This window comes from Chroicocephalus ridibundus, chromosome 4 (assembly GCF_963924245.1).
Source record: "Chroicocephalus ridibundus chromosome 4, bChrRid1.1, whole genome shotgun sequence".
Lineage (NCBI taxonomy): Eukaryota > Metazoa > Chordata > Aves > Charadriiformes > Laridae > Chroicocephalus > Chroicocephalus ridibundus.
Window position 1 is genome coordinate 34,893,942 of NC_086287.1, and position 72,089 is coordinate 34,966,030.

Below are 72,089 nucleotides of genomic sequence, written 5' to 3' on the forward strand. Positions count from 1 at the left end.
CTTTTTTCTTGTAACAAATTTTGTTCTTATGAGGTGCTTTACTTGGAATGCCAGTGGAATGAAGTCAGATGGCAAGAAAAAAGTGAGCCAGCCTTGTGGCCTTTGTTACATCTTATGAGAGGATGTGGACTTGCCTTAAGGTCTCTCTTATTCGTGTGTCAGCAGTCATCAGAAACACACTGCACAAAAACAACTTGAGTGTTCCTTCACTAGAGAGTGAAATGGAATCTCTTTCTTGATTGCCTCTTTCATCTCTTTAGCTCTCTGAAAGCAACCCCTGGGTAGCAAGGACACTGGACTCAGTATGACTATGCTCCATCTTGCCCACAATTACGCTCTAACACAACATCATGATAAAGGATGGTGTTCTTGTGAAGTCACTCAAAGGGCACATCTTTCATTACAAGGTACATATCTTTTGACTGGCTTGGTAAAAAAGGAATGACATAGATTTAAAAAGACTCAAAGGCAAAGTTTGCAGAAAGTAGCCATTAAAATGTAATGGAACTCTTTCTCTTCAGGGCAGCATACAAAATGCACAAGAACTGAGTTTTGTCCCAGACATGAAAGGAAAGACAAGATGCAATGACTGTGATTTAATTAGACTGCATCTTTATTAAGTCATCTAGGAACTATGCAGGTCACCTTAATTATTTCCGCTTTCTGGAGGGCAAAACCTACCATACTCAAACTCTACACCCTCTAGACCTTTAACAGGGTGTTTGGAGACTTACTGCTCTCTGCTTATGTGAAGGTGAAATGGCTGCTGAAAACAGAAATATCCCCCGGTCTATCTATGTGTCATATATATTGGCAGTGTTTAGTTCTGTTCCTGAAAATTTCTTGATGATGGTTCTGCCCAGGATCATTCTCACTATAAACTGAAAATGAGATTCTGCATGAGTTTTCCTTGATAATATTCAAGTATCTTGGTTATCTTTGTTCGCTCAGAGCAGATTCCTAAACAGTTCACCCTCTTTTCCAAATATACATATATGTACACATTGTCTGGGAAGAGGAAACATTAATATTCTCCATTTGTTCGTCCTTCCATTTTATTTAACAATAGAGAGCTCTTGTATATATAAAAAGATATCTGTATAGAATTGAATCAACCCATAAGTAATCAGGTTTCTCAGAGAGCACAGGCAACACCTTTCCCAAACAAGTCATCGGAGTGCCCGTGAAAAAATATTCCTGACATTTTGTCATCTACCAGAAGCTCTGTTATTTCCTTTGGCAGTAGTCACTACGCCTATCTTGTCTTTGTTTCCTTATCATACTTTGTCTGTGGTTCCTCGTCCTAGTGAATCTTTCAACTACAGGTTATCCCAAGCCTTAACTTAATAAATAAACCCCTTGCCTTCTTTATTTGACTGCAAAGCCTGGTCAAGGCTTTGTTTCACCTCCTGCAGTTGGTGCACACTGTTTCCGCTCTTAGCTGTCTGTTCAGCCTCTGATGTCGTTCCCGGGTACAGTGTCTGAAACCCGAGTTCCCAGCATTCACACAACCTGTTACACCAGGTTCTTAACTTTTGACCAAATTGAATAATCCAGGCTGCTGTGTTTTTTGAAGACACCTTATACCTTTTGAGTGTGTGACCACATTGCAAATTTTGCAGCTTTTATCTCCAAAAATACAATGACTGAATCAAGATTTTCCAAACTTCAGAAAAGGCTAGGTCATCAGGATGCTTTTTATTTTGTTGATACTGTTACTATTGCTGTAGGTTTATTTTGGGTTTATGTCTACATCTTATACTTCCAAAATATATACACAGTTTGGGAACAATACAGATGTCCTACCCTGAAAATAAAATAAGTTCCTTTTAATTTTCATACTATCTTTCTTTCCATAAACAATGTTTGTGCTTGATTTCAAAAGTCTTCTTTAAAAATAAAAAACCGTGAGCACTACCTTATGTATTAGGTAGGGGGGAAAAGCAATTGTTATGTGATGCTCTATAATAAAATTGTGAATATCTATTTGTGAATTGTGAATATGTATTTTAGCTCTGTTGCACGTAGTCACTGTGTAGTTTTATATCTGGTGACTGATGTGAATATTTTGAATTGTGAATTAAGTTTGTGATCGTAAACAGTCTATACTAGACTTTTTTTCAAGAAATCTAGATTTATCCACTAAAGATCAGAGTAGAATCTAATCACATAGTTAAGGAACCACTTGAATGGCTTTTAGGACTACAATACATTTTAAAGGGCATATCTGAGGCCAAATCCAGTTGATTGCTAAACAGATCATTTGCACATAAATATGCAATAACTTCTGTTTCACAATGAACATGTAAGAAAAAATAATTTTATATAGCAATTCAAACAAAACAATTTGTGTTAGGAGCAAGAGAGTAAGGTATTAGTTCTTATTTGCTCCTTTTTCACATCCGTATGTGTTTCTGTTAAGTTACATATGACCCATTGCAGCAACAAAATGCAGTCCCCTAATAATTTGGGTCAAATTTGCCTGAAAGTCACCATTGTCACCACACTGAAACTCATGAGCATAAACTAGCAGAATTTACAGGCACACTGCCTAAAATAAAAGGACAAACACTTTCCTCTATACAGCAGGGTCACGAGCAATGAATGGAGACTCTCAATACTATTGAAATGCCTGATAATTAAAAGTAAGAAGTCCAAGAATTAAGTCTAATGGGAAATGTTCTGTAATTTGTTTCAGTTTCTAAGGTCAATTTTTAACAAATTCAAACAAACTTTCATTTGAATCATTTCAGCTCACTGGGGAACATACATCATTGAAGTATCACTGAAGCATGTCATCTGGTTTTTCCTCTGCTTATAATCTCCCCCACCCTTGAAATGTCCCCTATACTGAGGTTATGAAAAGAGAGGTAGAGGAACTAATTTGGATATCCATATGCCTTCAAGCAATTGTGGGAGATTTTTGTTCCCTTGACACCAGCTGAGCTGGACAAACTGAGCCAGGAAATATGTCCCTGAACCTTTACTCCTCTCTGCTTAGTGAAGATAGTTCCTCACTGGACCAGTTAAGTCCCCATGCCCTTTATAAAGTTGGCTGCAGAACGCTCAAATGAAATGGAAAGTTAATTAATAATTAATACTTTCATAGATTTTCCATGCTTAACATAAAACAGAAATCAATTATTTGATCAAATCAGATTTGATTCTTTTTCTCCAAATTTAATTTCATTCTATGTGGCTTTTATTTTCTACAAATGATACAAACTAATTGAGGGCTTTTGAATTAGGGCTTCTGATACCAATACTGAAATATTCAAATTTATTACTGACACTAACATACTTCTTCTCTTGTTTTACTTCGTGAAATGGCTACCCTGAATCTACAGTATCATTTTGATAGTATTTTATTCACACGTATTTATGATGCTGAGTTTATTTCAGCAAATTCAAAGTTCGAGGCATTTTGTCTCAGCTCAAAAAGGTGAAACTGTAACCTCACAAGAAACAGACTTACATAGGCCTTTTCCAGATGACAGCAGTATCATAATCAGCTAAAGACTGCACTCCACAAATTATCAAAGATTATGAAATACTTCCTTTTCTCTTTGAGCTCTTACAGTCAGAGATGTAAATTGGTCACGTCAGCTTCCAGGCCCGATTGAGACACCCGTCTCCTAACATTTAGCATCAGTTCTCACAATATGTGCAACTCTGCAATGACACTGAGGTTTGAAAATCTGAAATGCAGACGAGGGAAGGCTCACAGAAGTACTTTACAACTGTATCCCTAAGGCCATAGCTCAAAAGTAATTTAACAAAAAGATTAGGCCTAGTAATGAGGGAAAACAGAGCATCTCTTTCAACATCTTTCTATATAATGTCTTTCTTACAAAATAGAAAGAACCAGGGGTTCACACATTTACTGCATATTCACACACAGATAGCAAAAGTACTGGTGCCTTTTGCCATACGTATGCTTCCCTTTTGCTTCAGCAGAGGGCAGAAAGCCTAACAATAACTTCAGGGTAAAGTCTGTATTAAAAAATTGTACCTGCACTAATGGCATGAATTTTGAATTAAAATATATATACTGATTTGGATTTATTAATTTATTTAGCCTCACTTTACATAAGTAATTTGGGAATACAAGCATGAAAATATTATATCATAGATGAGATTCAATTTGAAAATTGCCTGCAAAAAATGAGTGTCAGATTCACCACTAAACACTATCATAAAATTCTGGAAGAGCGCAGGTAACAGTGGCTGGGAAAAAAAAAAATAGCAGTGGTGATTTACAACACACCTCAGAACTTGTGTCGTTGGGTTTCTGTTTGGAATTCATGTAATCACCTTACGAGTTGAATAGACACTAACTATAAAATCCCTCTAGTGTATTTTTCCCAAGAAGCTATTTCTATATATATGTGAGTAAATATACAACAATCCAAGCAACACTAACTTCCTTGTTGCTTTCCTGAGCCATCCCCCTTGGTGTCCATGGTTAAGAGCTCATCAAATATGTTAATGTTAATATTTTCTTGTATAATATGAAAAAAAGCCTCAGCAACTCAAACATGGGAGAGGGAGTGCAATAAGCATGGGATTATAATGTACTTTTATTATATTATAGTATACTTTTATAGTATACTATAGTATACTGGTATATACTATATACTATAGTATACTAGTATATACTATATATAGTATACTATATAGTATACTAGTATATAGTATATTATAATATACTTTTTCTTATATGAGCAAAATATTGTGAAGATCATCCCTATGTTGTGTTGCTTCTTTCAAAAGAAGGAGCACAGAATGTAGTGAACAGTAAGTAAAAACCCTAAAATACATGAATTACTATCAGTTTCCTTCTTTGGACCCTTGAGTAACCTTGAAAGAAATACTTGGAAGAAATAGTTGTGAAAGAAATAACCTTGAAAAGTGACATTAAAAGAAAGATTCCGCCTTTTTTTTTATGTCTAACCTGTGTTATTGAGCTAATTCACCTGTGAGCACGTTAACTTGATTCAACTTTAGCAGAGCAGTAACAATGCAAATAATAGAATTTGGAGCTGACTTCCTGGCTAATCCAAGAGTAAATTTTTCAGTGGACTGATTACCCTCCTTGGAGAAAGTGGGAAATAGTCTCTCTTCCACTAAGTTTGTCTTTTTCTCTGAATGCTATGTTATCTACAAAGATAAAGGGTAAAAAGTAATATCCAAGATGTGCTTAGTCATTGTTTGAAGAGATAGATTGAAGGTTTAACTGCTGTGCCATGATTCTTCTTACTTAAGTACTCAGGTTTTTTTCTTCATTGTTGCAGCCCTCCTTTTGCAGAGATACAGAAGTGCTACTTCTAGAACTTTAATTTTATGTCTATTTTTGTAGTTGGAATTTTCACATAGATTTATAAAAAAGGTATTGCTAACAGAAAGGATTACATATGATTCATAGTTGTACTTTATTATTTGCTAGGTTGTGATGATGGGGGTAATAATTACGCTTTGAATTTTTGGAGATGGTATTGCTGTGGAGTTGGAAGCTCAGGAAAAGAAATGACAGATATGGTTTAGGCATCAGCATTTTAACGATTTTTTTTTTCTGTTTTTAAAACCTCATCAGTAACTTGTGATCCAAATATCATCAACCTGAAATGTTTGCTCAGAAAAAAGCTACCAAAAGGCCCCACCTGTTACTCAATTCTGGCACAATTTGGAGTAAGAGGATCTAGCACAGGTTATTTCCAAATCCTGGCTCAAAGAGCAGGTGGGGAGAAGACATTTCCTGCTTCACAGGTGTGGACCCTACCTTTGGTTTTATCTAACACATGGGAAGGAAATTGTTTAAATCCTCTAAAGATCCCTTCTCTTTTTCTGGTTTGCTCAAGAATTTAGGGAGAGATGCTCAGGCCCCCAGGTGAGACAAAAAGAAGGCATCTTCCCTAACGCTTTTTCATTTAAACAGTTTGAAAAAGCAAATCAAAACCATCACTTATATTTGAAAGCCAAGGTTTTCCTGGGTGCTGCCTCACTACCATTGAAAACGTCTGGGATCTTTTATGGTATAGAAAGTTTCAATATGAAAACAAAAGTAGAGATATACCCCTCATCTCTAACCCTTCATGCCCCCTACCAGTAAGGATTCCCTTTAGTACTATAGCCTCCCATTCATAGTCTATCCTTTTCACATAAGCCATCATCTCTGCATCAGAGCCTCCAGGCTCTTCCACCAATTCCTGTTGCAGTCCTTTCACTCCCAAACGCTGTATTCTACTGAAGCAATCCAAGAAGCAAAATATCCAAATATCACAGATAATGTACTGAAATCTCTTGACCTTAATTTCAGCCAACAAGCTATTTAGCAACTGACTGCCTTTGAAGCTTTTTTTTTTTTACCCTTTCTCTACATGAGCCTTCCCATCACTTTGTTGAATGCAAGTGTAGTGTTCTAGAGACAAAAACCTTATCTGAATGGCATTTTCAAGTTTGTATTCTGAAGTTAATAGGCATTGTGCACTAGCTGTGGAAAATCGAGTAATTAAATTTAGTGATGGGACCATTAGAACACAATCTGGACTCCTATAAGCCTACAATTTTTAAAAGCACTTGTTTGGTTTATGGAAATTTTAGTGCAATTTTGGGAACCTCTGGCTCCAAAGATTAATTTTGGTTCACCTAAAATCCCAGAACAAAAACAGTTTCAGGGAAATCCATATGGAAATAGGGAACACAGAGGAGATGCCTTTTATGTCGAAGGATTCTTTTCAACCTTTATCATATAAAGTTATGCTGTGATTTTCTGTGCCTGTGAGTGTTTGCTCTTAAAATCTTTATTCACTGCTGGATAGCTACCAAAAATTAGAGGTGGGAAGGCGGCAATGTCTTGCTGAATATCAATGTGTGGGAGAATCAAATAGTTGATGTTTTCAGTCAGGAAACAAAATCTGATTATTTATAACTTTTTATGGAATTTTGCAGCATCTATTTTTTATTATCATTTATGGATTTTTTCTAATGTATTCTAAAGAAGCAGACGTGAAATACTGAAAAGCAAGCTACAAATAGGTATCAGGCACCAGGGATATTTGGGGTTATTAAACAAAATGCATGTGTGCTTTTGTATGAGTGTTTCTGTATGCATGTGTAAAAAAGAAACAGATATCTACCATTGTTTTGTTGCATTCATCTGTCCAGCTGATTAAGCAATTCTCTGAGGAGGCTGCTGCATGAAAAGTCTGCTTCAGATTTTGTTATGTTACTGTAATAGCAGAGGTAAAGATCTAGCAGAAATCTACTAATGTTCAAAATTATCAAGCAATATTTTTTTTTTTTACATTTTAACACTCCCATGTGCTCAATTAATATCTTATTTTAGAATCTGTGTGTCCCGGTTAACGACTGAGTCTTTGAACATTAGCATTAACACTGCTGTCCTAAACTACTACCATTAGCCTGCAATGCAGCAAATTGTTGACAGCTATAACAAAGCATCACATCTTGCTGCCTTGTAAGCCTGGGATTCTGAAATGCTCTCTGTTGCTGCGTAGTTGAGCAAATACTATTTCTTTTTAATACTGACATTCAAAACAACCAGAACAATGAGTTGGTCACCTGGAATTGATTTCCTCAATTTGCTTTCTTAAGCAATACCTATGAATACCTGCCAAATATTTGAAGGTATTTGTATTTAATTGGAGCCTATAATCCATGAGTGTGTGAAAAAGTAGGTGATTTCTTTGCCATGTAAGTGATCTTTTGTCACAGGGTAGCAAATACTACTAGATGACATGTTGCTGCACCCTTACCTCATTTCAACAATGTTTCATAGCATTGTTCAGATGAAATGCATTAGTTGCTGCATATCTACTGATTTTCAGCTCAAAATTAATGCAATCTGCAGTGCAGCGCTCATTCTATGAATCCACGGCTGTACATTCAACTGACTAGTTTTCCAACAGAAGGCTGGTTATTTGAGTCTTCCCTGCTTATAGCTACATAAATTGAATCTTAGTCTTCTGTAGAAGCATCGCTGCTTTACATTATAACCAGTGCAGATCAAAATAGTGATTCACTCCTGTGCAGCTAATTTTCATGCTTAACAGCTACACATGTGCGGTGGCCTGCAAAACTATTCAAATATCACTTTAATGCCTTTAAAAATAGGGCACTTAATGAGAGGTAATTTTCCACAACATTCAATGACAGGAGGTGCTAAAAGCTAGAAACTGGGCTATAAAGGTTGTTGGTCTGAACTGATAGAGCACTATCATTTTATTTAGCTCTTTTTTTGTATCGGTCTAGGCTTTTTTTATTGTCCCCCTGTGGTAAATACTGACCCCACCTTTGTTTTCATTAATAAACATTGTTGTCGATTTCAAGAAAGCAGAATATCTGGATAATACTTTTTATGTATTCATAAGTAAAGATACATACTGTAGTCTTTCTCAGGGAACATCAGATTTAATCAAGAGCAGAACATGAAGATTTGGTTTTGATGAAAAAATGCAAATACGAAACACCTCAAGCTGCAGTTTCAAGTACACTGCCAGCTAGCACTGCTGCCTTAAGCAGCAGTCCTGACCTCCTTCTCTACCTGACAGCTTATTCTCACCCCACTTTGCTTCCTCCCTTGGGCTAGCAGAAATGTTTGCGCTGCTGCTCATTGAACTAGATCAGGGAACCAATCAGAGGTAAAACCTCCTTTTTTTTCCAGATTAATTTTAACTCAGATCAGATTCTCAGTTTGGTTCGCCACAGGATTGCATGAGCAGGAAAAAGCTGTTGGCCTGTGGGAAAGGAAGGGTGAAATGCCAATTCACCTAGCATAAGTATCATCTTAAACTGTGGTTCCAGAGTCATCAGGAATTTGCCTCATTCTTGCTGTTTGCATACACAGGAATCTGAAACCTTCTGTTTAAGCCCAACTGCCTCATTTAACTTTTGATTAGCTAAGGGCTTTTTTCAGAATAACCAGTGAAGCTCCCCAGCTACCCACACCATCTTCACTCAACAAGTATAAGCGTAAACTGTTATGATTCACCATAAAGATGTAGTATAGCACACAGAGAAAAGGTGTTCAGTATCTCAGCAAGTACTTTATAAACTTCCTCTCAGAAACTTAATGAGCTCCATTTTAAAATAACTTTTTTTCCCTCAGCTTTTATTGCAGCTTTTGTAGAGAACCACTCCGCTCTGAAAGAGGTCACCTTCTAGCTCTATGCATTAAATTATTCTGTGCATTAAAAAAAGAGTGTTATAGCTTGGATTTGAAACCAGGCCTTTGCAGAAATCACTAACATTGCCTTACAGAAAACACTACGAAGCTGTTGTGGTTTTGGCCATGTTGGCCAATGACAAGATGATAATGCTCTCCCCCACCTCTCACTCTAAGGAGAGGAAGAAGAGAGATAAAGATAGTTAAGAGTTTAGAAAAAAACTAAACTACTTTAATGAAAAATTTGTAATAAAATAAAGAGAAGGATATAATGAAACAGATACAATATACACAAATATAAACAGAACTGTATCAAGCTCCCAGGGAGATGTCACCAGCAGGCACTGGGGAAGCTCCAGACCAGACTCAGTGACAAATAGGAACTGGAACACACCGACCAGGATCAAAGGGCAGATGAGCTGACGGGGTCCTCTTCAGGCATCAGTCACCAAAGAAACAATCCATTGAAGAAGGGCCCACTGGGAAAGATCCAAAGAAGACAAACCCTTCAAAAAAAGCCCCCAGAGAGGAGCCAACCTGCTCCCTTTGATCCCTCAGCTTTTATAGCGAGCATGGCAGATGGGCTGGAACACCCGATTGGTCAGTTTGGGTCACCTGACCTGTCCACAGATGTGACCCCTCTACAGGGTAAACAACTGAGTCAGCTGACCCTGGTTGCCATGGCAACAAGGATAAGCAAGGGCCTCTCTCACTGAACAGAAAGTTGTCTTGGCTTCACCCTAAAGCAGGACATAAGCACGTAAAGCTGAGATATCAGTATCTGAGAGTATTAAGCAACTTAGAATTGTTTCAAATTGTGGTTGTGTATTTGGTTTATGTGGCAAGGTTTTGGTAGCAGGGGGGCTGTAGGGGTGGCCTCTGTGAGATGAGGCCAGGGGCTGGCCCTGTGTTGGGCACAGCCAGTTCCACCTGGCTCCAAAATGGGCCCACTGCTGGCCAAAGCTGAGCCAAATCAGTGACGTGGTGCCTCTGGGATAACATACTTAGGACTGGCTGAAATGTTCTGTGCAGCAGCTGTGAGAGAGAGGGCAAGAAAAATGTAACATAAACAACCCTGCAGACACCAAGGTCAGTGAGGTAGTAGGGGGAAGAGCTGCTCCGTGTACTGGAGCCGAGATTCCTCTGCAGCTCATGGAAGACACCACACTGAAGCAGCTTGTCCACCTGCAGCCCGTGAAGAACCCCGTGCTGGAGCAGGTGGATATGCCTGAAGGAAGCTGCAACACATGGAAAGGAATCCACACAGGAGAAGATTTTCTGGCAGGAACTGCAGTCCATGGGGTACTCATGCTAGAGCAGTCTGTTCCTGAAGGACTGTACCCCATGGAAAGAACCCACGCAGGGGAGAAGGGGAAAAGTGTGAGGTGGAAGGCATGGCAGGGTTGAAGTATTTTGAAGTGACCACAACCCCCAGTCCCCATCCTTCCTATTCTGCTCGGAGTGGGGAGGAGGTAGAACATTCAGGAAAGAAGTAGCGAAGTTGAAATTGGGAAGACTTGGGTGGCTGTGGGAAGAAGATGTTTTTAGTTTTGTTTTTGTTTCTTACTGTCTTATTCTACTTTTAATTGGCAATAAATTAAATTATTCTTCCCCAAGTTAAGTTGGTTTTGCCCATGATGGGAACTGGTGAGTGATCTCCCTGTCCTTATCTTGATCCATGGGTTTTTTCATCTTATTTTCTCCCTCAACCCTTCTGAGGAGGAGGAATGAGAGCAGCTTGGTAGGCACCTGGCAGACAACTAAGGTTAACCTGCCACAGGTAGTAATAGTTGGAAATATGTTTGCAGCACTTTGGTGAAAATGAACAAAAATTCAATCTTGAATTGGTCTTCTAGTATGTAATACACTATTCTTCATTCTACAAAAACGCATCATGATGAGTTGAAAACGCAGAAGTCTTCTGTTTCTGTTAGAGGTACTATTTGGTTCTAATTATGATTAAACTATCAGTTGAATTTTTGATTTAAGAACAGACTGGACCTTATTTTCAAATTCTGATTTTTTCCAAGGCACGAGTAAATGATCTTGGGTAAAAAAATAGGTTAAGTCTCATATGTCATCTGTTCTTGAAGAATATATGTTCTCTGTGAAACAAACTCCATAAAAAGAGCTTCCTTTGTAAGGGTTCAGCTAAACTCTCCAATTCTTGAAACCAATTCAGGAAAAAAAAAAAAACCAAAGAAACAAACAAACACAAAACTAAAAACCCACAACAAAAACAACAACATGAGAATTTGTTTTGAATTTCAGTTGAATGTATTGAATTTGAGCATATCTCATACCTTTGATTTGAAAATCAGAGGTTCAAATAGTTCATATTTAAAATGTTCTCTGTGGTCCATCCCTACTTTCAGTATAATTTAAGTAGTAGAAATGGGGGTGAAGGTCCTAACAACAGCAGATGTTAGGGAGATTACATCTGTCATCCAGCACTTCTAACTGGGGAAAGAGTACATTTATATCCTTTCCTTAGAATAAGCACTTCTACAAGAGCAATCCACCTACGTCATAGTGAAAATTCACCTTGAATTTGATAAAGTCAATATAATTTTTAATTTGGTTTGAAATTTGTAGTTCATTTAGAAGTTGTTTACTGAAAATCTGGAAACAAATTCAGTAATGAAAAGATTTTAATGAACAAAATATGTAAGACTTTTGGAATGTTTCTATTTAATACTCTGGGATTTTATGTCCTCAAAGGCTGGTGACAGACTACCCTGGAGATTTTAGTTTATTTTCAAGAAGTGGAATACAATTTTGTTTTTGTTTTTGTTTTTTTTGTTGTTGTGGTTGTTCGTTTGCTTTAGAAAGAATTCATGCCTCTCAGTTGATGTCTGGGTTACAACCTTTTCATGTTACCTCGAGACAAACTGTTGATGATAAAGCTATGATCCAAGGCCATTGCCCTTGGCTTGCCTGGATGGAACCTTCATCTAGGAATATGTAGGGGATGAGGTGATTAGCTTTTTTCCTGGGCATTTTTAACAATATGCAAGTAAATACTTGATAACAGCTTTATGAAAATGTTAATATGTCTTGCAGCTTGAGCAGTGAGTGCATGTCTACAAACAAGGATTAAAATTAACACCCCTTCTGAAAAGAATGTCAGGAGTTTTTGCAGTGAGCTCATGAGTTGTATTAAATTAACATCAGAATTAAAGATCAGACATCAGAGAGGGGTCCTTTTTAATTTTTGAAAATTTAATTTTACTACTAAATCCACTTTCATTAATACATTAATGCAAATTGTAAAAATAAAAAACCAAACCACCATGCTTTCAATTTCAAAACTGCTTACATCAGCTAGGGTGTATTCTTAACTACTAAAAAAGATTAACTTTTAAAAGTACATGATTATTGCTACTTCTAATCAGCTAAGCAAGTAAGAAAAAGGTCTTAGTGACAGGAACTAATAAACCTACTTATATGTTCTGATAAACAGAGCCCTCATAGTCTGATTTGGACTGGAGAGTAATCCAAACACAGCAAAACACACTCACCTCAATTTAGAGGATGAGAACAGAGCTGAAACACACACTAGTATATTCACATAATCATAGAATCATAGAATGGTTAAGATTGGAAAGGACCTTAAAGATCATCTACTTCCAACCCCCCTGGCATGGGCAGGGACGCCTCCCACTAGCCCAGGTTGCTCAAAGCCCCATCCAACCTGGCCTTGAACACCTCCAGGGATGGGGCATCCACAACTTCTCACACCCTCAAAGTAAAGAATTTCTTCCTAATATCTAATCTAAATGTACGTTATTTCAGTTTAAAACTGTTATCCCTTGTCCTATCGCTACACTCCCTCATAAAGAGTCCCTCCCCATCCCTCTTGTAGGCCCCTTTTAGATACAGAAAGGACTCTATAAGATCTCGCCAGAGCTTTCTCTTCTCCAGGCTGAATGACCCCAACTCTCTCAGCTTGTCTTCATTGGAGAGATGTTGATGGTCCCAGAGCTGAATGCAGTACTCCAGGTGCGGTCTCATGAGAGCAGAGTAGAGGGGCAGAATCTCCTCCCTCTACCTGCTGGCCATGCTTCTTCTGATGCAGTCCAGGATGTGGTTGCCTTTCTGGGCTGCAAGCACACATTGCTGGCTCATGTTGAGCTTCTTATTAACCAACGCCCCCAAGTCCTTCTCAGGGCTACTGTCAATCCATTCTCCACCCAGCCTTTATTTGTGCTTGGGATTGCCATGATCCAGGTGCAGGACCTTGCACTTGGCCTCGTTGAACTTCATGAGATCTGCACCAGCCCACCTCTCAAGCCTGTCAAGGTCCCTCTGGATGGCATCCCTTCCCTCCAGCATGTCAACCTCACCACATAGCTTGGTGGCATTGGCAAACTTGCTGAGGGTGCACTCAATCCCACTTTCCGTGTTACTGACAAAGATGTTAAAAAGCACCGGTCCCAATATTGAATCCTGAGGAATGCCACCCACACCACTGTTCTGCACTTGGACACAGAGCTGTTGACCGCAACTCTTTCAGTGTGACCACCCAGCCAATTCCTTATCCACCGAGTGGTCCATCCATCAAATCCATGTCTCTCCAATTTAGAGACAAGGACATCATGCAGGACAGTGTCATACCTGCAGGACACCGCACAAATGCAGGTAGATGATGTCAGTTGCTCTTCCCTTACTCACCAACACTGTAACCCTGTTGTAGAAGGCCACCAAATTTGTCAGGCACGATTTGCCTTTTGTGAAGCCATGTAGGCTGTTACCACTCACCTCCTTATTTTCTGTGTGCCTTAGCATAGTTTCCAGGATCTGCTCCATGCGCTTGTTGCGCACAGAGGTGAGACTGACTGACCTGTAGTTCCCCATGTTTTCCTTTTTTTTTCCTTTCTAAACATGTGGGTTACGTTTCCGCTTTTCCAGTCAGTGGAAACTTCACCAGACTACCATGACTTCTCAAATATGATGGACAGTGGCTTAGCAAATTTATCTGCCAGTTCTCTCAGGACCTGCGGATGTATCTCATGAGTTTCCATGGACTTGTGCACTTTCAGGTTCCTTAGATGGTGCTGAACCTGATCTTCTTCTACAGTGGGCAGTTCTTCTTCTCCCAGTCCCTGCCTTTGCCTTCTGTGACTTAGGCGGTATGGCTAGAGCACTTGCTGGTAGAAAACTGAGGCAAAAAAGTCATTGAGTACCTCGGCCTTCTCCATATCACAGGTAACCAGGTCTCCTGTTTCCTAGTCTTGCCTTTATCACTGACATATCTGTAGGACCTAGTTGCCCTTGACATCACTAGCTTTCCTAACCTGATCCCTGGCTTCTTGGACAATTTCTTTGTATTCCTCCCAGGCTACCTGTCCTTGCTTCCACCCTCTGTGGACTTCGTTTTTCTGTTTGAGTTTCTTCAGGAGCTCCTTGTTCATCCATGCAGGCCTCCTGGCGTTTTTGCCTGACTTCCTCTTTCTTGGGATGCCTTGCTCCTGAGCTTGGTAGAGGTGATTCTTGAATATTAACCAGCTTCCTCGGGCCCCTCTGCCCTCCAAGGCTTTATCGCACAGTACTCTACCAAGGAGATCCCTGAAAAGGCCAAAGTCTGCTTTCCTGATGTCCGGGTTAGTGAGCTTGTTGTTCTCCCTCCTCACTTCCCTAAGGATCTTGAACTCCACCATTTCATGGTCACTGCAATCAAGGCTGCCCTTGAGCTTCACATTCCCCACCAACCCACTCACTTCCTTGTTCCTGGAAACAAGTTCCAGCATAGCACCTCTCCTCGTTGGCTCCTCTATCGCTGGGAGAAAGAAGTTATCACTGACATATTCCAGGAACCTCCAGGATTGCTTATGCCCTGCTGTGTTGTCCCTCCAACACATACCAGGGTGGTTGAAGTCCCCCATGAGAACCAGGGCTTGTGAATGCTCCTATCTGTCTATAGAGCACCTCATCTGCTCAGTCTTCCTGGTCAGGTGGCCTGTAGCAAATCCCCATTTTAATGGGCCCCTGCCTTCCCTTTAGTCCTGGCCCATAAACTCTCAGGCAGCTCCTCATCCATCCTTAGGTGGAGCTCCAGGCACTCCAGCTGGTCATTGACATAGAGGGCGATACGCCCATATTAACTCTTATCATCACAGATAAAACAGAGCTTAGCTCTGAACCAAAAGCTAATTGTCAATGCCCCTCATATTAGGTAGAAAATTGAATGGTAATATTGTTCACACACCTTTAAGATAGCTTTCAGCTATCTCTGTTGGAACATGTCTATAAGGTTTCAGTTCTGCAAAGAAAGTGCTTGTAGACAGAACAAAAGGAAGTAGCCTTTTCAGTCTAGTGTAGGCTGGCAGAGTCTGAAAGGACTTTGAGTTCATTCTTTGAAGTAGGCAGGTAACTAGCAAAATGATGATAAACCTCAGAGAAATTAGAATTGAGGAGAGTGGTTGCTAAATGCATCATATAGAATACATATTTGAAAATATAAAAACAATTGTTCTTTAACCCCAAAGTCATTTTATTAGTTCTGCCTTATTTTTTCATAATAGCTGATTGTCATGTTTTTTCTGAGAAAGATTAATTTGTATTATTATATTTCGTATCTAGAATATATCTTACACATTTGTTATAGTGCAAAACACTTAATAAATCTTATTGATCCAAACTTCGTATTTGTAAATATTGGTAAAAGTTCACAGTAAAATTGAAAATTGCACACACAGGGGATGTAATGTATTTTGATTGTAAAAGGTCACTTAAGAAGCTAACATTGATTTCTTTTGGATCCATGAAGCCTGAACTACAGTGAAATAGTGGCATTGAAGTTTTATCCAAGTGAAAGTTATTAAGTCAGTTCTGCCTTAGTGAGTTTTAATGTTTTTTCATGATGAACTTTAATGGGATCTTTCAACTCAAATATCCTTTTGTTTTCAGTAGTTCTTAATTGTCCCAGTTTTAACAAACCACTTACACATTGTAATAACTGACAGATGTTCAGAAGAGGCTGCTGTGCACTGGAATATCACGGAAAATTTGACTTCATTTGTATAAACAGTGATTTTACTAGATCTACGGTGTTCATTTTATAGGCATTCTTTTTTTGGGAACTTTCTGCTCTTTTGGATAAAACTTATAAAAATATGAGTTTTTGGTCCAGGTCTGGAAACCTGTAGACTGAAACAGGAACAGCTGAAGTGTTAATGAAACCTTGCTTTCCAAATAGCTATCAGACAGGTTCTCATAATGTAGAGAGAACTTTAAATAATACCTATTTTTGGTGTATCTGTCAGTTGGATTAGGAAAAGACTTTATTTTTAAATAAAAAATAATTCCGTAATTAGTAAAGATAATACAAAACAAGAGTTACTGCAAAGACCCCTTTGCACATGAACCTTCTTCTCGTCTTGCCTTGACTGTCTGACTTTTCCATGGATAGTATTTGTTCATTGTGAGGTCTTAGCTGTAATTTACAGTCCTTTTAGGAGAGTAATTGTGCTAGATGAAACTCTTTGGAAGGAGCTGGAGCTTCTTCTTTCCCTGGAGGCCAGCTGAGCACCCTGAAGGGTTCCAGAGACTGCAGGATCTGAAATGCAAATCTGCCCTGCAAAGACTCCATGGCTAGCGAGGGTATTGCTTTACACATACTTTATTCTTTTGTTTTCTTTGGTCTAGCCACTTAAACTTTCCTCTAGTTGGTAAGTTCGGTGCTAGTAAACCACTCTTTTTCATTTGCTTTTTTTACTTTTAAAAGATTGTCTTTTCACTGGAAGAAAAAGTTCTTCCACTTCAAAGATCTATCAAACTTAAGTTTTTTTCAAAAGTCTGTAGCACGTAACAAAATGAAAAGATCTCATTTTTAAACAGGTATCCTTCATACTAGTTTGTCTACATATGAATACAATTGCAAGATATGAAAGGCAATCCTACCACGTGGCGTAGCACTGATATATTTGTTTCAGTTAAATTCTGCATCCATCTTTTATCCCTGTGCATCAAGCAAGATTTGAGTCACTGGGTTGTTTAAGAAGAGAAACAACAGTGATTAAAAGCCTAGAAGTTTTTTAAAGAAGTCTCTAGAAAAGATTTTGTCCAGAATGACATAGAGATAGCATAGATATTGGAGAAAAGGAAGGCACTAGGTGAAGTCTGTCATCATAAAGTCACCATAAAATAACTTGTACCATAACATGCTACAGCCGATGTTTTAAAAAAATAGGTGTATGCATACCACGTGAAAAGTTATCTTTAACTAGTCAAAAAATATTCAGCTCTTCTTGCTGCATAAAAAGCCTTTCTTCCCCTTCCTGTTTAGTGTAATGCCATTAACATAAATGAAGATGCTCCCGACTGAGAGGTTAATAAAGTCTTCACAACCTTGTCTGGACCCTCTACCATTTCAAAGATGTGGCTTAAGATGTTGATACATACAAATTGACTACTGAGTTCTGATATATAATAATGGAAAATAATAATTTTAAAAAATTATAAAATATTATGTCTGTCTCCCTAAAATCATAAAGTTTCCAAAATCAGTTTGCATCCTGGTTACTTAACTGGCAACAGCTGATAATGAGTTTTGCCTATTTGAATATAGAGCTCAGATGAAAATAGCTACGGTTTAATCTTCTTTATAGGCCAAAGACATTAATCAATCTCTCAAACACACCTTTTAATGTCTACACAAGTATCCTGAAGTTGACAAGAGCAAAACTAGGTCTACATTACCAAAAGCATATTAGATATAGCTGTTGAGCGTCTCAGTGTCCAAATATATACATACATACATATATATATGATAACAGTAATATATGTTACAGTAATGTATATTACGTATATTACAAACCTTACAAACCTTACAAACCTTACAAACATAAGGTTACAAACCTTATGAAGAACGACTGAGGGAGCCGGGGTTGTTTAGCCTGGAGAAGAGGAGGCTGAGGGGAGACCTTATCACCCTCTACAACTACCTGAAAGGAGGTTGTAGAGAGATGGGGGCTGACCTCTTCTCCCTGGTGACAAGTGATAGGACAAGGGGAAACGGGTTCAAGTTACGTCAGGGGAGGTTTAGATTAGATATTAGGAGACATTTTTTCACTGAAAGGGTTATTAAACATTGGAATAGGCTGCCCAGGGAGGTGGTGGATTCACCATCCCTGGAGGTGTTTAAAAAAAGGGTAGATGGGGCACTTAGGGACATGGTTTAGAAGTGGCTCTTGTCAGGGTAGGCTAAAGGTTGGACTCGATGATCTTAAAGGTCCCTTCCAACCTCAACAATTCTATGATTCTATGATTCTATATGTGTGTGTGTAAATAAATGGTACTCTTTCCAAAGGCTAGCATATGAAAGAAGATTATATAGAACTGATGAGTTTAGAGGAAGATAAGAATGTGGTGGCTCTATAAAAATACGCAAGAGTCATGAGGCAGTAGACATTTAAAAATATTGGGAAGCTATGAATGATGACATAAGTAGAAGTTAGGGAATGAATAAATTATTGTGGGAATGCGAAACAGGCAGCAGGTAAAATGGAGGTCACATGGAGGTGAAAACTGGACACAGAAAATTTGTTCTCACAAAATGAAAAATATGTAGTGGAAACATCATAACTGGTTTCAGCACCATGCACAGTATCTACAAGTCCAGACTCCTACTGGTACAAATGAAGCGTGATATTCTTCAGTTCTTTGTCTGATTTTGGTAAACCCACTTATATGAAGAAAACCTTAATTTTTCAGTAAAAATGTTTTAGGTGAGGACAATATATTTTTGACACTTTCACCGGTTTTTGTTTTGTTTGTTTTTAAATAGCCCATGAAATCAATCAGTGGTTAACACTGCAGCTCCTTCCAACTAGGGACATGGATTTGATCACAGCCTGTCACCAACTTAGAGCACAATTAAACTGGTTTAGTGCTCTTACTTTTTGCCTTAGTGTGTACTGGTTATGCTCACAAAACCTCTCCAACTATTTGTACAGAAAAGCCTGACTCTCCTTTTCCTTGGAGAAGTTTAAAGATCAACCAAATTGTCAAATTACAGCAATTGTGCTTTGCATAATACTTCCATGGTGTTTCTTTGTTTTTCATCTTATTCAATCTAATTTAATGATTAAATGCAATCAATATATTATAGTAAGATTTTGTAGGCCTACAGGTAAACAAATAAACTGTTTCTCTGCTAAATCACCTAATTCCTAACATTGAATTGAATATTATTTGTTAGAAACATAATAAAATTGCTGTTTATCTATTCTACAGTGTGAGCTACATCTTGAAAAATGACTTTAACTCCCACTTGTAGACTTATTTTTGACTATGTATGAATTGAATCCCCAGGTTGATTTAAATAAAACAATAATTTGGAAAATTAGTGTGAAAATAATTTAATTTGTTACTTATTGTGATTTCTCGATTTTGGGTGTGGAAAGGTTTAATTTTTGTTTTGCTTTTCTGAAAATTTATCTCTGGTCCATGGTTAATAGCAGAAAGTGCTACACTGATATCAATGAGTATTTCTTCTTTCTGAAAGAATATAATTTTGCTTTCATCTTTTTTTTTTTTCTTTTCCAGCCCCACTCTCTTAGCAGTAGCTGTTTTTTTGCTTCCTGATATTTTTGCTCACCTGCTATATTCCACCTGCTGTTTGTCTATTTCTGCTACAGCAGTGTGTTCCTTTGCAATGCCCCAGTAGTCATCTTCCATTCAGCCGGCAGCCATGCAAATTTTCTGATGGTGATTTTTGCAGACATTTGTGCGAAACTGGTGTGGATCACGTCAACAACTCTTCTATTTATAATTTCTGTAAGCTTTATGTTCCCACAATTATTCAGAGAATTTTTTTTGATACATATAACCCTATTTGCATCATATGGAAGAGGAACTATTATTTGTTTTACTTACAATACAACCCAAAGCAATTTAAGTAACTTTAAGGCTGAAAACTTTCCTTTGCAAAATTGAAGAGAGTTAAAATTAGTGTGAGTCATGTTCACACCAAATAAATAGAGAGGAACAACTTAAGGTGCTGAAATTCATATAATAGCTCAAAATTGAAGCTGAGGGAACAGTAAAGATGACCCAATTGCTTATTATTTCTGAAATCTCAAACAGTTCATACTTGTAATGAGAGATATTTTGAATGCTGACGTGTGAATATTAATTTTAGAACTGCTTTGGCATCTGATGCATATGAATTATATATTTGAGAGTCCCGGAGTCCACGCCTCACAGTCACAAGAAAGCATGAAGTGACATCCTGCACACCTCTGTACACAGTACTATTTTTTACCCTGCTTTAAGCTACCATGTAAGTCCATGTTACTGATCAATTCCCAACAAGCTGTATTAAAGTTACTACCAACACAGAGAAATACAATGTACCTCGGGACAATACTAAGAAAAGAACAATGCTATCACCAAAGCCTTAGATCCTTGTAATACTAGACTGAAGATAGGGGCATAGGGTTGTTTTGTCTTTTTAAGGCAGGCTATTTCTCAGATCATTCCAAATGTTGTACAATGCCTTATTCCAGAGATCTCAGTAGTCTCTGGCAATTTGATCTAAGCAAAATTCTTTCCAAATTTCAAATTTTGTAGTCAGTTTATACTCAAACATATGAGGAAGACATAAAAAATGTTTTAATTTCTAACTCCTGTGGCTCTGCCATTTTGTTGTCTAATCCTTTCTGAAGTTTATCGAATTCTATCAACAAATAATTTAGAACATTTTAGTAATAATAAAAGGCAAAAAATAATTGCTAGTCTTCATGACAACATTATTCCATTCATCACTTGAGAGCAGACCATATAAAATTATTCAAATGGGATAAAATAGTCCAAAGTAGAAACTCAGCCTGAGGTCTTACTGTTTGTCCTGTAGTTCTACTGAGAAGGACCTGGAGGTCTTGCTGGCAAGCAAGATGAACATGAGTTAGCAGTGCACCCTTGTAGCAAAAATTATTTAACATGTGAATAACTCAGTATTGGAATAGGTTCTGCATAGAAGTGGTGGGATCTCCCTCACTGGAAATATTCAAGACTTGGCTTGACAGGGACCGGAAAACCTTATCAGAGGCTCTGGTTTGAAAACCAGAGTGGACCAGATGGTCTTATGGAGGTCCCTTTCAGTCTGGATTTTTCAGTGACTCTGTCATTTAAAAAATAGTTAGGGAACACAACCCTTCCTTCTGAATATGTCAAAATAAAAATCTAAAAGGGTAGACTCTTCCTGGTAAATATACTTTTTCTGTTTGCACTTAACTTCTGCAGTAGTCAGTCTCCCACTTAATGCTGTAAAGGATCAAGAATATCCTTTAGGATGTTTACATGCCATCAAATACATCACGTCATGTACAAACAGGTTTATCATTTCTTAGGATATTGCATCCTCTTATTAGTGAGAAATTTTCAGTTAATTTTCCATCAGCAATTTCACTGAAAGAAGAGAAAAGCTAGATGAGATATTAAGAAGAAAGTGTTTTTTTTTTTTTTTTACTACAGGTGTGCAAGTAAAGAGTGTATGATTCCCTACATTTTTTTTTGGACGGGAAGAAGGGAGAGGGTATCTCCTTCCTACTTTTAGATCCAACTATCTTACAGGATATGTGTGCAGGATAAAAAGTAACACACAAGCATCCAGACAGCTGCTTGTTACACACTTGCTTAGGATGCGGAAAAGGCTCAAGGTCAATCTGTGACTGTCAGTAGTAAAAAATTCAACTAATTTATTAGAGAGAAGAACCTTATATCAAAGAGGAAGATCTTTAATAATGCTCTTTAGCAGCAAAAATTAAACATGCAAATATGGAAACAATCTCATATTATTTTACCTACTGTACATTTTGAATTTGTCTTCATGGATCACTAAGTTATTTAATGGCCTCTCACCCCTGAGGCCACACTTCAAATTAAAAGTGTGTAAGCTTTGAGAAGTAACCAATATCAAACTATGTTTTGAATTTGTATTAAAATTGTGTAACCTTGGAGGTCTCCCTTTATGAGATCAACAAGCTTGCAAAATATTTAGACAAGACAACAAAGCTTTCACATGTGAGGCCTTTTCTCCTTATTAGTACAGGTTATTCCCCATAGCAAATAAAGGATTCTCCCAACAGAAATGTGAGAAATACCCCCTACTATTATACTGCTGTCGTGGTGTTGGCCAAATTGGGCAATGGCCGGTGACAGGTGCTCCCCCCCAGCCTCTCATGCATGGAGCGGAGGAGGAGAGATAAAGAGATTTATGAGTTTAGAAGAAACTAAACTACTTTACTGAAATATTAATAATAAGATAAAAAGGAAAATAATTAAATAGATACAGTATATACAAAACCATATTAAGCTCCCAGGATGACATCACCGGCAGGCACTGGGGAAGTCCTAGACTGGACTCAGCAATGGGTTGGAACTGGTTTCCACAGATGGAGTCAGCAACACATGGATTGGGATCAAAGGCAGATGAACAGACAGGGTCCTCCTTGGATGTTAGCCATTGAAGGAAGAGAGTTGACCCTTTGATCCCTCAGCTTTTATACTGAGCATGGGGCAGATGGGATGGAATACCCTGTTGGTCAGTTTTGGGTCACCTGTCCCGTCCACTCCTCCCTGCAGGTGGGACTCCTCTATGCTTTTCCGCTTCCAACCCTCCAATGGGGCAAATAACTAAATTAGCTGAACTTGGTTGTTATAGCAATAAGTATACGCAAGAGCCTCTCTACATACCATTCTTTGGCACAAACTGTCTTTTCACTCTGAACGAACCGCTTTAGACACAACATGCTGGTAATTTCAGAGAGTTAGAAGAGGCCTGGCTAAGAAATAAAATTACTGAACAGAAAGTTGGTTCTGTTTTACCTCAAACCAGGACAACTGCAAAGAATACCAGAAAGGGAGGTGGAGGGTGAGAACAGGAGCTCTGTTTTGTTAGTTAAGTGTGCCTGAGAAGTCTTATTCTACTGCCCCATTGGAAAGAGAGACGAAGTGAGTTTCTGCTGCCATTTAGTAGTATTCTTTCATGTGCCCAAGAAGAGATGGGAAGAAAAACTCAGTTCACAGTTTTTGTCAAAGTAGTTTTCAAATGCATAATATTTCTTTGAGATAGTTTACTCCTCTGGCAGAGTGGTTCATTGTCCTTTAACAACACAATTTTTCTTGACAGTGATCTTTCTGAAAATCATATTTCTTTATCTAAACTGGGAGCTTTAGAATAAAAAAAATAAACATGGACACAAACATACACGTCACTCTATTCAGCAGAGGGAGTGTGTTCCATTTTCTCGTTCAATTGTGCTTGTTCACGGCATACTGTGTTGCTTTCTGTCGTCTACAACCTTGCCTATGGGTGACTGAGAGCAGCCCTATGCTAGAATAGCTTCCGCTTCCAGGAAGAAAGTGGCTAGGGCTCACTCATGATGTTTTTATAACATGAGGATTTACCATGAGATGCAATTGATCATCTCTGTGTCACATCAAATTACTGAACAGAACTGCAGTGGAGCTCATAAATATGCTCTTTCAGATAAATATTGCTCTGGGCAGCAGTCCAACTCCTTATTGGAGAGTTTCACTAAACATAGGTCCTTCTTTTGGCTTTCCATAGCATTTAGATATTGCTCCTTTAAGTCTTCTGTTCAAGGACAGGATGAGATGACAACAGGCTGTGAGCACTGCCTGAAGAGAACACCCGATGGTGCAAATAAGGCAGTAATCCCAGCTGGCTCCAGCACAAGGATTGCTCTATAGTGGGTCTGTGGGATGTCATGAACACATCCTACTCCATCATTATCACTATGGTCACTATAAATAAGGTAAAACCTGCTAGTGCTGGTCATTATTAATGCCTAGTGGTTGATATGTCCTAGATAGTTAAGTGATAGCTTTGTTGTTGTTTGTTTTTTTTTGGTTTTTTTTATGATGTTTTTCCCTAGGTTTCATAACTTCCTTATTAAAAAAATTAAAAAAAGTGAACGCAGAATAAAACTCACTCACTGATGATTTTTTCCTATAGTCCAAATCACACATCCAAAAGAGAACAGTAAAACATAACAGATGATAGAAACATGCAGAAAACAAGAGATGGGAAGGCTGGAGAAGAAAAAGTCACAGAAACAGGAAAAAACATACAAGGCTAGAACATTAACAGTTGGGGTTTTTTTTTTTGCATTAGTATAAGCATAGGCTTTCTTAATCAGCTTTTAAAACTATTTACCATTCATTTTGAGAAGTCTTCTTTTCACTGGGTATCTCCATTATCTATTTTTGTGCACTATGTCCACATGCCTTTCTGTTGTTTTATAGTTTTTGGTTTAAATGACAGCTACTCAGGCATTCTACAGTTGTGAAAAAAACACACAACCCAACAATGACTACAGATGATAAGTGTATCATTTTCAGTTCTTTCCAAATTAGACACCAGTGCTTTCCCAAGTGCTTTCAAACCTAGGTTTTCTCACAGATAACTTGTGTGTGCATGGGTATTTTTCAAAGCCAAAACCTAACTCCGATTTAAAAGTTGACCATTTGCATTTCTATTTCTCCCATAGCACAGACAAAAAAAACCCCAACAACTAACAATAATACAAGCAACACAAAGGCATCAAAACAGATAAACGAATAAGGTAAAGGTATAGAAGTTATCTATACCTATAACAGATGTATAGGTGTTATCTGAAACCAAGGATCTCTCCTACCTCTCCAAAAAGGGCAAAAATTGTGGGTGGACATCAGAGAGACTAAAGACGATAATATTTTTGCTGTAGGCTGTGGGTGATCCGATCTCTTAATCCAGCTGCTGTTAATATGGGCATGTTTTGCTAATTTCCCATGTAAATTTTTTCATGGTTATATTAACTTTGTGACTTCTTTTACTCTGAGTTTTGGCTTCCAGTATAATAAAAAAATAACAAACATAAAGGACATTTCTAATTTAAAGGGCTTTGATCTCAAACACAACAGAAATTTTCTGGTCAAATATGTGGAAGTTCTGTGACAACTCCAATCTGTTCTTTGGGTATAATGCAGAGATGACATTCATCTTCTACACTCGTATTGCCTTTTACTGCAAAAGTGCAATTTAAATAGTTTAGAAGCATAATTCAAGCAGTACTTTCAGCAAATGTGATTTTCATTGCCCCATTTTCTTTGGAGAAACTCAAGACTTGAATATTAACACCACCAAAGCAGTGGCAAAGATGGTTGTGATGGGAAATCTTATTAGTAAACAAGAGCTGCATCTGAAAAATATTGTCATTAAAAGCTATGCAGTAGTTAATTGAGTCTGATATGAAATTTAGTGCTGGAAAGTTAATGACTAATGCAGCTATTTCACAGAGCTTGGTTACTGCAGGCTCTATAATGATCTCCTTTGCTTCATAGCAACAATGAAATTAACCTCTCTTTTGTCCTGCAGGTGTTGTGTTCTGATAATGCATATCCTTTACAAGTATGAGCAAATTATTTGCTTTGCATACAAATTGAGCATAAGCTGAATCCATATGGAAAAGAAAATGAACGCTTATATTTTTGAACTAAAGAATACAGACTTAAATGTAAGTCAAAATTCAGTAAGTTGGCATCTTGGGTGACTTAAAATAACATTAGTACAGGTAGGAATTTAAATTATCATTATTTCCCTGGGTTTCTATCTCTGTTGTTCTATTGCCTTAAAACCTTACTGGATATAAACCCACCAGTTAGAAAAACTCCTCTCTCACTTTAGCCTATGAATCAAATCCCAAAGGAAAACAAAAATTAAATAGGGTGGTCTATAATGCAGGTTTGGGGGGAGCGTAGGGAGTAAAAGGAACATTGTTAGCTTTTGATGATCTGAGTGTCTACTGGGTTAAAGGAGGCACAGTGCATTTATAATTTTGAGTGGAAGACATAAAAAGGAGCGGCAGAGGCTCTTAGCCTGGTGTCAGATTTTAAAATCCTCACCATCCTTAAGGTAATAAAAATGTAAGCTAATAATCAAAAGAAAAATCAGGAAAACATAGTGAGAGTATTAGGAATGAAACAATAAGAAATAAAACAGGTATGGGTGGAATAAGTAAAGTGAGCATCCACTGTACTCAAATAAAAGATATTTTTGCTTTTTGTTTATTCTAGTGACCAAATTGCTCATGCATGTCTTAATGGCTGCATTAACAAAAGACATATTTGCAATAGAAATCATGAGATTTGATTATGGCTTCACTGTGAGTATGAAAGGTCAAGAAAGGTTTGAGGATGCTCTCTCTTTTCTCTTTTCCAGATTTCCAGGTTTCTAACAGAATGTGAGAGGGGAGATAAAGATTAATTCATAGATTTTAATAGATTGTTGTAGTACTGTTCTTAATGAGTATTTTAACTGGCGGCTTCCTCCTAGTATGAAGAGCAGTCATGAGAACAAGGTGGGAAGCTGCAGAACAATGACTCTGCAGCTGACTTAACTGCAACCACTGCTATCAGTGAGAATGTGTAGACTGATTCAGTTTGCACATTCAGAAACTACATCAGCATGTCAAAAGCAACGGAATAACAACAAATTTCAGAAAGCGAGATGCTCGACTTAGTATTGCAAGCTCAGTCTAAGCATCCAGTTTCTGCACATGCCATAAAAGTGATGCATAAACTTGGGCATAAACAATTATTGATTTATTTTTTTTTTTGATGGGAGGTAATTATCCAGGAATGACATTTTCAAAGACTAGCTTAGAGTCAAAAAATGAGTAGGAAACCATTCCTTTGTATAAGCCACCAATTTAATAGGACAGTATTGTATATTTCTGCATGTCAGAGTCAGTTGATATATGACTGAAGAGGAAATTAGGTGCTGGGTTAAGAAGCATGCAATATTGGCACTATTAGTCAACTTTTCTTTATTCTGAACACTGCTTTTCTGATTTTATTCCAGACATTTAGTGGGAAAAACTCTTACAGGAAACAATTGAACAATTGTGGTAAAAGCATTTGCTTCTGGTTTAATTTCCCAATATAAAAATGATATGAAAGAAGTATTTGATAATAGACCCGGTAAGAATTGTATGTTTCTTAGAAAAGTGTGAAAATTGATGGTGGAATAAACAGGATATAGGTAGAAAGTCAGAAAATTCCTCAAAAGGAAAGTACAAAAAGCTTTCATTTTACAAGACGAGATTTTTTGTTGTTGTTGGAAAAGTTCAAATACTTATTTGGAGGAATGTCTCCCAGCTCTCATATGTTGGTGTGCATGTAGAAAACTGAAATCTTGGGGCCTAGGTTTAATGCATACTATTGAGGCATCTCACAGTTGTGCCTATTTGTCAAAAAAAGGGGTTCATGAAAACTGAAAAAAAAAAAAAGATTACTAAAAATCATAGTAACTTTTAGAGTGACTCAGAATTTTCAGTGATTTTATGACAGGCGTGGTTGTATAGAGAGACAGTAAAATGTATCTGTGTGCATCTGGATACCAAGGAATAAGAGAAAGAAAGTTCATAAAGCAAGCGTCCATATCTTATTTTAACAATTTATAGATAAATTTTAATATATGAACTATTTCAGTACCTACTAACAGAGCTTTGTGGGAATCGCCATTTCAAACATCTGCTCACAGTTTTGTTAGTATACATTGTCGTGGTTTGGCCTCAGGCGGCAACGAAGAACCACGTGCCGCTCGCTCAGGCCTTCCGGATACCGGAAGAATTGGAAGAAAAAAGGCAAAACTCTTGGGTTGAGCCAAAGGCAGTTTAACAGAACAGCAAAGGGAACAAGAAAACACCAACACTGACACGGGCAGAGGACTGTACGGACACGGTTACGGAGCCGCCGCCCCCCGCCCGGACCCGGGACGCCCCAGCCCGCTCCGGGAGGCGACTTCCGGCTCGCGGCGACTTCCGGCCCCCGGCCCCAGCAGCTCGGGGCGGGCACGGCTCACACGGCCTGGGGTACCGGGGAGAATTAACCCTGCCCCTGCCGGAACCAGGACATACATCAGTAATGCAACAGTCATAGTATCACAGAATCGTTAAGGTTGGAAGGGACCTCCAGAGGTTATCTTGTCCAATCCCACTACTCAAAGCAAGATCAACTAGAGCAGATTGCTGACTTGGGCTTTGCTGTCTCCAAGGATGGAGACTCCACAGCCTCTCCATGCAAGCTGTTCCAGGGTTCAATCACCTTACAGATTTGAGCAACCTGATCTAGTATAAGATGCCCTGTTGAGGCCACATCTGGAGTACTGTGTCCAGTTCTGGGCCTACCACTTCAAGAAGGACAGGGAAGTACTGGAGAGAGTCCAGCGGAGGGCTACAAAGATTATTAAGGGAATGGAGCACCTCTCTTATGAGGAAAGGCTGAGAGACCTGGGTCTGTTTAGCCTGGAGAAGAGAAGACTGAGGGAGGATCTTATAGATGCTTATAAATATCTAAAGGGCAGGTGTCAAGAGGATGGGGTCAAACTCTTCTTAGTGGGGCCCGGTGACAGGACAAGGAGCAACAGACACAAGCTGGAACACAGGAAATTCCATCTCAACACGAGGAAAAACTCCCTTACTTTGAGGGTAACAGAGCACTGGAACAGGCTGCCCAGAGAGGTTGTGGAGTCTGCTTCTCTGGAGATATTCAAAACCCACCTGGATGTGTTCCTGTCCAGCCTGCTCTAGGTGAACCTACTTTGGCAGGGTGGTTGGACTAGATTATTTCCAAAGGTCCCTTCCAATTCCTGTGATTCTTTGTGATTCTGTGTGTTTGCCCGTGGCAGGGGAGTTTGACTATATGATCTTTAAAACATCCCTTACAACCCAAACCATGATATGATTCTACAGTAATTACATGCTTTCTTGTGTTTAAAAGGAATATTCTGTGCCTGCTGCCTCTTGTCTTTTCATTAGGTACCACTGAGAAGAGTCTGGCTCCCACATCTTTATTCTCTCCCGTCAAATATTGATACACATTGATGAGATCCCCCCTGACCCTTCTCTTCTCCAGGCAAAAAGTCCCAGCTCTCTCAGTCTCTCCTAGTTCAACAGGTGCTCCAAGCCTTGAATTGTGTTACTGGTGCTTCACTGGACTCTTAATATGCTTATGCCTCTTGTACTGTGGAGCCTAGCACTGGGAAAAGTCCATCAGACGTGTCTCACTAGTACTGAGCGGAGGGGAAGGATCAACTACCTAGACCTGCTTGCTTGTGGTGTTCTTCCTAACACAGTCCAGGATGCTGTTGGCCACCTTATCTGTAAGGGTGCTTTGCTAGCTCTCGTTGCAGATTAATTTGTGAGAATCAAAGGGGCAGACTTAGTTTTTTAGTCTGTAAATCCAAGTCTTGATCAAGTATTCTGATCTAATTCTTAACTTTAAAGTCAGCAAAATACATCAAAGTACTGATATTTAAAATGCATGCTTTATTTCTGATTCAAATTTCTAAATGCCATAACCAGCCTTTGGACACTTTATTACTAAATTTTTCCACCTAATTGAGCCATCTCCTTTTCACCGAGATGGAACCTTACCAACTGAATTCTATCTGTTGTGGGGTGTTTGTTTTAGCTTTCAAATTTGTCAGTGCGTGGCTTGAATTGTGAAATACAGAAGATGATACAGTTGTCCAGTGCCATATACCGATACCATATAACCTCCCTGACCCCATTCATTGTGTCCTTGTTCATATGTCCAGGCATCCAAAGATAGCTCTATTTGCTCAAGTTGTTAATTGTCATTAAATTAATTTAGCTTTCTTTAAATCTCTCTATTGAATCTGCTATTTAATCTGTGAAAATGTTCAGACTGAAAAATCTATAGTTATTTGGGCCATTGTTTTTATCCTATTAAACCAGATGCACAGTAGCTGTTTCTTATCAGTACTTTCAAACCTCCAGAGTTGTTGAAATCTAGTATTAATGGTCCAGAGACTTCATCAGCTGAGCCTTTTCCAATTATTGTTTGTAAATTATCTATACATTCTGATTTGAAATGTGCAACTCGTATTAGTTGCAGTTTAAATCCTGCTTAATATCTGCTGGGATGAAAAATTTTTTCCTTCAGTCACCACCTGCTTATTTCCCAAACTTAGAACAGTATTAACGGAAACACTTAAGTCTTCTATTTTAGAAGTTTTATTATTTACATCAAATAGGGATACCTAAAAAGGGAACAAAGATTCATTGACCCCTGAATTGTCCATATGAATTTCAGGCATTCCAAAAAGATGACAAGGGAAGAAAAGCATTTGTCAGAGGGAAGAGCATACCTTTTATCCAAAAGGTGCAGGGAAGGGCATAACATACCTATAAGTTTTGCTGTTGTTAGGGAGGCAAGAGAAATTTGGGAAATTAGCCTAAAAAGTCAGTTTAGAGAGGTGGTAGGTTTGGCCTTACATGAGGATGCATTAATAACTACTGCCTTCTCTTTGTTTTCTGTCTAGTGTAGCAAATCATTCTGGTCTTCAAGGCACAGCTTCTTGACCATGAATAGTGACAATGACAATTCCCTCTCCTCCCTCCTTTGTGGGAGGGAGGCTACAGAGGCGTAGTGGCTATTGTGGTAAGGGTAGCTGGAAGGAAAGTGGCAGGAGGCAGGCAACAGTACAGGGACAAACCAACACTTTCTAATTCCCTTTCTGTTCTAGAGGAAGCGGAGTCCCACAGGTCATCCAAGGATTTCTGAACATGTACTAAGTATAAGGCAGATGGAATATGCAATAAAATTTTCCTATAATGGGAACTGCAGTGTTAATACTTCCAGTTAAGTCTATGAAGTTAAATCTACTTTCTCCATGTAATTTAAAATTTAGAGTTGAAAGAGAAATTTAGAGAAAGAAAAACCAAGAGAAGTGTAGAGCTTAAATACAGTAGAATCATCTGTGGAAAGTCCCAAGGGATGGCAAGGAAGCAGTGACATAGCCAGTGATCTCTAGGCTTTGGGATGTCAGATGTTAGCTGAGACGACCGAGTGATGCTTTACTATTTGTAGAACTATAACTGTTTAACAGAAGGAGAAATTGAAATTTGGATTGAATTCACAGGTTAGAATTAAGGAGGCTCTGGTATACTAAGCATATCTCTGTGCTTCAGGTGGTATTTTGTGCAGTGTTCCCTGTGGATCATGTACTAGTTCTATGAAGAGCAATGTAAGTTGCCTTGCTGACCTTTTCCTGACTGCAAGGTGATGCAGTCATAAATATATGGATGTTCAACTAGATGTCTTATTTAGAATGTGCAATTGTGTGAGCTGAAGTTGTCTCCAACAAGCTGCACTTGTTACTTTTGCTGGTGACTCAGTTTAGGGACATTTTACAAAGGCGTCAAAGGGACGATCCTAGGCATACTCTTTAATGAAAAACTGTACTATGTAAGCTAAAAGTAGGGTGGGTTTTTTTCAGATTCATAATGAATGATGAAATTAGAAAAAAAGATTTACTGAGTTGCAAGTTATATAGCTGGAGCCCGGCAATGCCACACGATTCATTAATGCAGCTAGGGTATGAAAGAATGGGTAGATAAAAATGTGCTAAATTAACAAGGGGCAGTTAGATCTATTTTATTTACTCAAATTCAGGACTCTCCACCCAGTTAAGGGAATTTGAAATCCTGGTATGTGAATTTGAATTCCTGGTATGTGAACAGATAATCCTGGGACAAGAGACTTTGTGGGGCAGTGTAATAGTATGCTTTTTTTTTACTATAAAACCATTAGCTGCTCTATAATAACTGAATAATGTATTTTAAAAAAGTCCAGAAACTCTGAAAGCTTGACTTTGTTTTTAAATTCTCTGAAAATTGGATAAATATGGCAAACTTGTGTCTTTCATAAACTTACATACTGTAAAATCTACATAAACAAAGTCATCATTACGAGGCCTCCTAAATTTAAAAACTATATATCTATGGCAATATAGATTTACTGAATTCATGTGAAGTTATCTGGGAGACACTTCTCCATGGAAGCAATTTAACTGAATTTTCTCAATAAAAATGATGAGACTTTGTTTCAAGGAATGCCTTCCTAATGCTTTAAATGCAAAGACTGCAGTAGAATGTAATTCTAGACCAAATCTGTTTTTTTAGCTTGGCAGCTGAAAGGTAAAGTTTGAAAATGTCTCATTTGAAAAGTCTGATAGGAGGACAATAGATTAAAGAGAGCCTCTTATTTATCCCAACAAAATGCCCTTAACTTTTATATTGCGGACATTAACACTGGAAGAAAATGAAATTATAAAACATTGACTACAAAGGAAAAAAAATAAATAAAAAGAACACCTACACTGGAGAATACTGTGAAAAGCTGATAATGTTGTGTTGTTGAATACTTCTCTGAGCTAAAAAAAAAAAAAAAAAAAAAAAGGAATATTTGTTTTTACTAGAGTTTCAGGTTTACGTGTGATCAAAATGCAATAGTTTTAGCAATTAGGGATCTCAGGAAAGGATAATATTCTGGCCAGTTGTACTCTTTTTCTTTTTTTTTTTTTTTTCCTTTTAATAGCTGTACCTATTAACTAGAGATCCCTGAAGGTAATTAAACACTTGGAAATGTGCTCAAGCTATGTAAATAGGAAATTACTGCGGTACTTGCGACAATAATTACATTTAAAATATAACCACAGTATATTAACTTGCTGGGAATAACTAATCTCTACAACTACTAAATTCATCACAGGATCATTTGATGACTGATCATCAGAATCAATACCATTTTACTGATAAGAATCCATACATCATAATACTGAAGAAAGATACTTGTTATTTTCAGCAAGATGATGTTGTGCAGATTTTTCTTTCATCCTTCCTCCTGCAACATTTATATCTGACTGTTTCCAAGACCAGTGTCCTGCAGCAAATGTTGCCAGCAATACGGAATACTTTCAATTAGTAGTTCTCTACTTCTCTGGTAGCTAAGCAACTGACCTGTGGTGAAGAATACATAATGATCTTCTGCATATCCACCTTAGAGTACCAGACAGAGCATAGGCTTCAAAACATGGATTTGTTCACCCGTATTGATGACTTTGGCTTAGCCTTCTGTGAATTATGAAGAAGTGTGTTTACTGTGTGTTTGACGTAAATAAATCAAGCACAGAAATAAGAGGCTGTATATGTATGCTGCTTTATCTTTCCCCATTCATTGATAATTATCATGCTGTTAGCAAGCAAACATTCAGAATTCTGTAAAATCAGGCCAAATACAGATTTGCTGTCATCGATACACAAACAATCATGATTAACTACACAACAGAATATTTTTTGGCTTTTTTTTAAAAAAAAAAAACTATAGTGAGTAATATGGTCTTGTTAATAAAGCAGAATTTATGTAATGGGGATCTGAGAAAAAACAGCAGCTGGCACACACTTAATCCACATGAAATAGAGGCTGTTAGTTGTCAGGGGGATGGTAGCATGAAAAAATAGCTGAAAGAATAACCTTATCCATTATGACGCCTTCCAACACGTTAAGTGAGTCTGTACCTCAGAGTTGGTCTGGGTTTACTGTTGCTATAAGAATCCCAGATTCTCACAAATGCTCGAGAAATTATGTCCCTTCAGTTTTGTTTGGTCAGAGGACTATGCTTATTCCGGTCCAGTGAAGCTTTCACAGCTGTAATCCCTTTATGTATCACCTGTGGGAGACTGCACAATGCGAGGAGGATCGGGAGGGTCTCACAGATAAAGCAAACTAAAAGAAGCTCCTTAAACACGCTGGCCAAAAAACTCACAAAGAATCCACAAGGAGCAGCATAAAAAAAAATAAATTAGATTATTTGGATTACATTACAATTATCTAAATAGTTCAGACAGGAAACATAAGGGCACTGGCCAACAGAGATAATCCATTTGCAAACACACAAAAGTTAAAGGTGAAGCTAATAGTCAGAGTTTGGTTTAGCAGTAGATTTTGCACAGAGCCAGTTAAAAGGGTGTTTGGGCTAAAGTGTACTTCAGACCATTTTCCAAGATAAAGAGCGCACGGCAATAAACAAAATGATTGGGAAGTGTCTCTGAGATGCTTGTATCTGAGTAGTCAAAAGTCTTCGTCTTGTATGTAGTGCTTCACCAGCTCTCCTTTTTCAGTTAGCTCAAGTCCTCAGGGAGCTTTTAGGCATTGTAGTCTGCTGTAAAATTAATTTGAAGGGAAGAGAAAATGTGTGCAGTGAGAAAGACTGGGGAAACTAACATTTACCTACCAGAAGTCTGTGGGTATCCGTGTAATAGTTCCTGTTTTAGACAAACAGTATCTATATTTCTCTTACAATCAATTTTTTTTTAAATTCACAATTATCCGTACAGTCTTTAAAATGTGCTAGCAATGATAGCTATAACATATATATTTAATTTCCTTTAGTGAAACAAATATTGTATCTATAAAATCTTTTTACTATATGCCATAATTGCAATTTCCTACTGACAGTGTGACATGGGGTTTTTTTGATTCTTCAAAGTGGATTTGTGCAGAGCTATCTATTATGTAGTTTACTAGCTTTATCTAAGTTTGTAAAAGCATACAGTCTGTACTGAAATAAAAAAAACACAAAACAACAAAACATGATTATTAATGACTTTGTCTTTTTGCAAATAAAAGATATTCAGCCCTGTAGGTGGTCCAAATTTCCTCATTAACTATATGTTAATAGCTTGGTAATTTTTTTAAAGCCATAATATAAGCCAGAAAACATCAGTGGTTTCCATGGCTTGGCTCTGAGCCAGTCTTCATAATCATTTTTGTGCCACGACATCCTCACAGACAGTTAAGCAGTGTACAGCTGAAATGAAATATCTGGTATCAAGTCCTGTCTCTTACTAATTTTCCTAGATCTCAGAACCTACATACATGAAAGAAACCCTCAAAGAACATCGATGTAACTAAGTACTCAAATTCAATCATTAAAAAAAATCATATAAATTCAGAACTGAGGACTCTAAGACATCTTTCTCTGGACAGTTAAAGAAAAATACCTCAAGTCCCTCCACTCAAAACCAGTCTGGAGTTATACGGGGTTTTAAAAATAATGAATTAAAATAAATCATCTGAAAAATTACTTTGTCAAGCAAGGGATTTTCTTTACATTAAAGTAGAGGACTTTGCTTAGGAACATTGATATAAAAGCCTGTAATAGATAAATAGATCTGGGTTCTATTGCATTCTGGGACTGAAAGTCCCCCTGTGTTGTGAGGAGAATGAATCATGTGGTCTCCCTTAACAGCTGTAGTTCACTACATTTGTCTCAGGCTTTTCCAGCAGTAATGGGTATAGGATATATTAAAGCAAAAAAAAAAAAAAAAGGTTTGTGAGGATACCTAGACTGCTCCTGCCTCATAAAGAGAATTTTGCCCTTCTGTGAAGGAAGTGCTGCCTTGTTGAAAGAACTTTGTCTGACTCCTGGAAGTCTTTGAAATGTGATGGTGAAAGAGGAACAAAGTGGAACAAGTGCAGTGAGAGAGTGAAGGACTCTCAAAAAAAAAAAAAAGAGGGAGAAAATCAGCAGCTTGGTAGGGAGTGAAGAGGAGAGAAGAAAAACTGCTAAAAAGAAGACTCCGTATATAATTGCAAGTAGAATGCAGTTATTTTCAAGGGAAACCACTCAGCATATAAAAATCTAATTTAAAACTATATCTCAGTTTTACAAATTTTGGCCTCATTTTTTGCTTTGAGTACTGCTAGTTTTCAGGCTCATTCTTTGTGAATTTATTTAGTGTGAAGAAAATTTCATTGGTGCCGTTCTGTCAGCTGCCACAGCCACTCTGAACATTATCAGCCTGTTGCCACCAGCGTGGCTGTTTCAGCCACAAGTATGCGGCTGTCTGCCTTACCGTGTGCGGATCACTTTGTTTCTCCAGCTGCTCTGTCCATGACAGGCTGATAGCCCTCAGGGGGACTGCAGTTGCTGCCGGATAGTAAGCAATGGTAGTACTCCATGCTTCATCAAATTATGGAGCCCTAAAAGAATGCGCTATTCAATAAAATCATTCGGGGGATGGGAATAAAGAACTTAAAACCTTAAATTTCTTCCCAATTTGATTTGCATTTTCCTAAATTTAAACCAAATCGAGGGGAAAGTTGTGCCTGTTAAACATTACTCCATCATGAGGACACTGCAGTTGGACTTTTCTATTGTAAGCTGAGGATGGCAGTACTTTCCGATAGAACTCATATGCCAGGAGGAATCACAGAATAGTAGCGCTAGATGGGCAGCAGCAGGAAGTGGCTGCTTTAGAGTCTACTTTACGGTTAGAGTAAAGGGAAACTTGGGTTTAGATTATCATTAGCTAATGCATAAGCATAAGCTAAAACAATGTGCTTACACACATACATCGCTTGAAATACAGGAATAGGTTATAATGGACCATCTCCATACATCCATCTCCACACATACATACAGCTGGATGTGATGCCAGCTCCCTTAGAATAAGAAACTACTTGCTATAAAAGTCAATATTGTGAGTTTTAAAGTATTTTCTTAAAAGGTTATGATATTTGACAATTTATGTAGAATTTTAGAATCTTCTACTTGGTTACTGCAACAGTCTCCTTCAAAGCTTTCAACTGCACCTCCCAGTCATTACCACCTCCAAATTGTTTTGTTCTTGTGATGTCTCATTTTGACTGAGAGCTAGGCATGAACAAGATTCATTATTTTCAATTGCTCCTGTAAGATAACGTTATTGTTGCATATGTTTATAAGGAATGTTGATTTCAGGGTACGAAGAAATCAAACAGGGAAGGATGAAATATTTGTTCACAGGTAACCACTGGAGCAATGGTTTGCTTATTCTGTATACAGACCAGGCTCAACATAGCTCTGTAATATCCAAATGACAATAGTACTTTGTAAATCAGGCATTCGACATTTCTGTGGAAGGAAGATTAAAAGCTGCTTCCAGAAGGAGGATAGAGTGAAGTCTGAATATGGTCTCAGGAATGTTCTTGTTTCAGAAAGCTGCATGTATCCCCAGAAAGGGGATGCTGTTCAGAGACCAGTCCTCTGAATGAGGGCTTTGATTTCATGCGCTTCTGCAGTATCCCAACTACTTGGGATTAGAAGGCAAAATCTCTTGGAGTTCTAAAGCACAGGCAGAAAGACGATATCTTTAAATTGAATAAATGTATTGCTACATGTTATTTATTTTCTTGTACTAAGCGTTTGTCTGTGTTAATTTCCCACATCACCATAGTAGCAGTGCCGTATCCACCACTCCAATACAAAATTGGGCAGCTGCAGAAATTTGCTGTGCTGTTTGTCCACAGAGATGATATGGTTAGGTTTTGGTAACACAAAATTTTACTATTGGGGTAGCATCTTCTGTTGAGGGCTTCTAGCCAGAAGCCTTTAGGAAAGCATCAGGGTATCATAGACGTTGATTGAACTATGAGGATTCACAAAAGCTTGTAACATCCTCTATCTGCTTGCTAACAGTTTAAATTACATTATACTCTTCGGGATCTTTCAGGAAAGGTGCATTACTTGAGATATTCTCTTGTAACTGAGTTTGAAATGGTGATAGGATAAACATTTTCAAAATATAGTCTCTGCTTTCTATGCAGTAGGGTGATGGAAACTTTTCATTTAATATATCACGTAAACTTGCTGCTGCAATATCAAGGAAAAAGCAGCATAAGTATATTCTCTCATTCTGCTGCAGTGTGTATTTCATGGAAATATGTACGCCATGAGCACTGATGTCAGTCATTAGACCATGCCCTATGTCCATAAAGCTTTTTCCCTTCGTTTGCCTCAGCACTGAATACTTCAGCAGCTTGAACAAGGAAAGAGGAAATATGCAAGGGGAAAAGCAACAGAGGTGATTTATGCTATCGTTGTTGCTACAGAGAGCTGAAGACATCAAGGAGTGGTAGTTTGATGATGCTATGATAATTAGGAAAACAAAAAAAATCTGTTTTCTTGTTAGAATATTGTCCTATAAAAGTTAACGGGTTTAAGTGAATGGGATTTTCTGTGGTTTTTTTCCTTTTCTTGTTTCTGCACATATTATAGGTAAACTACAAACCATTAACTCCTGCCTAACTATAAAAGGAGAAAGTGTTTCTTTTATTGTGACTTTACACTTTTTCTTGACAGAAGGGAATATTTAGTGAACCCATGACAGAAAGAAAAGATGAGAATTTAGAGATAAATGCAAATTCATCAGCAACATTCACTTTCATGAGAGAGAAACTACAAATAAAGAGATGAAAACCTGAATAGAAAAGTTGATGCTAGTTGTGAACTAGCATTGCTGAGTGACAGAAGTGGATATTTAGCTGTGGATTTGTTTCGTCTTAGGTACAAAATTCAGTGGGGTTTTTTTGATTTTTTTTTTTCCTGACAAAGAATCAGGAGAACATGCTTTGTGCCACCAAGAAAGCTTTGAATACCGTACCATAAATCACACATTTGGATTCTTCTTTTTGGTTTGGGATTTTGGGGGTTGGTTCCACCCCCCATTGCATGTTAGGAAAAAATACATCGATAAGCAAGAACAAAGCTAAGTTTTTAATTACCCTTTTGAAATCAATCTTTGCAGAATCTATTTTCCTGGTTTTATTCATTCTGAGTTTAGCTTGTGATAACTTACAGGATGTAGTAATATTCTGAAAGAGTTACAATGAGATGTTGTCATTATCATTAATGAGAAAATTGCTAGAGTAGCAAGCCGTCCCTTGCTCAGAGAATAAATAACCGTGAATGGGAAGACTAGGTTGGGGTCAGAGCAGAATGCCATTAGTTTGCAGTTAATAAACCTCCCATAAATGCATTTTTCCAAAGGACTTTGCAGACTTCATAAGGAAAATTTGATGTTAAAAAGGCAGAGTCTCTTTCTAAACTCCCTAGAGTTTATTAGAGTACATTGAGACTCTGCACATCACGCTACTCAGTGCTATGGCCAAATAAGACAGTTTGACTCTTGCACTAGGTCCTTCTTATCTGCAGGCTGAGACTGTGAACCCCCCCAAAATATAGAGATGGTGCATTTAAAAGGTGAGTGAGAGTTCCTACCATGTGGGACATGGTTGTGTCCTACATGGGACACAATAGAGGTTGTGGAAAAACTTTGCCATTGCTGGTCATCTTTTTGACAGTTTGCTAGGGTTTTTATGGTAACCAGGAACTTGGAGTCCTTTGATATATCCCAAGCTGAGATATGTTTGGAAACAAGCATTTGTGAACATTTTTAAGAGATTCTTGTTCCTTCCCAATTATTCCTTGAATTTATAGAAGTTATTCCCACAAACACATTTCCAGCCAAGATTGTTCCTCTCTGCAGAGTGTTTTGAGATCTTCAGATAAAGGTTAACATAGACTACAACTTTTCTGTGGGGCAGTTTTGGCACATTTCACAGTTCTGGTACCACGATATTCAAACTGAAAACTTGCTGCAGAACACTTTGCATCCAACATACCTTCTTTTTCTTTCTATAGAACCCAAAATCTCTCCAGAAATTGAGGGTATACACCTGTGTCTCATGCCATTGTGAAATTATGTCATGGCTGCAGAAAATACTCTGGTTGAGAAGTGTTCCCCTGATCATCAGGCAAAAACCAGTCATAGACTACCACGTGCATACATTCTTCCAAAGGAAGAAAAAGGAGAAGGGAAGAAAGAAAAAAGCCCAATAATACAAAAGCCCTCTATGTGGTTTTGGGTTTGGAAATAAGGAATGATTTCTATAGTCTTCCAGAACCTGTCACTATCAATTTCAGCTAGAACTTGCAGTTTTTAGTGACATTCTCTTCTTACCCGAATCAGAGAGCAATTTTACGTTAAGATCTGTTTCCAATGTTAAAAAGCCTCCTGAGAACCTTTTTCTTCACATTGTCAGCATGAAAGACAAAGTCTTCTGAAAACTGGGTCAGGAAATGACATCTCCAATGATATCCATCTATTTTGGCTCTGATAAGCCCTTTGAGAGGACTCGACTCAGAAGATCAATACAATGACAAACCACTAAAATGTACAAATCTTGCTTGCTGTTACTCATAGAAGAGTTATGTACTGAACAGTCATAGTACCCTGCTCCTTCATAATAAACATTCCACATCTGATCAGGAAAGAATATCTCATTATCAGTGCCCACCTGAGCAATCACCTCAGCTAAAATTGTCTCCAGGAGGGAGTAAGTGGCAGTGACATATTTTATTTACATTTACACAATTATTAATTGATATTATATGTAAAAAAATGTGGTTTTTTCTCTTCAGTGGATTTGGAAAATTCCTAGCAAGATAATAATATCAACCTGATTTTAAAGTTTAACAGAAGAGACCACACAGATATCTCTCGTTAGCTAGAAGAGTCAGGTATTTCATTACCATTGTGTGTTTAGATTTTAGCTATTATTAATTTCTAATGCTAGAAGACATAAATATCTCTGCAGAGGTGAAACACACTGGACTTATTGTTATTCTTGTTATTTGTTACATTTTCATGTGTATCATGATATATTCAGTTACATATTACCTAGTCTGAAAGCAAACCATTTTATATGCAGATTTAAGGTAATGAGCATTCAACTTTAAAAAATGGTTCTGGTATCCTGTAGCTTCTCAATAATAATATGCTCTTACATTCCAACAGAGAAGGATGGATTATGGGGTTTTCAATTTGCATCAGGCATATTAATTGCAGAGTAGGATTTCCACATAAAATATCAATGTACTGGAACAAACTGTTAATGTACCAGAATATGAACACTTACATTCATTTCTTGAGATTTAAAAGCAATCTTCTTTTTCATACATCTGAATAGCATTTTTTTTAAACTCTGTTAATGAGAACAACGTAACCAATGTTTTCTGAAAACCTTAATTAGCTTAAGTGTTAATAGTGCTTTCCCAGTCATTGTACTGGCAAACAATACAACAATCCATTAGGGAAAGAAAATAATTTACAGGGTATAGAAAAACTTTAGAGCAGCTTTTAAGAAACATGCCATGGAAGATCAACTTTATGTTGTAGTAGCAAGCAAAGAGCCATTGAATTAAAGTTTTACTTACCCCCGCCACCCCCCACCCCCCAGGAGAAGAGATTCCCAGACTAATAAAAGTGTACTTGGAAGTGAAGTTCATCTTGGGATTTGCAAAGTGATTTTAATGGTATAGACTAGGAAGTTTATGGTTTATGTTTTATCTGATTCTTTCAAATTACACACAGAATCCAAGAAATATGCTTTAATAGGTATTAATAACAGCAAACAATTTTGCTGTATAAAGAAAAAAATTAATTCTTTAAGAGCGGGTAAGTAAATACCGGATAAAAACTCTTTTTTATCACTCTTAACAGTGCAAAAGTGGTTGTTTACAACAATTATCTTATTATTTATCTTATTATCTATACACCTGAGCACCTTTCTTATTGTTCATTTTCCAATACCAGACTATAAATGCACTAAATATATGCTGTTGTCAAGACAAATTAATTCACTGTTTGTTTATACTGTTTTGTTTTATGAGTGCTCTGTTTCAAGCTACTAGTCTGTAATGGTCCTTCAACGTTATTTTTTTTCTTTTTTTATTTTTTTTTTTCTTAAAAACAGCAAATGAATGCAGGTCTTTCCTTTTAAAGCCAAACAGAAAGAGAAAAATATTTGAGTTTGCATGCCACAGCTGCAGGCTGTGAATTATCACACTAGGGAAGAGTGGAAATACCACCCACATAATCCAACAAGAGGCCTGATTCATTTTGTGTCTGAAGCAATCATTGTGGTCTTACAAAGCTGAAATGAGTTTCCTTTGCAATCTTCACAGGAGAAAAAAATGAGAATATCAACCTTACTAGTTCAAAGCAAGATTCCACTTTTTAATTTATTTTTACTCCTATTTCTCTTTTTTATTTTTCTTCCTTAGTTTCTTACTATTTTGCAACTAGCTTGACTTTACATATAACAGTGGAATTGAATTTGAGATAGGATATAGAGGAGAGCCAGGCAATATCTTCCCAGCCCTATCAATCCCAGCTGAACCTGTGACAAGTGATTTAGTTAGTGTATGAGAACCAGATCCAAGGAACTTTGCAGAGACTGTTTTTTAGGCTTCTAATCATTCCAGGGCAATCAGAAAACCTCGCTTCCTATCTCACACACAGGGGGAGTTAGTATGCCGTCTGTTTAAGATCCCAGTGGAAGCACCTGCCTAGGGTCCTTTCTAAATATGCAGGACTCTACTCAGTATGCATAGACGCTCTTTATGTAGCTTCCTACAGTTCATCAATAGTGAATAATGAAGAGAGAGATATTAAATTCTGCCTTTTAGATTCTTTACTCAAGGCTGTAGGGAGGTTTTGTCCTCTTGGGATCCTAATGCTTGAATTTTCACTTGAAGAGCTTTAAAGTGCTCAGGATCTTTCTTTCAAAAAATGAGCTGGATTAATGATTTAAAAGTTCAGCTACTGACAGATGAAATGATGACTGCAGTAAAAGTCTACTTGGTGTAGTACTTGTCCAGAAGCAATCCTTGTTATTGCCCCAAAATATTCATACACTTGCTGTCCATCCCTTCATACAATGCTATAGTAACAGGGTTGTGGTTATTAGGGCAGGAGGACAGAAGGGAGGGAAGAGGGAGGAAAGGAGGAAGAAAGGTAGTTGATTTAAATTCTCTTGAAGAAGAAGGTGGAATTAAATATATGGGGTTTTTTTTCTGTTGGACTAGGTGATCTTTGTAGGTCCCTTCCAACCAGAACTATTCTATTCTACACCCCACTGGATATCTTGGACATGAGATCAACGCTTCTGTTCTCCAGGAAGCGGAAACTGCAGCTGTATGCTTAACGCGTGTGGGCAGGTGCACTTTGAGAACACTTTCCAGATCAAATCTCTCCGCTGAGTTGGATAGCTGCATGAACAATTTCAGGACCAAGTTTAGGGCTGGGTGATGTATTAACCTGCTCAGTTCTCTCAAGAAATTATAAGGACGTGGAAGAGCTCATCTCTTAATCTGACTTTACAAATCTTTATCATAGAAAGTTAATAGATTTCAGATTGTTCCTAGCAAGCAAAGATTTAAATTAATCAAAGCACTTAATGTTATTGTAATTACTTTTTACTTTCAAAAAGTAAATATTATCTAATATTTCAATACTTTATTACTGTAATCTTTCTCCACATTTAAACTGAGATTTAAACTCAAGTTATATATGCTTCTAAATCTTTAGTCACATCTATATGTGCTGAAATTCATGTTTATTTCAAAACTAAAACCTAGTTTAGTACTTATTATAGTGACAGCAGAAATATGGCTCAGAATTCAGTGACCTCCCACAAATTTTGCTGAGACCAGCTAAGTTCTAAAGAGATATAGGTAGTATATTTAATAGCCTTAGATATATGTAGTGATCTTGTAGTAACCATTGTTTTAAGCTTCCATAAAAAAAGTAAAACCAAAAAAATATACGGCAGCTCACCACTTTTCAATTTACTCATAAAACATAGCCTTAGCTGTATTTTATTATGTATATTAAGGAGCTGTAATCTCTGAAAAGCTTGCCAGGCATTGCCTGTGAACTCACACTAACAGGCATCCTAAACAGAAAAGGAACCTGAATACAGGGGAAATAACTGTTCTGAGAGCTTTGGCATGGTCCACGTTGCCAGGGAAACCTCTTCTTTGTCTCTACGTGTTCAGAATGGCTGCCTCATTAGACACTGAACCTGATCATCACTTTACACTACGGGGCGGGGGGGGGGGGGGGGGGCGGCGGAGGAGAGGGGGGAGGGAAGGGAAAAGCCAACAGGTCCACAAATCTTTAAGAAAATGCCAAGAAAGAATAGGTGTAATCTTAAATAAATCTATGTATAATTATAATCATAATTATGTTCTGTTGAGAGTAAATTTGCCCAGGCTGCTTTATTCCACATTTATCTGCAGGTGGAGGAATGAGCAATTCTTGATTGTCTTTTACTGCATTAAGTAAAAAAAAAAAAAAAAAGAAAAAAAGAGTGCAAACCACAAAACTCGTCAATTGCCTGTTTTGTCTAAAATATATCTCTTAACTTTAAATATTGCAAAACATCTATTTAATAAGGTCATTCAGCTTATTTTACTGCCTGAGACATTGCTTTAGCATTGCTGCAGCAGATTTTATTGATGGAGTCGGAAGCATAAAATGGCAGGGAAAAACCTATAGAGGTGCATTTATTACTCTGATTATAAAGAGAAGTGGTGAAAAAGTAGTAAAAAAGTGAAAATATACAGTGACAAGAGAGTCACTTTATGTTAACTACTAAGTTTTAATCAAGATACTAAAACCAGCACCACATAAACATCCAAAATGCCGCAGAACTAGATGCAGTTTCAGGGCATTACTCATTGGTAATACAACTATGAACCCAAGGTCCCTCAGGAGCTCAGCTCCTGCCCTTGGCTGATGAGAAAAGCCTTTGAAAACAGGGTCAGAGATTAACCTCCACCCTCTGTGGCTTATAAATATCAACAAAGGGAAGGGATTTTAAAGTCATCATCTCCACAACTCTGTTCTCTCAGATGAAAAATGAAATCCAAATCACAGGTGAAACAGTTAACAAATGCCTAACTTCTCTACTCATATTTATGAAGAGGGAAAGCAACCCAGCTGGAATTTTTTTTTCTTTTTTTCAACTGTACCAGATGTGAAAGTGAGTAGTTAAGTGCAGCACACCTGACCAGGGGGTCTGCAATTAACTGGTTACTTTCCAAGAGTATAAAGAAATGACACAAACTAGATTTCTATGCAGCTGGAGCCATTTTCCTTCTTACTCAATAATAACCTATGCTGAATCTCTGTTGCCGGAGGAATGATATTTAAATTAATTTTTTTTTTTTTAGAGAAAGCTTTTCATATAACAAACATTTCTGATTATTTTTTCCCCCTCTGTGATAGCATCATTAAAATAGGGCTTGCAGATTGCAGCTGGAAGAAAAGAGCAAGGAAATGGCAGAGTGTAATCACCTATCCGCCACATGGCAAGAACACACACATGCTTGCCCTTCTTGGAAAGTAGTTCTTTTCAGTTCCATGGTGAAATACTCTCAAAATTTAATGAAAGATGAGTCAATACCAAGATAAATAATTTTTCCAAATGGGGACCTGAGGCAGAGAGAGCTATTCTGGAGAGCTCCTGTAAATGTCACGTGTTTTGCTTTCTATATGGCACCCTTTTAAATAGTTACAAATAGAGAAGAACTAGATGAAGATATTTAAAATCAATATACAAGGCAAGAAGTAGCAGCAAGAAAGGTACTAGGATATTATTTGAAGTGGGCCTCACATGCAAGATTTGAAGCAACTGTTCTTTATACCACTGACTTAATAACAAGTTTTGTTAAATATAGAGAAAAATGGTTCCTCTTGGCTTCCCTTTTCAGTAAATACACACAAGGACACCAAGGTTTGAAGAAGAAGATTAAAAAACAGTGCTCGAATCTTAATGCATAAATGTGTGAACCTGGATGTCTGTGAGAAAAGGTAATTAATTAGAAGATACAGTTATAACAGGGTAGTAGTTATTATAATCACTCTATTTTGTTATGATAGTTTAACTGAAGCAGGCTGGAAACTTCAGCCTGAGCTACCTTTCAAAGTTCCATTCATGTTTTGAGCTGTCAAGTGCCAGACTTTTTCTTGAGTTAGTCTCTACTGACATCATTTCTTGATTGCATTTCTCTACTGACATCATTTCTTGATTGCATTAACAGACCTAAAGTGTAAAATCTTGTGTCTCTTCATTTTTGAAGAGGAGTTTAGAAAGAAAGTTGAAGAGATTTCAGTAACTTACTGATCTCTCAATGCACAAAGAGAAGAATGTTTAAGAAAAAATATGTATACTTTTTAGTCTCAAATATTTTACAGAAAGGTAAGGCAAGCTTGCACAAAAGCACAAAAAATAAAGAAGGGAAATTCAAATGCAACTTTTGATCCAGCATAGGTTTAAACTTGTACATCAGTTTTAGCCTTCATATGAATTAGTTGCTAATATCTAATTGCTAAAAAATACACAAGTTTTACTGCTTTTATGGTTCAGGGCCTCGCTTTGAAGGAGAAAAAGCTTCTTCCTATGCTCTTGGTAATATTTCTACAAAAGCTGTACTTTCCAGTGCGTTGAAAATAATTTATTTTTCAATATACCAAACTGTATAAGGTACCAAATAACTCACATTCCTTTATTTCACATAGTGTTGTGAGACCCAACGAAACAGTCTTATCAAAGTTTAAGCCCATTAAATATTACACGTTTAGTATGCAGGCCCTAGAATGGAAATGGATGCATAATCACTATCATCATTGAATCAGAAACTTCCAGAAATAAAAATATAAGCAGTTTTAGTTGGAGGTTCAGGACCATGAAGAAAAAAGGGCACTTGTACAGACTGCAAAAACCTTAGCAGTCTCCAGGCAAAAGTCCTTAAGTCATCACTGAGCCCACAAGCTGATGTTTGCGCGTACAAGTCAGCTTTTTATATGAAAATCAGAAAATAAATAAGCAAAAGGTTTGGACCTTTCAGAGTGGTTTAAATCAGAAGCACATTGTATATTATAGATGCCTAATATCCTCACAAGATCATTGGTCCTGTGGTGCAGCATGCATCTTGCTGTCTGATCTCAGCACACCTCCGAAGCCACTGCAAGAAAGCAAGCAGCAGGCCAGCTTCATATTTATCCTATTATTTTTCACATGTGACATGGTGCACCCCTTGGATAACCAACTAGAAGCACTAAATGCAGGCAATGATGCAATACCTAGCTCTTGCACAAGGCACATACAGGAAAAGAAATGGCATCATTTCTTTAAGGTATATACAGAAGGGTCACAGCAGAAAGGCACAGGTCTCTCACCTCAATTGGTGTTATCAGAAAATGGTGACTGCCCATGTTTTTTTCTTGTGTTTCTTTCTTCTCTTGAAAAGCTACCTTTCTTTACTGTGAGGGTGGTGAGGCACTGGAACAGGCTGCCCAGAGAAGCTGTGGATGCCCCATCCCTGGAGGTGTTCAAGGCCAGGCTGGATGGGGCTTTGAGTGACCTGGTCTAGTGGGAGGTGTCCCTGCCCATGGCAGGGGGGGTGGAACTAGACGATCTTTTAGGTCCCTTCTAACCCAAGCCATTCTATAATTCTATGATTCTGTGATTCTATGATTCTATATTCCTGCTAAGGTACCTGAATTAACAGGCACAGTCAGTGAAGGGGATCTTAAAGTTTGTATTTGAGTCCAGTGAGAAAATTGCAGTCCGTTGTGTCTCTGCTCTGCTTCTTTGTTTGGTGAATATAATCAACAAAAACACTTTCTCAAAGCTGGAAAGAGAAATCAGAAGTGTAAACTAGAAACTGGGCTGTCAAATGGTGATTATCCTACCAGAGTCCCAAAATTACACCCTTTTTTTGGATACTTTGAATATAACTTTGCCTTTAAAAGGAAGTATTCTTATCCGTCAATTGATATTTTAAAACATCATATTGTCACTGAAAAATGAAAATCACTGACTGCTCTTACACAAATTCGGTGCTATAAAAGTATCCTTTCTAAGTGTTAAGCCTTGGGACATAGTGTTTTTGCAGTCTAACAGCAATTCTTGTCTCAGCATAACATACATTAGAAAACTAGAACACACTTTAAGGATTATTTTTAGGTTTTCTTTTCCTGTCTCTCCATGCTTTTGCCTCTGAAATTATCTCTGAAACAATAGCATTGCATGCATTTTTGTGACTGGTATTTCAGGTGTATTCAAGAATATTTGAAAGGACACAAAATGACACTTTCTCTTCTGGGTTCAAAATTTTAGCTATACTTGCATTGACGTTGCAGGTGAAAGACAAAAAAAAAAACCAAAAAAACCAACTTGTTGGTAGCAACCTACCATTGTCAGTCTTATTCCGAATCACATTGAGGCATGAAGCAGCCCTGACACTTCTGTGACTGCTCCAGCCCATTGTAAACAGGAGGTGGCAGTTCTAGTCTTTGATCCCATATGCTGCAGTGTTATAAAACGGCAGCAACTAGCTGGGGAAGACATTTCCACAATACGCGAGCTAAATAGCTTTTCCAAGGCTAGCCGGAGCTGCTTTCCCTTTAATCCCTTTTTGCAGGAGGCTAAAAAGTGCTACAGAAAGAAAAAAAGGAAAAAATTAGAGCAGCTTTCTGACAGCTCAGTATTGGTAGTGTGATAGAGACTCGAGCTATCTGCTCTGCGTCTGAGGCTTTTTTTCCAGTGTGCAACCACACAAAAGCTGTGGTTTTAGGGCTTTTGTGGAAGGAAAATCCTCTTTATTCATCTCATGCTCTCTCTCATGCATTAGTTTCACAAACCTTTCTTATCACAGAAAATGCTTTTTATTCTATAATACTAAAATTCCTCTTAAAACTAAATTAATACACCCCTCCCCCATTATATGACAGGGGGAAAGCTAACAGGAGTGGACCTAAAATCCAATGCAGCCCATGTAACAGGCCATTATTTTTTAATATCTGTTACCTTTCTGAGATGCCCTTCATTTGCTAAGAAGACATTGCTTTATCATTAAAGTACCTTCAGGATGGAACCTCCTCTGTCGGCTCTAGGTATGGAAATGAGAGCCTCAACCCACATGTTAAAAAAACCTTTGACAGTAAAGACCAACAGCAAAGTACAGCTACTCTGAAAGTCTTTCACTACAGAAAGAAAAGGAGCAGAACAGGGGAGGTAAGACGGTGTGAAGGAGACAGTATGACATGTAAGAGAAATAATACAAATAAGCATCGTATTTGCTGCTTTTTTTTAAATCCAGCTCTATGTCTGTTCATGAAAAATGTCAGGAATAACCGAAGAAATATATTGCATAACCATGTTGAGAATTTAATCGAAGGTCTGGAAACTAGGTGGAGGTGAGAACTACTAAAAACACCTGACATTCAGAATCATGCAGGGTAACACATATTTGCAAGGTGCTAGTCTCTATAAAGCTGTATAATGTAATTGCCAAATTACAGCCTTGCTTAGGAAGGGGCTTGTGATACTTCATTCTGATCAAATAATTTTTACCTTTCTGATATTCCATCTACATCATCCCTGTAATTCTCTCAGAGTGAAATGACCGCTTTGTATCACGGTGTGTGAAACTAGGACATAATGTCATGGCCGTAGATAACAAAATATCCTACTCTTCCCATCCTGTCGTCCAGTGGGAACTCCTGTAGTCAGAGATTCAGCAGTGTACATTAATCTTCACAGGGTTATACAGGACATCTCTAACTCAATTCCCTTACATTCTCAAAACTGAGTATGTCCAATTGCAGAAAGATAAGACATAAGTCTGATATTGTTAATCAGACAGGCACATACTCTGACGTTTCACAGTAGGAGGAAAATCTGGATCGCGTCTTGTAGCTGTGGAGGAGAATAGGAGTAGTGAGGTCAGTACTGAACTGAGGAAGAAATCCGGTTATAATTGTGGAAGTATTGAGGAGACAGAAAAGCAGTACAGAGTTACTACAGAGTACACACATTCTTCCAGGATCTTTCTGAGAGATTTAGGAAGCATTTTAAGGATTTGCAGACAATGAAGTTCTCACTGTTTAATTACCGCGTGTCACCTGAGCCACGTTAGCAGTCCCCAACAGTGCCTTTTGGCCAAAATCAGGTGCAGAACACTGCTTACCCTTCTTTACTTTCCAACCTAGCTATGTTTAACTACATTGCATTTACTCAGCACTAGAGGAGCATAGATGAGCAGATTCGTTGTTATTTTGACATATAGTACCTCAGGCTGTGTTAATCTGACATGATACATATTTCCTTGGATTATTTCCTAAAAAAATTACTAAGGCAGGGTAAAATCAGCACTGCATATCCTAATTTAAGGGGACATCTGGCAAACCAAACTTCTCAGAAGATCTCATGGTAAGAGCTAAGAGGCTGTGTAAAGATTCACAGGTGTTCTGGGTATAAAACTGAAAAGAAGAGCAACTCGGGTTCCTACACTTCTGTTCTAAGCAGAGGTAGGTGCCTTTCTGCCTACCACAAAGATCCCTCATTTAAGGTTTGAATTTTCTTACATTAAGACATTTCCATAGTCTCCCTCTGTCCATAAAAAATAAGAGCAACCCCCAACTGTACCACTCACAAGGAACAATATTTACTTGTCACATGAAGAAGATTTGGAGCCAAAACTTGAATTTCATTTCCCTGTGAACATGCAAAACCCAGATACCCTGGGGCATCCTGATAGATGTTTTTTCCAGTGACTCCACTGAAAATTGTACATCTTCTGCATAACTATCCCAAGTTTCCTGGGACTAGAATCGTCATGAATCCCTATGTTGCATATCCCTGACAAGTGCCTTGAATAGTTAGTCTTTTTTTTCCTCCTCTCTCCCACACTGATGTTCTTTTATGCAGTAGGAACTGCTCTGTCTCTGAGAATCCTTCACCTTAGAAGATCAGTTAGCATTTGGGATACTGGGTCAAATGCCTCCTGCTGTGTAAGCATTGGACGCTAATCTCACACAGAGAAGTTCCATGTGGCTCATGGTGGCATGCAAACACTTGCACAATTCGTCTGTGTTCTGAGCAGACAAACGCAACTCAGAACTCCTGCCAAGAGGGGAAAGAGTTGCCTATTCTGGAAATCACATTTTAAGTTTTTCGAGGCCTAGCAGAGGTTATGATGGTGCCTCAACCACTTCCCTGGGCAGCCTCTTCCAATGCTTGATAACTCTTTCAGTGTAAAAATTTTTCCTAATATCCAGTCTAAACCTCCCCTGACGCAACTTGAGGCCATTTCCTGTTGTCCTATCGCCTGTTACTTGGGAGAAGAGACCAGTCCCCATCTCCCTACAGCCTCCTTTCAGGTAGTTGTAGAGCGTGATAAGGTCTCCTCAGCCTCCTTTTCTCCAGGCTAAACAACCCCAGTTCCCTCAGCTGCTCCTCATAAGACTCATTCTCCAGACCCCTCAGCAGCTTCATTGCCCTTCTCTGGACATGCTCCAGCACCTCAATCTCTTTTTTGAAGTGAGGGGCCCAAAACTGGACACAGTACTCAAGATGAGGCTTCACCAGTGCTGATTACAGGGGGAAATGTCCCTAGGAAAGGGAGACAAATGAGACATTCAGCATGGGAACTGAGGCAGAGAGAGAGCAATGTGGTCGCTGAAAGGCAGTTCTGAGACTACAAAGTAGATGATGTGGTACCTGTGCCCCTCTGAGAAATCAGATTTATATAGATCTTGTTGAAGCTCAGGTATGTAAACTGTCCTGATAGTTTCAGTGGCACTGCTGATGAATAAGCCTAGGTGTATTGTGCAGTACCTCCAACAAGAGGTGGAATACAATATATCAACTCCACCAAACTTTTAAAATGTTTGAAAAAAACTTAGAAAGAAATATAAAGACTCAGGCACCCAAACAAGTTGCTGAAGGTTAAAAAGCTATTGCTATATGTCGGCTGAGACACTCTAACTGTTCGTGTGAATTCTCTTTCATTGCAGATGTGACTAAATCAAATTATCCCAATTTTTCAAGAGTAGGAGCCCACACATTGACAGGAGAGCAGAGGGGAAGAAAGGAGATGAAAATGGAGAGAAAAAGAGAGAGGCAGAGGGAAGGGAAGAAGGAAACTACCTGCCATCAAGAACCAATTAATTGAGAAAAATGTCAAGTGTAAAATCATGGTTTCTGGAAGCAGAGAGACAGTACTTAGAGACATATGAAAAACACTAATCTAAACAACAAAAAAGGAAAAGTAGCACAGAATTCAAGGGGGTGAATTCTACAGTGAGTTGGATAATCTCACAGAAAACAGCGTGGTTTTTATTTTTATCTTTTTACCATCTCAGTATTTCTAAAATGCAACTGATTTTACCTGAGATTTTTTCCCCTCAACATTAGATATGAAAATTTCTGTCTTAGTGTACTCATTTTCAGTAAGTTTCTCCTAAAATTACATACTCAGTAAGCAGATTTGTTAAATAAGTTATCGGAGAGATCTTCTTCTGAAAAAAAATTTAAATAAGCTTATTTATTTATTTTTTCTTTCTTTCTCTAAGCCACATGTGCATATAGATGCACATTCTCCTCCACTGTCTTTCTGGTCTTGCTGGTTGCATTCTTCTCACTTTTCTCACCAGCTTTGCTCCATGAGCATTAGACTGTTTCATTAGTTATGACTCATCAGAAAGGCATAATCATACCATTTCCTGCTCAGTGTCATCTACTCTCATTTAAATATAAAGTCTTTGCCTGCTGCTGAGCTATCAAATATGTTTTATACCCTGGATATTATAATAAAAATTGAAACTGCCTTTCCTTGCTTCTGTCACGAGGAGGAAACAAAGTTGTGGTTTTGTTTTGCTTTACTTCTCAAGTGTTCATGTCATTTCTAACTATCACAATTTCTTTCTTTCTTTTGAAGGGCTCATTATGATTTGTTTTGCTAAATAAATCATATAGTGGTCTAAATAACATTAGCCTAGAAATTTAAGCAACATAATGATAAAATGGAAATTTTAAGCACAAGGCATTCTTCGTAGAAATTGTTGGATTTCTGTTTAAAAACAAATTCACAGATACCAAATTTGTGATAAAACAAGCAAGACTGAAACCTATAAGTAACTCTGAGTCTGCAGACTGTCGTTAGCATAGATGTAGTATTGGTAGTAGTGACTTATTTCCTCTTTAAAAAATAATAAGAAAAGAGAACAAATCTTTAGTGAGATATATACTTTTTTAGCCATTAATCACTAGCACCAAAACCTCATAAATATGGTGACAGACACAGAGTAATTTTTATATTTCAGAAAAGGTCAATCAAAAATAGATATGGTAAAAGTCCAGTCAATAAATAATCTTATAAGGCTAAACATTGCACTCATTCTTTTCAAGTCACTCATTAGTCATCTACAGTGCCCTCAATGACATTTTTAACATATTATTTTGAAGTCCTTTCTTTATTATTGAGAAGGGAAATATTTTTAGCTTGCAAAGCTCCATCTGTAGTTGAGGTCCGATTCACTATAAATGAACAATTTCCCGGTGGAAAAGAAACTACTGTGACAGGCACATTAATAATACCTCTGAACATCTACTACCCCATTTCATTTTTTTGAAGAGACAGTTTTATGGAGAAATACTGAAGGAACAAAAAGGAGAAGGAAAGAAGAGGTAGGAAACGTTATTTTTGTGCTAAAGCTGGTTGAATTACTCATTGTTTAACATTTCATGTTTTAAATTACTGCTTAAAATTACAATCCTAAACCCATGTTTTCACTTTCAGTAGGAGCTGCATCTTTGCCTAACACGCCATTCCTTTAAGGGTAAAATTTCTGAAGTTGGTTAAATGACTTAGGTATCACTTTGAACTTAAAAGACACTAGATGCCTTTCAGGCATTTTCTAAAATCCCTGGAAATGGCTTAGATGCCCACGTATTTTTTGAATTGCCCCTCCCCCCCAATATCCAACAAGCATTAAGTAGTCTAATATAAGAATCTAATTTTGAAAATTTGTCCCTTATGAATATACTGTTCAGTGTGTTCCTTTTGTTCTGCATTGAAACCATTCATATTGAATTTATACAGCTATTAAATGTATTGTGATAAGTTGCTGAAGAGATTTATTCTTTTTTGTAATCCTAAATTTAAAAATCCTAATTTTGACAAACTTTTAAATTACTTAGCTCACAGAGTCTTATTTTCAAAAATGTCTCCATCTCTGAGTAGTCTGTCCCATTGAAAGTCACCATTTGACTGTAATATTATTCATAGAACGTATTTGATCTATTCACATTTTATCTATTCACACAGGAGATCTGCTCTTCAGCTGTTTGACAAGGACTATAATGACAAATATCTAAATATAAATGATTAATAAATCAGTTACGCAGGTTCAGAAAAATAATCTGCTCAGTGTATTAAAAAAAAGTGAAGAAACTTTTCAATTGGGAATACAGAGGCTGCCAAATACTTGTAAATAATTTGTAAAATACAGAATGAATTTGATAATTACTGTAACAAATAAATAAAGGGAAAATTACAGGGAATTCAGAGAAAATAAGAATGCTCAAGGGCATGGAAAAAACTAATAGGAGTGTGAAAAGACTGGGATTTTTCCTCTGAAAGGAAAAAAGAAAATCAGAAATGTATATAAAATACTGAACCATCAAATAAGCATAGACGAAAAAACAAAAAACCGCGTTTCCTATCCCAGTTCTGTGATATAAGCACAAAGAGATAATTTAATGTTGGAAGGACTTAAGTAAATAAAAGGATATAGTTCCTCACACAACTTTAATTCGCTGAGGGAAAGAAATTGGAAAGAGTAAAATGAAGACTGGACATGCAAAAAACAGTGTGGATCAGTGTGGCACTACTAACCCAGACAGTTCGTGTGAAAGGGAGATCCCGATCCACCCTGGACTAGTACAAGGTACGTGAAGGAGACCTCAGGCTGCATACATTGGCACAGCGGTACTTCTCGTTGGTGACAGACAGATGAAGCACTGAGCAGGACTGCCTCGTAAGGGAAGGTTATATCTCTCAGGTTCACAGGACTTGATTTTGCCATCTGTCTAGGGGGAGGAAGATCAAACTCAGACCAGGACAAAAAGAATTGCAATATTTATTGTGTTCTACTTCCCTTATGAAACTGTATAAACCTTTATTGTGCAACAACTTTTGAGACTGAGGGTAATTGGAAGAAGAAGCTATAAACATGAAAAGAGAAGCATTGATACATAACACATTATGCTGGTGGCATTATTTGGGAAATAATCTTATGACCTACATTTCTAATAAACAGCAACTCAAAAAAGTTTTGTTTCTTACTGAGTTATATGTGTGAGAACATAGTTTTGTATCTCTCTCTACAGAGGCTTATCTAAAAACTGATATTTGCACAGTAGTATGTGTTATACTTAGGCATTATTTTTCTGCTGTTAGTTGGGTTTACTCAGTACAATAAAAGTCGAAGAAACAAAACAGAAATAGTTTTTAAAGTCTCCAACTATAACATGCATACCTGCAGGCTTTGAAAGGTGTGCAGAAGGTTTGAACACTTTAGTTCCAGTTTGGATCTTCTGTACATTGCACACATTGTTGAGAACTTTTTAAAAGATCCGTTAACGTCTGCCATCTGAATCTTCATAAACTCAGTTCAGAGAGAGAATAAAAGCATTTCTGTATGATTGGATTTAGAGCAGCAGCAACTGGGCCTGACTGCGTATATGCAACATAAAAAATCATTTAGCTGTCAGCTCAGCCATGATAACCATCTATGTACATCTGCTGAGTCCATGCCAGTTGTGGAGTGGATCTCTTTCTCTGAAATTTAGGAACACCATAGATAATTAATTTATTATTGTGAACTGACTTCACAACAGTTTAATTAAGATTGCGGATCAGCCTCAGGGCTGACTATTATTATGGCATAGATGATAATTTAAAAGTTGAATAGCAGTGATCTGGACATGCTAGATCAGTCACTTGGAAATAGTGTTTTCACATCTATTAAAAAGCCTCATCTTTATCACAATAGTTGAAAATCTCTTGCCTGATTTCCTGGCATCATGCATGCAGCAAAGGCTTGTTGTATATATATGCTAGTAATGAACAGTCTTTGGAGAGCGGTTTTGAACAGCAGATATTGTAAACATAACTTTCACTGCTCAGTAACTAAAAAATGAACCAACAACTTGGCGAAACACAGAAGGTGCAGGATATAAAATCAAGATGGCTAGCCACAGCGCCCAGTTAAAGGAGCACTACTGTATGATTCCGGAGTTAAATCTGCCAACCTGTGAACCATGTGAAAGAATGATTAAGCGAGTTGATCTTAGAAAAGGGGTTTGCCCATATGCCAAAAATGGAAAACAATTGGACTCGGAATGAAAATGCCTCTTTCATTGTAATAATTTCTAAGACTGAACGAGGTTTTATAATAGCAGGAAAGCAGAGTAACAGTTATACTCCAGTCCTTGTGTGTACTGGAGAGTGTGAATGGGAAGTGCCCTTTCCTCACTAGATGATTGAAAATAGCAGGCGATGAGAGGAGTTTGCTGTGAAAGAGCAATAAAATACAAACTTACAGAGAAAGTGAGCTGTTCTGTTTCCACTTGTTCTGATGTTTTCATTTGTTTCTGAAGCTTGATTACTTGAGTACAGCAAAGAAACAATTCCCATGAGCTATTTTCTCATTTTGAGAACAGAAAGGAATTATATCAAGTGGTGCAAGGAAGCAAGGGTGACTAAGGCTGGGAGTCGTGAGGGCTTAACATTTCTTGGAACCCTCTAGGGTCAGTTCCCTTCTAAAGACACCTACTCCTGGGCATTCAGAATCTATCTGTTGCTTTTAATAAGAAAGCTTTCAATAGATTTATTTGCTTTAAAGAAGACTATGGAAGAAAAGAATTGCTTATTCAATTCAGCCTCCCACGTCATCAACCAAATTTAGAAGCCAAATGCCAGTTACAGAAACTTTGTTACTGGTGACACCTGAGTCAGGACTAAAAAACCCAAACAAAATAAACTAGAAGCAAACCAAGCCTTGCCTTCATGGCTTTTAGGTCATAAGTTGAGCTGGGCTGGCAGTTAGAATAAACTGTCCTTCCACTTGTACCCAACAGAGGTATTATCTGCAAATCACTGAGATAATAAAAGCTGAACCCTATAATGCTGTTTTAGAAAGTTGAACTCTAGAGTAGAACTTTAAGCAAAGATTATTCATGTTCTGGGTGACTTTTTTCTACAAAATAACTTTAACTTTTTTCCTTCTGATTTTTCCACCTTCTTGCACACAAGAACTGGTGAATCTGCACGTTTATAATATCCATTAACTATTAAATAGCAATCCAGACATTGTTTAATTTCCCAGAAAAGAAACCTTATTTTATGTACTACTGCAAAACTAGAAACTTTACTTGATATTACTTAACCATATGTTCGAGAATGTAAATGGTGAAGGGGAGACTATGTTAAAGGTTACATAGCATCAAAAAAGAGAGTTATTTAAGAAAAAAACGTTTAGCACTGTTTTGTTTCTGCTATTGTTTACAAATTCATTAAAAATTTGAACATGCCAAGAAATAGGATTTAATGAGGTGTGAAGAACGCAAACATATTTATGTTTTGACCTGTACTTGCATCTGTTTGAAAACCCATAGGTACACGAGACCGGTCATGTATCTGTGTACTTGTAATATAAAAATCACTTTGTAGACTATTAAGCATCTGCCCTTAGTTTCATAGGGATCACACTCCAAGGACATTCAGCCAATAATCTGTATATAAAGCTTTGATCCTCTCCCTGATCAGGCTAGCTTTACTATTGATTCCTTATTATAATTTATTTAACATAAAAGCTGTTACATAAGGTGGTTAAAGTTGCTTAATGAGCTAACCGATTAGGGAGAAATGAATCTGAGATCACTTTGAACCCACTCTAATTTTCCCAAAGAACCAAAATTTATGAGGTTCGGGGTCCTGGAGGAAAAGAGTAGAGCACAGTTCTTTAATTAATAGGATATTTGGGTAGAAAAGATATTCACTTCTGAACAACTTTGATTTTCACATGGAACTGGAACATAAAATGAGCCCATTCTCTGCCTTTGGTTATGCCCTTGACACTGAGCAGAATTTACCCCATGGCAGACTGAAAGCCCCTCACACTAACACAGACTAAACTTCAATTGTTCGCTATTTTTAGTATAAGATCAGAATAGAACTACTTAATCAAATAAAGTTATGCAGAAGAGGACAGAACAGAGAAGCTGTGCTTGAAAGTATAAAAGGAAAGTTTGCTTATGGCAGTCTGAATCACATCCCTTTCTGTATCCCATTTTTAAACCAATTGGACCTGATTATATTTCACAACCCTTTTGCACCTGAATACATTGATGTACATGATTTTTGATCTCTAACAAAGTAAATGAGGTCACAGCTGAAAACTTTGCAATAGAATGATAGGCAAAGTTAGTAGGGAAAAATGCTTAGAAACAAACTCTTCATAAAACAGCTTTCAAATTTTTCAGTTTTCAGCTCCATTTGAGTAGCCTAGATTTTGTTTTGTTATTTATTTTTCAATAAAGGTATAATAAGGGCTTCAATAAGGATTCTTATCCCTGTTTTTCACACTGTCAGATTATAAACGGTCTGTGTCTCTGCACCTTGACTTGTACTATATGCAGTTGTGTAATGGCTGAGGATATAGCCAACATAGACGATGTAGATTCAGGATGAAAAATAACTTAAAATCAAAATATTCCTAATATTCAGCACCTCGATGCTCAACAAAACAACAGCGTCCTTTTATGTTCATATGCAAAACACCAAATTAATCAGAGGGGATATGCATGCTACTTTGTTACTGTGGCATAAAAGCTGTAGAAAATAGCCCTTGTTAACTTTTAAGTTCCATTATCTTGAATAGGACATGATGTAGACATTAAGAGAAAAATAGAAATAAAAAGTAGCTTGAAAATCAGCTGTATGTTTTAATATTCTCATCCCTTAGGAAGCCCTTCTTCACTGGAAATTTTTGAGAATAGTATAATTAGGTTAACTTTTTTATTTTTCTTCACACTCGTCTCACAAGAGTACAGATGATCCACATTGGAAAAAATATTTTTTTCTTTATTTCTGATGCTTGATTTTAAATTTTTTTTTCAATCTTTAAAAATAGTTTGACTAAAACAGAATATGTGGAAGTTCCAGTGGAATTATAATTACCACTGTCTGGGATTGAAAAAAAAAAGCCTGAGAGCAGTTTCAATGTCATTTAAGAGACAATGTAGACCAGAACCCCTACATGCCCTTTTACCACTGAAAATCTCTCTGGAAAAAACCTTGAATTTCAAGTGAAAAAATATATTGTTAAGACAATATGTCTCAGTGTGGTCAGTTGTTTGCACTCTGCTCCTTGAAAAGAAATATCTTATTTCTCCACTGATGCATCACTTGCCTTGCCAGGCTTTTGCAATTTAGAACAATTAAACCTGAAGCCTCAAGTATTTAATTATGTTCTATGACATTCAAATGAGGGATTTTAATTCTTAATGAAATCCTTTTTTTTTTCTCCAAGAAATAAGAATAATTTCAGCTTTGATCCAGCCCCCTAAGTGTATCCTCCTAAGGTACCAAGTCAAGCTATTAAACTGGAGTTCAGGTCACATTGCAGACAGACTTGCCATGTGTTTTTTCTTTCTAAACTGCCTCCATCATTTCTGAACAGTTAGGAGACTGCTGTCTTTCTGCTTCCCAGGTGCCCAACCTTGCCTTTTCTACTGTCATTCCATTTCAGCTATGACAACAAATAAAGTCTTTCGCTTGTTTCTGTATGAGCTTATTCTGTGTTGGTGGTGGCTTTCCCTTCATAATTATCACAAAAAATTCAACATGTGGGTAACCATGTAGTAGAATGGCAATCCAGCTACAGCGACTGTAACGTCTGTGCTCTCCCAGGACAGGCACATAACCTAACAGCCAATATACAGAGAAGAACTTGCCAAAGGTTAAGAACAATGAACAGAAAGTACCTCATCCCATAAGTAATGGTTCACAGTTTTGCAGACGAAGTTGTGGTAACTTTCTTACGCAGTACCCTTTGAGTTGTCTGCTTGACATCACAGCTATCTGCACTCAAAAGCAAAGCCCGATTTTGGCAGAGTTTCTCTTAGGAATTTTGGTACATTATGGTTTTATAGTGAGTGTATGCAGGGCTCTTGAGCTATTTCTGGAGACAGACAAGAAAATGTTAACGTAACAGACGATGTTGGGAGAAGGATATAATGTTGACAAAGGTCTCCCTGAATTTTGTATGCCAATCAGGCACTCCCTCTGCTGCACTGAATCTGTTGATGTATTAGTTCTGTCAGACTTTTCTAACCTGCTAACACTTCTCATGGGATTCATCATCTCCAAATCTAGCCTTTTCTGTTAGAGGAATATTTCATCCAATCAAAAAGTTGTCTGATGGCATTGTTAAGGTTAATGGTAACTCCAAGTATAATGCCCAAAAGGAGAGCTAAAATAGTTAGGAGAGCTAAAATAGTTAGGAGAGCTAACATTTTGTGGGGTTTTTTTGTTTGTTTTTTTTTTTTGTTTTGGGTTTTTTGTTTGTTTTTGTTTTATTTTGTTTGTTGTTTTTTTTTCCAGCTGATAAATACATTACTCAATCTTTATTTAAGTTTTCATGCTTCAGACAACAACAATAGTTCTCCTGAAAAATGATTTTAATCTTTCTTGCACCCCATTTTAAAATTAAGCTTCCACGGTTAATAAAGGTGATGATGATCTAGCCAAAGACTTTGGAGAAGGTGAAAGCAACATCTCTAGCACAGTGGCTTGTATCACTGAATGTAAACTGAAACAGACTACTGCCAAAAATTCAATTCTCAACTGCTTGAATTAGTTTTTACCAGGAGTACATTTTGCCTAATGCCAATGAAATCAAGATATTAGAAATCACAGGGTTTAAAAGATAAATGCCTACTCAAACAGACTAGATTCCCTCCTGCATTGCCAAAGTTGAGGGTGGTGTCATGCTGTAGTTCTTTTAGTTAGCTAAAATCCAGTTAAAAAGAACAGAAAAACATTTTCAATATTGCTATTGGTAATGGGGAAGACTAAGGCTTAAGTAACAGTTTGTTGAATAAATTCAGCATCCTACATTTTAAATAACTATGAGGATAAGGCCTCACAAGTATGCTGGACATGAACACTATTTTAGATGAAAACTAGGAGCATTTTGCTCAAAGTAGCTTTTTGGTTTGTCATCAGTGACACCAACTGCCACAGAGACAGTCTTCCTAAAAAGTTAATTTGACTATGAACGACAAAACTATTAAATCCTATATTTAATTTACTAACAAATATTGGACTTAAAAGCAAAGTTCTAATATAATTATGTATATACTAGCAAGACAATTTGTAAATGTTCTTTAAGTACAAAGAATTATTGTGTTGCAATGCAGCTTTTGAAAATCCTACCTGGATTTATCAAAAAATATAATGGATGAAAATCCTATTTCTGATGAAGCAAGCAGGAAAAAATCCAACCCATTATTACTGAGTTGGACCTACATAATAATAGACATTTGGACAGAGCTGAAACACAAGTTATATATTTCACAATGATGCATGGGCTAGATGACACTCATGTATCATCTTTACGAGAATAATTTTGATGTCATTAACGATTACAGTTTTTAAAACTTCCTGCTTTTACACTACATTATATTGCATTTTATTGAATGGAAGTATTTGAAGGGGAAATAAGGATCTGGTATGCGTTAATGGTAATTTGATACAGACGCTGAGGGAAATCTGAAAATAATTTTAAATAATTTTCATACCTGCTTATAAACATGATCAAGCTTTAAGGGGAGGGGCTAGTTAGAAAGTGTACTCTCTGCTGCAGACCGAGATAGACTGGAGTAGTAACTGGGGGCAAACTGGCATGAGATAGTGTACTAATTTAAAGAATCAGTCCTATCGCTGTACAGAAGTCTGAAGTATTTTTTTTCCTGCCTCTGCATCATCTGTGAAAGTCGGAAACGCGCCCATAGCAGCACAATCACTCAAAAAGTTCAAGCAAGCTGGGTGGACAACCGGCACAGCAAGGCATTTCAAGTCAAGCACAGTGTCTAAGTTGCCCTGCTCTATGTCTCACAGCAGGAGCAATTTTGTTTCTCCAGACTCCCAACCGGATGTATCAGCCCTGGGATAAACCTTTTATACATTTCTTCAGCGTTAGTTTGTGAGCACAGTAATGAGTGATCCCCTGCAATGGAGCACTACCGTCTTGATGAACACACTTATAAATATTATAGAAAGCGTGTCTTAGAAATATAAAACTCACGTCAAGCTACTGTTCAAATACTTCAGTTATTCACTAGTAAGTGTTTTCTGAGGAAAAGTACAACACAACAGGAGACAGTGGCAGTCAGAGGAAGCAAATACCTAAAAGGAAATGCAGGCGTATCTGGCATTTTGTAAAAATAAACAGGTACAGGTTCTTTCTAATAAAGAGAGCCGAATTCCTGCTGCGCACATTTTGGGACTTTTCAGGGTCACAAAAGCATGTGGTAGAGGTGAAATTTCCAAAGGGTTTCATAAATATTTGACTTAATTTATAAAGTGGAATCTTGGCCTTGTCAAAGCCTGTGAGAAACTCCCGTTGGTTACAAAGGAGCTGGGTTTCCAGTAACCATCATTGTTTCAGCACCTGACAGAGAGTGAAGGAGAGCAGGACTTTCAGGTACAGGGGTTTTTAGTACTGTTACCAGAAGCTTTTTCAGTATCGATCCATTTTTTTCAAGCAGTAGCTATTGCAGAAGTCAAAGCACTGAGAAGAAAAATGTATTTTTGCTTCGGATGTATTTAAAGTAAGATAAAAGGATAAACCTGTGGACTTACTTTCTTAAAATCCTTCTCTCTGCTATCAGTGCTGTATCCAATGCAGATTGCAGGACTGAATAAATGTGGAGAAATGATGAAATATTTTTTAATGAGCTTTATTTTTGTTATTCGGTTTGTGTTTTTAAACATTTCCTGAAATTTTTGCTTTGTTTTCAGGTTTCTGTTTTTTCATTTCCCCTGCATTTGTCCAAAATAATTTTAAAAAATGTTTTTAAAATGTTAATTTAAAGAATAGAAAGCAAAAATTATTCCTCCCACGCCTGATTGAAGCCTCTCACCCAAACTCAGATGAACAGTTCTGAATTTAGAACTTTTATTTAAAAGGACATAACATAGAATCATAGAATCACAGAATGGTCGGGGCTGGAAGGGACCTCTGGAGATCATCCAGTCCAACCCCCTGCCACAGCAGGGTCACCTAGAGCAGGTTGCACAGGAACGCGTCCAGGCGGGTTTTGAATGTCTCCAGAGACGGAGACTCCACCACCTCTCTGGGCAGCCTGTGCCAGTGCTCTGCCACCCTCAGGGTAAAGAAGTTCCTCCTCATGTTTAGGTGGAACATCTTCCTCTTTTTTAATTTCCATTTAAATGCTGTAGCCTCTTCTGTTGAAGGTGCTGTATTTTTACTTACATAGGAGACTTTGTCATGAAGCACAACCTTGTGAGGCAAGACTGGATAGAAACAGAACTAGAAAATGCTTAAGGTAAAATGTTAAGCACACAGTCAGCTGGCCACAAAGGATGACAGGATTTAGGATTTGGAACATACCTTTTATTTACATGAACACACTGACTTAATAGAAAAGCAATTGTGTTGCATGGCTTGAAAATTAATCAATGAAATATAATTTGTTCTTCTGTATTACAAAACAATCAAATGTGTTTAGCAAATTGTTCAGTTAACATTGTGAATAGAGCTTTAAAAAAATGTTTTACGGTTCGTAAAAACCCTCAACAATATACATTTTGATTTTCTTTAACACAGAATTTTTTTATCTACTTTGACTTTAGCAGGGTAAAATGGATCATTAAAACTTTCATCCTGAGAAATTGTTGTGTTTTTTTCTGAATTAGTTATTATATTTTGCTCCTCTTCTTTTGGCTTTCTTGACATTTAGGTAGGGTCTTATCCACTCATTTTGTGACAAATATCCCACACCATTGCAGGATTTTCATGTAAGCACACAAATCTCAATTTTCTGAAAAATAATGAAATGATTTAAATATTAAATGGATTTTAAATGAGACGATTTCAGATAATTAACTAATTTTGACTAATTTCTGAAGTCAATGCATGAGTCGTTTTCTTCAGGAGTGCAGAGGTTTAAATGTAGGAAGAAGGTGGTATAAGGTAATGGACAGCAGACAGTAATGGGTATGAAAGACTAACTGACTCGGACTGTTCTCTCTTGAAAAGGGTGTTCAGTTCACTTTTGCACTGTATTCGTTACCCGTAGCTATCTTAAACTTCTAGGTTTATTAGGAACTTCAGCTGAATCACGGAATAGTTTAATATGTACTGGCACATTTTGGATATTTTGGATTCCTTTATCATTTAGTTTGCATCATCATGAAAGACAGGTACATAAATGTTCTTGCAGTTAGGCTTCAAATGAGCAGAAACAATTTGTTTCCCATTTCTCAGAAAAATTAATATAATTAATATAAAATATGCATATGAAAATACAGTTGAATTCAAGATAAGATTTCTTTCATGTTATTTTCCAGTCAGCCTTTTTGGGGACCTGTGGATAGAAGAGTTTGATTTCAGTTGACTTTGGAGGCCTACTGCATGTTTACATGCGTAAGTTAAACATTTTGGTGGATTGAGAATTAGTGCTTAGCATCCTGTAAGAATTTAGTCCCTCGTTCAGCAAATACAGTTTAGACTGCTCTGAACTTTTTCATCATGCATCGTATAGCAAAAGAGAACAAAGGATTTAGGAATGATAATTTGCCCTGCCACTTGTTAAGAAGAAGCATTTAGGTTAAAATTCACTAATGTATGGAAATTTCCTTCCTAATAAAAGAGAGAAAGTTAGTTATTCAGCATCCTTCATTATGGATTCTTGAGAGTTTTAGGCATTCTTAAAGAAATGGACCCAAACCAATTGTTTTAAAAGCCAAAGTCATCATATATAAATATTTTCCTTTATAATAAAATATGCTTTTCTCTTTTCCTTTCCTTGTCTAATTCTGTTCTACTTTGTTTAATTTATACAGGAATATTATATCACAGATTTCTGAAGCTGTGCTAACAAAGATAAATGGAAGCAGGGATTTCAATACAACTTTGCAAACAATTCCATTATAGCTTGTCAAATGCACACAGAATCTAAGCTGTAAGTTGTTTCATTTATATGTCAGTTTTGTCAACATCACTGACTAAAAGTATGGACCCTTACATTCAATCTCTGCACAGAAGAATAAATTGACAATTCAAGTATGAAGCTTTTAACTGTGTTTTTAGCTCTGACATTTCTTACTGCCATACAAGATTTTATACCAAAAAAGGAAGAATTTCTGGAAAAATCTGAAGGCAAACTTTTATGTTATTTGAATATTAATAACGTATTCTAACAGAGTAGAGCAGAAAAATTGCATAATTTTGTTTCTCCTTTTTACATTATTTTCATGCAAGTTGCAACAGGCAAATAATTTAAAAACATTAACTCTGATTTATAGATTGTTTCTACTAGGTTCATGGCACTATTGTGTTTACAACTTACAACAATTTAAAATTGTGTTTTCTCTGTTTGTGGGAACTGAGTTATAAGGTCTTAGTTTTCACATCTTTCATGGCCACTGTGCTCAAGTTCATATGTGCATAGGGTATTCTTGTTTCAAAAGTCACTAGTCTACACAGGACATGCAAGTAGTGTCATATAATGGGTACAAGGAAACATGCAGCTTATTGTTACAGATAACCTGGCAAAACCCTGGCATTCTTTTCACTCCTGCCTTTCTGCTTGGGAATCAGTTTGTGGGTTTCAGAGAGAGAATCAATTACTTGAATAGACAAAAGAATGTACGTAAGTAACTTTTTAAGACTGTCAGTACAAGTTACTAATTCCTCATCTAACCTGCTTTTCTTTGCAAGTTATAGCAAAAAAACATAAAACAAACAAACAAAAAAGAAAGCCAGTCACCATAAATCCAAACCACTGTCAATTATTAATCCAAGAAATTAGATATTATAATTAGAAAATCAAGCTCAGAGATGGGACTGAATTAAATTAGAGACTATCAAATGAATACATTCAGCAATCAAATCATTAAATCAGGATGCAGTCAATTCTTCTGTCTTACCACAGGAACTGAATTAGGTTGTTCAGTTCCTTACCCCCAGTAGAAGTAATCTTCTAAATTTGCATTAATATAAAAATCGAAATTTCTCTCACATACAGTCCTTGGGTCAAATTGAGATATTTTTTTCCTGAAAATGCCTCATGTACAGGACACCTCGTCGCCCCCCGCTTTTTTTTTTTCACAGAATCACAGAATGGTTTGGGTTGGAAGGGACCTTAAAGATCATCTAGTTCCAACCCCCTCTGCTATGGGCAGGGACACCTCCCACCAGACCAGGCTGCTCAAAGCCTCATCCAGCCTGGCCTTGAACACTTCCAGGGATGGGGCATCCACAACTTCTCTGGGCAACCTGTTCCAGTGCCTCACCACCCTCACAGGAAAGAATTTCTTCCTGATATCCAATCTAAATCTACCCTCTTTCAGTTTGAAACCGTTGCCCCGTGTCCTGTCATTACACTCCCTGATAAAGCATCCCTCCCCATCTTTCCTGTAGGCCCCCTTTAGGTACTGTAAGGCTGCTATAAGGTCTCCCTGGAGCCTTCTCTTCTCCAGGCTGAACAACCCCAACTCTCTCAGCCTGTCTTCATAGGAGAGGTGCTCCAGCCCTCTGATCATCTTTGTGGCCCTCCGCTGGACCGACTTGAACATCTCCATGTCCTTCTTGTGCTGAGGACTCCAGAGCTGGTGACTGCTCCAGGTGGGGTCTCACCAGAGCAGAGTAGAGGCGCAGAATCACCTCCCTCAACCTGCTGGCCATGCTTCTTTTGATGCAGCCCAGGATGCGGATGGCTTTCTGGAAAAAAAAGAAAAACAAATTTTTCTTTTTATTCTCATTCAGTCTGTATTTCGCAATCCTGAATCTGTAAGAGTCAACTGATCATACATGTTTTCTTACAGAGGTAAACTACATTCTCTGACAGTTCATGCAAACATTTAAAGCGAAAGCACTGCTGCGGTTTACCAAGTAGAGCTCCTTTGGCTTCTTAGAGCTAGGACAGTATTCTCAGTGCATTCCCAAATGATGGGGATCATTCCCTATAGGGAGGAAGGCTGAATGAATACACGTATTTGTATGTTAAAGAAAAGTATCAGGTATAATATATAAAAATACGAGAAAGCCAGAACTAAGGCCTAAAATCTTTAAGCTTTGTGGCATTTTAAGGCACATGCTATTAGAATCCGTGTTGCAGTTCAGGAACAAAGGTAAGACAAAATTTTTATTCCCTTTGATGATAAAGGGTGAGTGATATTTACTAAGAAACCTTCTTGTTCCTGCCTTAGAGAGCAGGAGAACTTGCTTCTGTGGGTAAACTAATCAATTACTGAAAAATGAAATCATTTGGCAATGACTGATGTTGGCTTCGATAAAATGGTTAATTCCATTTGAGAGGAATATAGAACAAATTTTGGAGATTAAAAAATACTTTAATGGAATACAGTAAATCCAAAAGGCTTAGTCTAACAAATATAAAATAAGCTTCATCTGGGATCTTTTTGATTTTAGCATATGCACATCTTCACTAATTTAAGCCTTGTTCGTGTGATTTAGACTGGAACCCAAGGGAATACCAGTTTGGGAACTGGATGCTGAGTAAGCCGCAGCAGAAATATCCTGCCCTTATAGGAGCTAAATCTATTAATGTAGTTCCATTTTTTCTATGTGAAACTTTATATGATAATTTTTATTGCTTATGGGTAACAGCCAATCAAAGTCTTATGTTGTTTAGTTAATTATGTTGAGAACAATCTACATAATTATGTTGCTATAATTGGTGTTTCTCTTATTCTGTTTTTTTATTTCTTTTAAAAGCCATTAGCTTTATTAGCACTACAATTTTCATGCCAATAAACATACTAGAATATCTGCATATCTCCCTTGCAGTTAAATACTCATAAGTTTAAGACATTGTTTATTCAAAATCACATGATATCAGCTAATTACAAACATTCAATAGCAGAATACGTTTGCAATTTACTAAGAATAATTGTTTCTATTTAGTGTCCTGCAGCTTTTATTATGATAGGAAAGTATTACTCTTCCAATAAGCCCAAGTCCTACCTACTGAGTTGCACTTCCTGTTTCCTGTGTTTATGGAAAAAAAACCTAAGAAAATGCTCTCCCCATATCTTGTTATCCAAACAACGTCGTCTCTTGTCTTAGAAGCTGGGTTTCTAGTGAGTATATCCAACACCTTTTTTGCAGATGAGCCATGGTTTCTTCATGACATGAACAGGTGCAAGCTCGCTGAGTCTTACAAACCAAACAACAGGAGGCTGCATCGGTATGCTGCCCAGTCTGTTAGAAATCAAAGGTGAGAGATGAGGTCTGTGATATTAACATTTACAGTGTGCTAACACGGTCACAGGGCTTCCAGTGAGGTCTGTGCATGGTCAGCAAGTTTCACTCCGCATGCAAAGGGTCCACAGATATCAACGTGTTTACAGTTCTGTCTTTATGCCCTCTCACAAAGGCAAGCCAGATATACCATTCTAAACAGAGTTAGAGCGTATGTTCCAATTGTTGGAAACAGGAAGGCTTAAGAGGCAGTTTGAAAAACCCCCCTTTTGGAAGCTTTTTAGAGTATCAGACAGAGCAACTATCTGTAATCGGGTTTTGAAAATATTAAGAATATTAAAAATAAGAAGACAAACAAGTCCTACTCTCTGTTTAAAGAAAGTGTTACAGAATTTTAGCTGCAAATATTTTCAACCCTATGATTTGAATTAGAAATAATAAATAAATGTGTACTTACTACCAGACACAACTATAAATAAATGTTACCAAATACTCATGAATAATTGTGATTATAAAGCCACTGGAGTAATATTTTTTGTCCCAGAAAGCATGTCTAAATAGAAATATATTCAAGAAACGTGTGATCTGCTTGTGGATAAGCCTTGAACAGAAGGAGAGGTTAACATTTTTAGCTAAATTATGCATTGCAAATGGCTCACTCAGTTTTGTTTCATTTGCATAAGTGGCCCTGGTTCAAAAACTCACTGATTGCAATGGAAACAATTTCACTGGCTTTTTTTTTTTTTCTTAAACCACTCTACATAGGGTTCAAAACTGTAGGATAGGGGGAAAACCAGCACAAAATGCCCTTTAAAGACCACCTTCCTGTGCTTAATTAACATGGCAACTTAACTGTTTTGTAAATTAAGTTCTACAGCTGACTGTCTGGAATAGAGAAGTTAGAATTTTACTGAAAATGGGAGACAAATAATTTCAAGTTGCAGACAGAAAGCCTCACTAGTAAGGCCTGATGCTTTATCCCCTTAAGCTATGTTTCATAAGAAGGAGAATTTCCCTGACCAGCGATCTTTGGATAACTTTGTATTTCAGGAATGTTGAAGCAGAAAAAACATATGCTGCTAGCTTGGTGACTTTGCTTCTGTTTAGAGAAGTGGTAATGAGCTGCCCTGAAGTTTGCAGCAATGGATTCTGAGGTATGGAAGGAGGAAAGGAAGGACTAATAGATCAATTTTGTTTGTGGGGTTTTTTGGATTATTTTTAAAACTTGCATCCTTCAGCAGCATTAGTTAATCACCACTGTTACAAAACTGTTAATAGTATCCTTATTAGTCTTACGTAAATCATCAGCCACTGAGCTACAAAACTCACCAAAAGAGAAAGTGCTAGGCAATGTATAAAGAAAAAAAGTCAATCAGCAACCCAGACAGCTATTGTTTCTTGTTCAGTCAAATAATTCAGGAAATGTTATGGCTTGACCTAAGAAATAAATTGCAGAACTTCATCTTTATTTCATTAGCTGACTGCAACACCACTGAAAAAATCAGATTCATAATTTTTATCTACCTATAAGCTGAGAGTGGGATTTTTCTATTAATTATTATGTAAAACTTATACTTTTATAGGCCTGTTTTGAAGTGCAGAGCTCTACAGAGACATGTACTACAGATACTTGCTTTTTTTTTGACTTCTTGTTTTACACTGAGTTGTTGTCTAGTCATCTGCTGGATGGATAATTTTGCTGTGAATATGGTCATAGTTAATGAAAATATGAGAACATTTACAAGCATCATCAAGATTTACTAACCAACAAGGAGCCTAGAGTGCGGGGGCTAAAAAAAGGGCTGAGCTAGCATGCTAATCCTGTCACAGAATTATTCATTCTGGAGTAGTTGCTATCTCTGCTATACTTTCTCTGCAGAAACATTGCTTGAAATATCAACTTGGTATTTGCAACTTGGAAAATTCTTTGTAATTTCCTTATTAAACTGAATTCATTAGTTTTCTATTTTTTTAAGCCTTACTGTGGTTAATTAATAGTCAAACTCATGGATGGGTGCAGTTCCTTTATATTTAAAAAAGGAAACCTCTTTTGTATAGTTTTAGAATTCAAAAGATTTTCAGTTCTGTCTGAGAAATGTGAACCTGGGAGTTGGGCCATTTGCGTATGCCTTGCTTCCCAAATTTGGCACAAAGTCAGCCAAAGCAACTGAACTTCTGTGAGCAAAAGTGAACCCTTGATCTAATTTAGATATTTTTACTAGAAGAATCATGACCAAGTATCCTTGTGGAGTTACTGCAGTGTAATTCAATTTTGCCACGTTATTTTAACCTAAAGTGAGATCTGGATATAATTTACAATTTAAAATGAGCTGGAGTCACTAAAATGAATTAGAATACATACTAAGCTGGAAAAACATATTTCTTGAACACAAAATGGATTTTTTTCTTTTTTAATCCACATTTATAAATGAGCAAAAGGATATTTCTACAGGTTAGAATAATAATCTAGGGTTTAGGAGACTTGAATTGTGCTTTTTTCCATAGAGGTTTTTTAAGCAAACCTGAGCAAGTCACTGACATCTTTCATGAATAATTGATTTAAACTCATAAAATCAGCACTTTCTTATCTGAAAATGGTTTTGGGAAGAGTAATATATTAAAAATGTTGACTAATATAGTTAATATAACAGGAATAGGTGTCTTAGAACTACTGGAGGCTGATTTATTCAGAAAAACAGAGAGTCCTAAACTTTAACTAAATGCATTAAAAAGACATTATGATCATTCACTTAATGTTACCATAATTTAGGCGTTAAGTCGATTAAATTGATTGCAGCTGTGACAGTGTAAGGATATAAATAAGGTAAAGCCTGTAGGAAGATATAGTATCTTTTTTTAAATCAATTGGTATAGCTTAAGAAAAGAGGCAAGTTTTCGGATCCATAAGCTCTTCTGCTATCAGAAATTGAAGAAGCAATCTTCAAAGCTAAGTACAAGTTTTAGAACAAATGCTGTGAATGTAATAAGATACGTTAATCAGACTGTCTAAATGAAAAGAGTTGATACCAAATTTCTATTAAAGGAGAAAGATGAGATGAATTACCATGTTCCATAAAAGTATTATCTCTGGAGTTTATGATTTTGGAGAGCTGATTATGTTATTTTATTTTCCAGCCTAATCTTTCAAAGGTTGGGAGGGGTTTTTTCTGTTTTTATTTTTTTTTATTTAGATTTCGCTTAAGAACAAATACTGAGGTGACAGAGGTGAGGTGACTGAGTTTTTTTCTTGGCGGTCTGCTTGCTGGATAGAACTCTCATCTTGATTGTTGAGATGGGAATCACAAGTATGTTCCCCAGAGCACACAGACGTTTTCCTTAGGGCCTCTTAATAACTTAATATACTAACAAGACAATTTCACAGAGTTATTGCATGTGCAATACACATCAATGATGGAGCATTTTCCTATATATTGTGGAATAACTCTTTACGATAAAGTCAGTAGGAAAAAACCAACAAAACTCTCTCCACTTATGAGTACTGTGCTAATTTGCACAGAAGACCTCTGGAGAGAGTAGACATTAAATTGAGTCAACATTTCACTAAGTGTGGTGGAAGGCCACAGGCGGATTTATCTCAGCATTCCCTAACCCATAGATAGTGCAGACTATACACACTGCTGCTATACAAAACTTTGAGGCATTTAAATCAGATTTGCCCCTGATCTCCTAGGTCTGTTTAGCTTAGATCTTTCCACTGCAAGGGCAGTTTCATATTCTGTGAAATTATTGAAATTAAAATTTAATTTTGTCTTCATTTACAAACACATGAACAACTCCATACTTTCTGTACCACAATTTTTGTTTCAAGTAATGCTAAAGCAACAGCTATAAAAGACATTTCATGAAAAGTTACCTGAAAAGTAATGGCACCCAGATGCCATTAATTTGAAATGCAGACTAAATTACCATCTGAGAAAAGCTGTTGCAGTATGATTTGGGGCTATGCTCCCTGATAAGAATCATGAAAAGCATTGGAAGAACAACGATTACCTGAAACCACAGGGAGCTCC